At 46.5% G+C, this 72,089-nt stretch overlaps 1 protein-coding gene and 1 long non-coding RNA gene across 22 annotated transcripts; one reads left to right on the top strand and one right to left on the bottom strand.

Annotated features, from left to right (window-relative positions):
- Positions 1–19,183: 19,183 nt before the first annotated feature.
- Positions 19,184–25,958, bottom strand: LOC125538328 (uncharacterized). 21 transcript variants are annotated; one of them, XR_007296299.2, is made up of 10 exons: positions 25,393–25,937; positions 24,723–24,872; positions 23,934–24,045; positions 23,067–23,344; positions 22,881–22,988; positions 22,649–22,757; positions 22,060–22,239; positions 20,691–20,826; positions 20,005–20,606; positions 19,184–19,924 (listed from the first exon to the last, which is right to left on the bottom strand). It is a non-coding gene; the product is annotated as an uncharacterized LOC125538328 (long non-coding RNA). The 21 variants fall into 21 exon arrangements; XR_015616815.1 differs by lacking the exons at positions 22,881–22,988; positions 23,934–24,045 and adding an exon at positions 23,535–23,632 and having other exon boundaries at positions 23,224–23,344; positions 24,723–24,821; positions 25,393–25,958; XR_015616817.1 differs by lacking the exons at positions 22,881–22,988; positions 23,934–24,045 and adding an exon at positions 23,574–23,632 and having other exon boundaries at positions 23,224–23,344; positions 24,723–24,821; positions 25,393–25,957.
- Positions 25,959–29,854: 3,896 nt separating this feature from the next.
- Positions 29,855–31,572, top strand: LOC147985676 (uncharacterized). Its single transcript, XM_087544191.1, has one exon. It carries the CDS (start codon positions 30,092–30,094, stop codon positions 31,481–31,483), a length of 1,392 nt encoding a protein of 463 aa, XP_087400317.1. The 5' UTR covers positions 29,855–30,091; the 3' UTR covers positions 31,484–31,572.
- The last annotated feature ends 40,517 nt before the right edge of the window (positions 31,573–72,089 follow it).

Genomic DNA, 72,089 nt, shown 5'->3' with positions numbered 1-72,089 from the left:
ATCTTGTAATGGACAAAAACTCTTCAGTTGATCACTTTTTCATCCGAGGTCATCTTGATGTCGAAATCGGCCCCGCAAATCTGCAAACAATGTTAAAATTTCAGTTTTCAGGGCGCACCGCGTGCAAACTTTCGGTTTAGCCTGGAACCTCCCCGGAAGTTTTGCCCCGAACTTCCGGGGCAAACTTATGCAGCACACTGTTTTGGCTCTAACTTTTGCATACGAACTCTGATTTAGACGTTTTTTATATCGAAATCGATCGTCTCGACGAGACAAAGACAATCCGTGTAGAAACTTTTCACATAGGACGTTGTCTTGAAGGCCTAATTGGCCGAACAATACTCTGAACACAAAATCATAAAAAATTTGAGCATAGTTTCGGCCCTTGAGATGAGGTAGGATGGCGATAACCCAAACTTCAAAGATGTTCATATCGACAATATGAAACTTTTTCATGTAGATCACTTCTCTATTTGAGGCCATCTTAATCAAGTTCTTAACCGCGCCAAAATCTGGTGTCAACAAGTTGATACATATATGTGGATATATTCAAATAGTATGAGATGCCCATTATGAGACACAGGAGGAAGAAAATAGGATACAAGAGCAATGGGCATGGGAACATGATGGAAGGTTAAAGCCCACGTTCCCTATCTAACACTTGAGGAGGCTTTGATTTTATTTTTTATGCCTTCCATGCCTATAGTTCTTTGATGCTCATTCCTCTTCCTCTTGGATCGCACAACATAAAAAGATTCATAGTATAACATGATTTGATCAAGTTCATACACCTTGCATAGCAGGAGGGTTAATTTCCGTGTTTTTGGCATGCTTTAATCCATCGGCAAGATAAGATGCCTGATTGTTAACTACTTTATACTTTATCATTTAGTATCATGATTTATGTTCCAGATTTTGCTAGCAGAACCAAACACATGTTTGGCCCTAGATGATTCTAAGATGATTGCATATCATCCCAAGACAATTAACTATATATATCAAGTATGCATCTATATCTGGAAACAAAGTCCATGTAGTCATAGAAACATATACTAGTGCATTTTCGAATTTAGCAAGATGATACACACAACTTCAAAACATACAATGGAAAAAAAATTCTCCACTAGTTCCATTCGGTTGAACTCAATTTGAACATGAATAGAATCAATGACACACCCTACTGACCATTGACGCTAAGATTAGGAGCAGAAGTCAGAGTGAGAAAGATGGTAATTAGCGAACATAACATGTAACATTGTATGCATTGAAGATCAATTTTAGCATCGGTTAGCATCCACCCTGTAAAATGATCCGAATCAGATAAACTATTCTTATAGAGTTCACACATGGGCATCACAAACTAATAGATAAATAACACTTACTAGCAAGAAACAACATGGAATGGTTTATCTACAGCTTCACAAACTCTAAATTCCAACGGAATTTTTACACTTGATCATAAAACAGTGTTGGTTTTTTAAATACTGTTTAGACGTGCGTCTTATTTCCCCCACTCTCAAACTTTAGTGGGTGATCTGATCCGTGGGATGGTAGCCAAGTCACAAGCTTGTAACCGTGAAGTACTGTACGTATGGAAGAAGTACCAAACTCTACTAGATGCTTCAGCATGTTGCCTGACTGGCCCATGTTGAATTGATATGTATAGCGAGTTCATACGAGTATGTGACTAGTATTCTTCCACCAAGGGATTGTGACTGATGATTCCTAATTTCCTCTATTTTTCTGTCCATGTATTTGTGTACAACCTACACAATTTGGATGCTAAATTACTTACAATATAGCAAGCATGTATTAATTTTCCTCTAGAAAATGAAATGCACACCCATTCAAGTTTTGTTGTTACGAAATCAGTTTAATCATGGACTAATCACATTATCATATTTTCTAGTGTAGCTAATATATATCGTCCATGTGTAGCAATTGTATTTGGAATATTCTTTTCCATTCTTTTGTATTTTTCCTTAGTTTAATTTATCCAAGTTCTTATTAGTTTTGGCTTTAGCTCATAACTTCTACTTGCCACCTAATTTTTTTGCTTCATATTATTCTTATTTTTATATCATAACATTTAGTGCTATACAAATGCACAATTTGATAGTGATATGATATACCATCCTTCATATGTTGGTAAGCAGAAGATCTCTGTGCATGTGCTATAAATTAATAGTACATAGCAATAAGACAAAGCCAGTTATTGTGTGGCCCCATTGTCATTGATTGTGGAATGGTTCTCTATGCACCAGGGTCTTCATTGCTTGCTCTCCCTAATGTTCTCTATAGAGTGGCCTACAATCTATATATATAGCGCAAAGCTGAATTACATTGTCCAACAATTCAAGCTTGGTGTTTACTTATTTTTAATTTTGTAAGCACTAAGAGTAAGCCGTGAAGAGGAAGAAAGAGAGACATTAAGAGCGCTAGGAATGGGAACATGGAGAAAAGCCAAACTTATCTGTTTTCACCCGTGTTGGAGGTGCAAATATTATGTTTGGTATTTTTCTGATGCCTCCCATTCCTATGGTTCTTGAGCACTCCTTCCTCTTCATTTTGGCATGCAAAATATCTTAGCAGAGAATTATGGATATATGTGCATAGACTTTAGATAATTTGAGATATAGAAGGCAAGTTGGGAAGAGGAAAAATAGAGGGCCTTAGAGTAGTGGGAATGGGAACATGGAGGAAAGCCTAACTTGCTCGGTTTTCACCTCTAGTGTTGGAGGTGAGAATTCAGTTTGGTGTTTCCCGATGCCTCCCATTCCTATTATTCTAAAGCACTCCTTCCTCTTCCTTTGTTGGCTTGCTTGGTTGCTTTAGTTTAGAAACCAAATACATGTGTGTGCATATTCAACCTAAGATCAGAAAAATGAGCTAGGAAGAGGAAGAAAGAGAGGGCCTAAGAGAAATGGGAATGAGAACATTGAGGAAAGCCTAACTTATTGGTCCTTCACCTCTTGTGTTGAGGTGGAAATCTAGTTTGGTATTTCCTGATGCCTCTCATCCCTATTGTTCTTAAGCACTCCTTTCTCTTCCTTTTTTGCTTGCTAAACAATGTAGTAGAAAAACTAAACATATACATGGATAAATTCATATGATATGAGATGCCCATTGTAAGATAGGCAGAGGAAGGGGAGATGAGCTAAGAGTAGTGCGCATGCGCACATAATGGAAGGCTAAACCATCGCTCCTTGTCTAACACTGGATGAGGCTTTGGTTTGAGTTTTCCTGATGTCTCCATGCCTATTGTTCTTTGGTGCTCCTTCCTCTTACTTTTGAATCACACAACATAAAAATATTTCATAATTAACATGATTTGGATGAAGTTCATACACCCTACATAACTGGAGGGTTATTTTCTATGTTTTTGGCATGCCTTAGTTGGAGAGAATAATGTTTGCCTTGATAACATCAGTTACAGAGTACAGGATTTATACATCAGAGAGGCGCAGTCATGCCCTACAAAATAGGCACACAGGCCCTGGCGTGATGCGATCCACAATTACAGGAGTGTACAACAATAATCCCGTTACAGCCTATACAAATATCTAACACCCCCCCTCAGCCGGAACTCCGTGTGCTAGGACGTTGAGGCTGCTCCTGAAGTCATGGAAGACTGGCGACGGCAGGCCTTTGGTGAAGAGATCGGCAAACTGAGAGGAAGAAGGGACATGCAGGACCCGGGCTTCGCCAAGTGCCACGCGATCACGGACTAAGTGCAGGTCGATCTCAACATGTTTAGTGCGTTGATGCTGAACGGGATTGCACGCAAGATAAGAGGCACTAATGTTATCACAATAGACTATTGTGGCACACCGAGGAGGATGCTTGAGCTCATAGAGGAGGTGACGGAGCCAACATGCCTTGGCAACACAATTAGCCACGCCATGGTACTCAGCTTCGGCGCTTGAGCGAGAAATGGTAGGATGTCGCTTGGAGGACCATGAAACAAGGTTGGACCCAAGAAACACGCAGAACCCCGAGGTCGAGCGACGCGTGTCCGGGCACCCTGCCCAATCGGCGTCGGTGTAAGAGACAAGGTCATGAGAATAGGATTTGTAGAACTGAAGGCCATAGTGCGAGGTGCCTTGCAAGTAGCGCAGAATCCTCTTGATGAGTTGCATGTGGGTGTCCCGAGGCTCATGCATGAACAAACACACTTGTTGGACAACATAAGCGATGTCCGGACGGGTGAGTGTGAGATATTGAAGCGCGCCGGCGAGACTACAATAGTGGGTAGGGTTGGAAAGAACAGCGCCGGCGGTAGAAGATACTTTGGAGCTAGTATCTATAGGGGTGGACACCGGTTTGCAATTTAACATCTTGGCTCGCTCTAAAATCTCCAAGGTATATTGTTGTTGGCAAAGAAAGAGACCCGAGGAGTTGGGGGTCACATTGATCGCAAGAAAATGATGTAGGGCACCCAAGTCGGTCATAGAGAATTCGGACTTGAGGGACCGAATGATGAGCTCTAAGGCGGTGGTGGAGTTGGCAGTGAGAATAATGTCGTCGACATAAACCAACAAATAAGCAATGGTGGAACCACGGTGTAGAATGAAGAGAGATGTGTCACTCTTGGAAGCTCGAAAGCCAAGAGAGAGCAAATATGATTGAAAGCGGAGAAACCAAGTACGGGGTGCTTGTTTGAGACCATAGAGAGACTTACGAAGAAGACAAACATGGTCCGGAAAGGAAGGATCGACAAAGCCCGCCGGTTGAGAGCAATACACCGTTTCATTGAGATCACCGTGCAATAAGGCATTCTTGACATCAAGTTGATGGATAGGCCAAGCTTGAGAGGTTGCAATACTGAGGACAACACGAATGGTTGCTGGTTTGACCACCGGACTGAAAGTTTCATCATAGTCCACACCCTCGCTTTGAGTGAAGCCACGCACCACCCAACGTGCTTTGTAGCGTGCCAAAGAGCCGCCCGTGTTGAACTTGTGGCAAAAACTCCATTTCCCCATGACCACATTGACACCTGCAGGCTTAGGCACCAAAGACCAAGTAGAGTTGTTCATTAAAGCGTTAAATTCATCTAACATAGCTTGTTGCCAATTGGGATCTTTGAGGGCAGATTTGTAGGTAGGAGGAAGTGGTGAGATAGCATGGGAGGTGGAGTCGACAAGGAACAAGCGCTTGGGCATGCAAAAACCGGACTTAGCGCGGGTGGCCATTGTATGATTATTTTTGGTAGGTGCAACGGGAATGGCACGAGGGGGAAGGCGTGGTAGCGGTGTAGTTGGTGGTGCGGAAGACGAGTAGGAGCTGGTGGGGCACACTGGTGAATGGGGCGAGCCAACAGGCGCGAAAGGCGAGGAGGATTCGAGGGAAGGTTCGGCGCTGCAGGATGGTGCGGAATCTGAGGAAGATTGCGGCAGGAGGGGACCGGGCGAAGTGCGCGGGCCAGGGGAGGGGGTGGCAGCGGTTGAGTGGGTGGTTGGGGAACGCGTGGAGGCCGCGGACGGGGTAGGCGAGTCGCGACGCGGCGAGTGGGGCGGGGAGGTAGGATCCGAGGGGATCGGGTGGGGCCCGGGCGTGTCGGGTGGAGGTGGGTAGGTTGCGGGATCTGAGATGACAGGGCGGGCAGGTGAGATCTGCTGGCTGGGATTTTCTGTGGACGTGGGGTTTTGTGACATGCATGTGGAGGACGGGGTATAAGGAAATACCGTTTCGTCAAAAATGACGTGCCTGGAAACGATCACACGGCGAGAGGTGAGATCATAACAACGATATCCCTTGTGTTCCAGGGGGTAGCCCAAGAAAATACAGCGAGCCGAGCGTGGCGATAATTTGTGATCGTTGGTGGCATATAGGTTAGGGAAACACAAACACCCAAAGACACGTAGATGATCATATGAGGGATGGGTGCCGTGGAGAAGAAAATATGGTGTGGAATTGTTGATGGCGCGGGAGGGCCTTCTGTTGAGAAGGTAGGTGGCGGTGTGGAAGGCTTCGACCCAGAATGGGGGTGTGAGATGGGCTTGGAAGAGAAGGGAGCGCACAATGTCATTGGTAGTGCGAATGAGACGTTCGGCTTTTCCATTTTGAGGCGATGTGTGAGGGCAGGAGAAGCGATAGGCAATGCCGTTGGAGGAGAATAAGGAGCGGAGAGAAGAGTTGATGAATTCGCCGCCGTTGTCACACTGCATGCTCTTGATCACCACGCCGAATTGGGTATGAACAAATGTAGAGAAACGTTGTAAGATGGTGGATGTGTCGGATTTATTGCGTAATGGAAAAGACCACGTGTAGTGAGTGTAATCATCAAGAATAACCAAGTAGTATTGAAAACCAGAAAAGCTTACAACAGGCGAGGTCCACAAGTCGCAATGAATTAAATCAAAGGGAGCGTAAGATTTATTAAGGGAAGAAGGGAAGGGAAGCCGGGGCCGCTGACCCATCTGACAGGCAGTACATGGAGCGTGTGGCGGCTTATTACAAGGGCTAAGAAAATCTTTAGCTAGGGAAGAAAAAGAGTGCGCGCCGGGGTGGCCAAGCCGACGATGCCAGATGTCCGACATGGAGGTGGTGGTGGTGAACGCAGCGGGCCACGGCGAGTTGTTGCCGAAGAGTGGGTAGAGGCCATCAAAGCTAGTGGAGATCAGGAGCACCTTCCGCGTTCGTAGGTCCTTCACAAGGAAACCAAATGGGTAAAATTCAATAGAGCAGAAATTATCGCGAGTGAATTGCCTAACGGAGATAAGATTTGGAACGATGGAGGGGGAAACAAGCACATTATGCAATTTAAAGGGAGAGGGGGGAGGGTAGTAGAACCAGAAGCAGTAATGGGAAGGGACCGTCCATTGCCAACAAGTACAGAAGATGGGGTAGAATGCTTTAAAGAAGAACTGGACGAGGTCAAGATACCTTGGTTGCCGGTGATGTGGGAGGAGGCGCCACTATCGAGGAACCAGTCGTTGGAGGGGGCGGCGTCGTGGTGACCGCCGTGGCTGTAGGCGGCGTTCAGCATGGCGAAGTGGTCCCATGAGGGCGGCGGAGGAGGATAGTACATCGCCGGCGGGTAGTGGGGCGCAGGAGTCGGTGGAGCCGAGTGCTGGACGGGGTAGGCCTGTGCATGGGAGTCCGAGCGCGGACGCCCGAGCGTGGACCGAGAACGCCCGCCGCGTTGGGAGGCACCCAGCCAGAGCGAGGAGCGGGAAGGGCCATCCCATAGGGCGCGAAGTAGCCGGTGAAGGGCGCCATGGGAGGACCCGCGGACTGGCCGCGCCCGCTGTAGTCGCCACGACCGCGGCCGCCGCGGCCACGACCACGCCCACGGCCGCGGTCACCACCTTCACCCGAGCGGTCGCCGCGGCCACGGGCAGGGGGGTGCGGCGACGGGCCCGTGGTGCGCTCATGGCCACGGTGACCGGAGCGGTCCCCGCAAGAACCACCGGTGCCCGAGCTGCTGCCAGTAGAAGAGCCCCCGTTCTGGAGGGCGAACACCAAGGCGCTTTCCTCAGCGGAGCGTTGCGCCATGGACTCCTCGGCCAGGGTGACGCGGGAGAGCACGACGTCGAATGGCAGCCCCTGATCACCGAGGACCACACGGATGGTGTCGAGGCGTTTGTCAAGACCGCGGAGGAATTGGGTTGTGAGATCAACCTCGGTGACGGTGTGCTCGATGTCGGCGAGACCATCGGTCAGGTGTTTCACGCGGCGGGCGTACTCCTGGTGTGACGCCCCAAGACCGGAGCTTCAGATGTCTTCCAGGGTTTCCGAGATTTCGTTGTGTGGTTTGTTTCGTCTGTTGCATTCATCTTTGCATCATGTGCATTGCATCATGTCATCATGCCATCATGTCATTCCTTTTCTTAACTCAACTAAATAAACCGTATGGATCTTCGATCCATTTAAACCGAGGGAATTCACACGGTGACTTCTCTTTATAACATACCCTCCCAATATTAGGGAGCTATATTAAATATTCCTTTATTTTGGAATTCACCTCAACACACTTGCAAAATAATTCCCCATGCCTTTGTCCCATGCATCATCTCCTTCTCCTTCCCTCCACTTCCTTCTTTTGGCAAGTGTCACGTTTCCTTCTCTTTTAATGTTCATCTTTGCCTCAATATTCTAACACCATGCACCTAGCCTCTCTGTCAAATTTCATCTCTTGAAATTGTTTTGGTTAGGGTTTAAAATGGTTCAAGTTTGAATTTAATTCAAACTTGAATTATTTTTACTTCCTTTAAAATCTCCATGTCGGCGAGACCATCGGTCAGGTGTTTCATGCGGCGGGCGTACTCCTGGACAGAGAGATCGCCCCGCTTAAGGTTGCAATATTGCCTGTTGAGGATCATGAACCGGGTGGCGCGGTTCGAGAGGAAGTAGTCATGGATCTTCTTCCAAAGGGCGAACGTGGTGGTGGCGCCGACGACATGGTCCACCATGGCATCAGAGAGAGTGGCGTAGATCCAAAGGGCAACATGGGCATCAAGTTCAAGATAGGCGGCATCGGCATTGGGTGGCGGGGGATGTTCGATGAGGTAAGAGACGCCGTAGCGAACGAGGACCATGATGAAGAACGACTTCCATTTGTGATAGTTGTGGTCAGCTGGGTTGAGAAGGAACTTGATGTGGTTGGTGATGTGGTCCCGGTAGATGGGGAGGAGAGACGCCGGAGAGGATGCCGGAGGAGGGGGCGCCGGAGCACTGGAGGAGAAGAGCGGGGCGAAGCGCGATCCAGAAGATGCGGAGGTGCCGGAGGAGTGCGTACCGAAGACGAAGGAGGGGGAGGAGGCCGCCGAAGTGGCGGAGGTGGTGTCAGCGGCGCTGGTGTCGGCGGAGGTGTGCGGCGCGGCCATGGAGATGTCCTGATGTCTGATACCAAGTTGGAAAGAATAATGTTTGCCTTGATAACATCAGTTACAGAGTACAAGATTTATACATCAGCGAGGCGTAGTCACGCCCTACAAAATAGACACGCAGGCCCTGGCGTGATGCAATCCACAATTACAGAAGTGTACAACAATAATCCCATTACAGCCTATACAAATATCTAACAACCTTAAATTCGTAGTAAGATAAGAGGACGACTTGCTAGCTAGTTTTTACTTATAATCTATTATTATAATTTATGTTTGAGATTCTACCAGCTGAACCAAAAACATGTTGCTCTGGATTATTCTGCAGATGATGTATATCATGCCAAGACAATTTTTATATCTGAAATATACATCTATATCTAGAAAAAAAATCATGTAGTCATAGAAACACACACTAGCACATTTTTAATTTAGCAAGATGAGACACACAATTTTAACACAAACAATGGTACATGAATTATATCAATGACGCACCACTAATGACCACTGAAGCTAAGAATAGGTACAAAAATAAGAGTGAGAGGGCCTTAGAGTAGTGGAAATGGAGGGAAAACATGGAGGGAATCCCAACTTCTCGGTTTTTACCTCTAGAGTTGGAGGCGAGAATTCATTTTTGTGTTTCCTGATGTCTCTCATTCCTATTACTCTTAAGCACAAATTCTTTTTCCTTTTCTCTTGCTTTGTATCTTTAGCGTAGAAACCAAATACTATATATGTACACATACTCGAAGTGAGATTAGAGAAGTGAGCAAGGAAGAGAGAGAGAAAGAGAGGCCCTAAGGGTATCTCCAACGGTAACCCGCAAAAAACTTTCCGCATCTATCTGCGGACAGGGGGACTAGTTCTCAGACATAGATGTAGGAGGCATCTATCCAACAGTAGCCGCATACGTCCGACCAATAATTCGAACCAACCGGGTGAAATTTGATCAAACCGGACGGTTTTCATTCGGTTTGAATATAATTTACATAAAAAGGTTGATATTTCGACCGTTTAACTAAAAATTAGAAAAAACTTAAACCCTATATCGGATGACCACCTCGTACGCGTGGCCACCCTGCCCTGTGGCACCGCCGTCTCTGTCGGTGCCGTCGACGATGGCGGTACGACGCCGGAGGGCTGCGGGAGCCTTGTCAAGCGGCTGACTGCCGCTCGCGGAGTGCCTGCCCGCCACTCCGCCTCCTGATGCGTCGTGCGGATTGCCGCCGCGGCCACTACCGACGTGGCCTTCAAAGCCCCGACGGTGGCCTTGCCGCGACCGGCATTGGCGGAGCAGTGCTAAGCGACCACTCCTTGCCGATCTTGGCGAGCTCGCCGTCAAGGCGGCAGCGACGCCTGACGGCCGTCTCCATGGTGGATACGGAGCGATCAAGCACCCACGCGGCGGTGAGGTCTGGGTCGTTGCGGACCCAGTCTGGTGCCACATCGCTCTTGCGAACGTGGAGCGGCGACTGGCATTGCGTCGATCGTACTGCTCGTGCTGCTGAGTCGTGCGCTTCGCCTCAGAGACGACGGACCTAGAGCCTGAGGGACCGCTAAGGTAGTGGAGCTGGCGTCTCCGTGCCTTCTTGATCGCGGGCGGCGGCTCCTCCTTGACGGCAAGACGGAGAGAACGGCACATCGATGCGGTCGTAGCAGCTGCGCGGCGGGGACGCAGGCTCGTCCTTGACGCGGCGTTCGATCTGGATGACGCGGTTCTGCCGGGGCGTGGCCGGCTCCTCCTTCACCGACAGGAGCATGGATGCTTGCTCGGTCTTGACATGGTGGCGCGACGGGGAGGCCGACTCCTCCTTCACGCGAGCCGGGATGGTGGCGACGACCCCATGTCACGGAGCGGCCGCTTCGTCATTAACCCGACCTGATAGATGAAATCTTCATCCGTTAGAGCGGCCTCCTTGAGGAGTTGGGGCGGTGCCTGTTCCTCCTCGTCACCGGAGGAGATGGCGATCTCCTCCTTGGTGGAGGAGCCGACCGCCATGGACGCTGACGGGCCCGGAGAGCGTCTGTGGCGGCACCAAGAACCCCAGGTGGAGGAGCTTTCTCCTACTCCGCTGGCCGGCACGGAGCACCACGACTTCGGCATTGCCGCAGCTTGGGTCGAAAAGGGGGAGGGAGGGGCTTGGGGCACAGAGACGGGGGAGGGGAGGGGGCCGGTGCTCGAGGGGGGAGGTGGTGCATCTCTGTGCAACTTCGGCGCACAAGTTAAATAGCCACGACAAGGACCAGGCGAAGGACCGGTCAGTAGCTTCAATGCGGCGCGGCGGCTGGAGTTGGTTCCTCGGGAAGCTGCGTCCGCATTAAAGCGGCGGCCGCCAAGAGATCGTGTCAGTCAGTGCCGCCCTCCCTCCCTCCGGTCATACCACGACATCAATGCTGGACTCCGCGTGCTCTGGGCCGGCATGAATGCGGCGCGGTAAGCGGCGCGTGCATCGGAAGGAAAGCATGGGAGGGGCGGGTGACGGGTTTTTGGTTGGCCAGGGTAGTCAGAAGCGGGCTTGGGATCGGTCCGGACTCCCGTAAACCTCCCCCTGTTTGTCTCTGGTTTGCGGAGAAATTGCGTCTGAACCGCTCCGCGGACCGATACAAGTCGGCATTGGATAACTTCCGCGGTACGGGAATGGCCTGCTACTCTGCCTTCATATCCGCATTGCCAGCGTCCCCCCACATCCTCCTCCTCCTCAACCTCCTCCTCGTCCTCCACCTGCTCCAACTCCTCCTCCGGATCCACTGCATCGGAGGTAGCCCCACGGCGATCCGGACTTCGCGTCTTGCCCGAATCTTCTCAAGGAGCTCAAGCTGGCGGTCTGGCGTCAGAAATGGCTCGCTCCTCACCGGGCGGCGTGGGGGCATAGCTACTAGGCGGACGGGTGGAGTGAAAAATGACGGCGGCAGCAGACATGCGGAGGAAAATGTGGATGGTAGGATTTCGGTGCCGCCGGTCGACTTAAATAGCCGGGCTAGGCACTACACGACCTGCCGGAGCGGTGCCACGCGGCGCCACCGGTTCGACAGAGGAGACGAGCTTCGGACCACCGGGTTTCCAGACGTTTTCGTGGCGGACCCCTTCGTCAGTCCGACGTGACGGGCATGCCCGGGCACTCCATATTCACCCCATATTTAAACTGGATATGAGGAGTGCCGGTCAGCCCGGACGTTTGAGGTCTGTTTAAGATATTCGTCTGAGTCGAGAAAACGTGACCGGACGGGATGGCCGAGCGTTTGAAGCTGGTTTGGAATGCCTGGCTGTAGATGCTTTAAGCTCGGTAGAGGTGGCCTAACATTTTGAGTGGAAGGAAACTGCTTCCGTGGAACGCCTCTAATATTTGTTTCTGCGCTAGTGTTTATACCACACATGCTCATATGTATATATCTACAAAATATATGTTAATATTCGTGTATTGATGCACATAATAGCAAGAAAATAATTTTCTGTATGATATTAAGGGGTTTAGGCAAATTATTTTCTTCATGAAACTATTAGATTTATAACATTGTGATATAATCCTTCCACTTTGTAAATATCTTGAGACACAGGAAGCCAACTAGAAGGTATTTACCTGGTCAATTTCGTTCCATAGACTATGGACGACTGTGCTTGCCGTACCAGGACTATGCACGACGCCCTTACGGATCGCACCTGGATTCGGGATACCACCGGCGTCCTCTCCGTGCATGTGTTGTCGCAGTTCCCTGTCCTCTTGGACTCCCTACGCTACAGCACGACGTCCCGGACCGTTTCATCTGGAAGTGGACTGACTCTGCCGCCTACTCCGCGCGCTCCACCTACCATCTCTTCTTCGCTCAATTGGAATGCTGGCGTACCTGGGCCCCGACGAAGTGCAAGATGCACGTATGGTTAGCCATGCAGCGGCGCATCTAGACCGCCGATCGGGTGTTGTGCCATGGCATGGAATCCCACGTGGCTTGTCCACTTTGTGATCAGGAAAATGAGACCGCAGATCATATCGCCGTTCAATCTTCAATGCACCCCGGTCGACAAAATCTGGTCCAGGGCTGTATATGCCAAGGACCCTATTCACATCCTTAACATCAAGCTAAAAAGAATTAAAACTCACTTCAAAGGATGGGGGTCTAACAAGTTTGGTAATGATAAGAGAAGAAAAGAAGATTTAAGGCTGGAGTTATCCTTATTAGAAGAGTTGGAGAAGGATGGCCCCTTGACTCCTGAAATGTATAGTAGAAAAATAGATATTAAATTTGAGCTCCATGAACTCCTTGTGAATGAGGAGATCTTTTGGTTACAACAATCACAGGGCGCTGACTGCTCAAAGGTGATCTTAATACTGATTATTTCCACAAGATTGCAAATGGGCGTTAAAGAAAAAAAATACTATGCATACGCTTAAATGTGGGGAGGTGGAGATTGAAGGCCCTGAGAACCTTATTTCTCATGCTACTGAATATTATAAAACTCTGGCCCTGCTCCAGGTAACCAATTCCATATGAATCCTGATATATGGAATTGTGATGAAAAACTCAATGATGAAGATAATGATGATCTAACTAGAGAATTCTCTAAGGACGAAGTGAAAGGCACTCTTTTTGCAATGGAGACCAATAGGGCTCCTGGGCCAGACAATATACCTGCAGAGTTTTACCAACACTGTTGGGGCATTATCAAAAAATGATATCATGCAACTGTTTGTGCGCACGCGGGGGCGCTTGATGTTCAACGCCTCAGCTATTGGATTATAACCCCGTTACCCAAAGTATCAGGGAATATTCAGCAATTTCTCCCAATATGTCTCCTTAGATGCCCATATAAGCTCATCACAATGGTTTTGGACTGTAGAGTAGAGAAATATGCTGATAAACTCATCAACCCTACTCAAAATGCCTTTGTCAAAAGCAGAAATGTTCTGGATGGTATTATGTCACTTCATGAACTTCTCAGCTATATCCATGTTAAGAAACACGTGGGTGTTGTACTTAAGCTCGACTTCGAGAAAACATATGATAAGGTCAATTGGGAGTTCTTGTTGGAGTGTCATAGACTTCGAGGATTTAATAACACTTGGTGTGATTGTATTAGGCAAATCTTATACAATGGCACGGTGAGCATCAAGCTTAATAACTCTATTGGGCCTTATTTCCAAAGTGCTAAATGGGTTCGCCAAGGAAGCCCCCTCTCGCCCTTTCTCTTTAACCTTGCAACTGATTGCCTAACTAAAATGATAAAAATGCCCAACAAAATGACCTCATTGTTGGCTTAGCTTTTGATCTTATTCCTAAAGATGTGGCAGTCTTGTAGTATGCAGATAACACCATAGTATGTCTTGAACATGACTTAGACAGAGCTGTCAACCACAAGTTGTTGTTATACTTGTTTGAGATGATGTCTGGATTAAAGGTGATTTTCAAAAAAGTGAGATTCTTACCATTGGGGTGATGAAGAGATTGTTAAAGAGTATGCTAAACTCTTTAATTATGAAATAGGTTACTATCAAATACCTTAGGATGCCAGTGATTTTTACCTTCCTTAAAAATTCTGTTTGGGAGTTTCTCGTGGGGAAATATCTCAAACATTTTGATGCTTGGGTGGGCAATGTAGCCTCTATGGGGGCAGACACACTCTTCTGAATTCTGTGCGTTCCCAATTATTCTCATATCATATGTCGATGTGTCTTATGAGCAAGACCTTTATGAAAAGGTTGGATAAACATAGGAGAAAGTTCTTTTCACCAGGTTGTAGATACTACCTTGTTAAATGGAATAGGATCTATAGATCGAAAGAAAAAAGAGGCTTTGGTGCAAAGGACCTTAGAAAACAGAATATCGGCCTCATGATGAAATGGTGGTGGAAATTTGAAACACAAAGGGGATTTGGCAAGATATACTCAAAGCAGGATATCTTTCTAATAAGTCTGTGGCTAAGAGCATCTCCAGCCGCGCCCCCAGGAAGGCCTTCCCAGGCGATTTTTTCGCGCCAGTGCTGAAAAAACGGTTCAGTCGCGCCTCCAGGAGCCCGATTTTCGCGCCGGTGCTGAAAAAACGGTTCAGTCGCGCCCCCAGGAGCCTGATTTTCGCCGGCCTGGGACGAAATCAGCGCCGGCGGACCCAGACCGAACCCGACGCGCTGGGGGGCGCCCGGGGGCGCCGGGGCGAGTGGTTTTGGCACGAAAAGCCGCGGGCCAGCCGCGTCAGCGACACCGCACCCCGTCTTCCCCCAACGCCTCGGTTCCCGCGGGAAATCAATGGCAAGACTGCCGCCGCCGGTCAGCCCTGCCATTGATTCCTCACGGGCGGCGCGTCACGGGACGGCGCGCCGACGCCTCCCCTCCCTCGCACGCGTCCACACGGGCGCGGCGCGGCTATATAAGCCGGTGGCCTCGCTCGCCTGTGGCCACACCAGCCCAGCCCTCGCCGCCGAGCTATACCTCTCCCGAGCGTCGCCGCCGAGCTATACCTCTCCCGAGCGCCGCCGCCGAGCCTTCCCCTCTCCCGAGCGCCGCCGCCCAGCCCCTCCCCTCTTCCTCCCCTCCCCGATGGCCGAGCGTTTCCCCGGAGACGAGGCGGCGGCCAAAGGCTTCAGCCGCCGCACACTCCGCGAACAGGAGTCCTGGCTCCTATTCCAGGCGAACATCCCGGGGCCGCCGGACATGCGCGCCAGGCCGACGGGCTGGAGGCTCAGCAAAGGGGAGTGCCCATTCCCCCGTTGCCCGACGCCATGGCCAAACCCACCTACTTCGCCGAGGAGGTCGACGTCGTGCGCGCCTCCCTCACCGCCGCCCAACTCTCCTCCCCCAGTACGCCGCCGACAACCATGTGGCTTGGGCGGCGTACTTCGAGCGCCGTCAGCAACAGCGGATGGCGTCCACCAACGGCGCGGCGGTGGTCAGCGGCCTGAAGAACAGCGAGGGGCGCCACCTGTGGTGGGGCGTCCCCGGCCGCACACTCGAGGGTGTGCGGACGCACCTCGAGGGCGGCAACGACCCGCCGTTGGCGTATCCCCCGGCGAGGGCGGCCGCCCAGGCGCACCACCGACGCGACGGGCCATGGGTGCCAAGGAGGTTCGGCTCCTCCTCTTCTTCCTCCTCGCGCTCTTCCTCGCACTCCTCCGGCACTCCGGCGCTGCTCGGCGTCAAGGCCGAGCCCGCGGCGGAGTCGCCGCTCGGCCGGCGCACTCGCAGCGCCGGCATCGTCATCAACGAGGGCGGTTGGCGGCCTCCTCGTCGGCTCCTCCTCCGCGCTTCGTCAAGCCAAAGACGGAGCCGGGGCTCGCGCCGGTGAAGGCAGAGCCGGGGCTTGCCGCCGTGAAGACGGAGCACGGCGAGGTCCAGCGCGACGACGACACGACCCTTGAATGGGCACGCCAGGACTCCCTCAAGATGGCGATGGAGCGCCAGTGCGCCGCCCTGCAGCGCTTCGCGGAGCGCCGCCGGGGCCGCGACAAAGGAGGAGTCGTCGTCATCGATGACAGTGACGACGCGCCGCCACCGCCACTAGTCCGCCATGGCGACGCCGGGTCCGGCGGGGGCGCCCGCGTCAAGGAGGAGAAGGCCGACGACGAGGATGGCGGTGACGACGGCGACTACTCGGTGTTCAGCCAATTTCTTTTAGATTAGTTTATTATATATTTGCTATGTAATGAAAATCAGCGAACTTTGTCCAAATATATGCCCAAGTTGGCCGAAATTTGTCGTGTTTAGCCGAACTTCGCCAAACTGTGCCGAAATTTGCTATACTTTTTTTTATTTTTTAAACACGCCTGAGGGCGGCCCTGGGGCCAGCGGCTGGGGACCAACTCACCCCAGGCCCATTTTTTGCACCGGCTCACCCCCAGACGGCGATTTTAGGCGCCCCCTGGGGGGGCCAACGGCTGGAGATGCTCTAATGTGACCCCTAAATTTTCTGGTTCCCCTCGTTGGAAAGCTCTCTTGAAGGTCAAAGAGTTGTATATGGTTGGTGGGAAAATAAAACTTGAGTCTGGCAATATGACTAGAGTTTGGAAAGATCATGTTAAAGGGTTGATCCCATTTAACATACAATTCCCTCAATTATTTGAATCTACACGGATCAAGACTGCACTGTTGATAGGTTTGGTGCAGTTGAGGTATCCTCCTTTTTATACGTCGCATATGTCGAATGCTTACTATGCAATAGCGTGAGATTTGTGACCATATCTCCGAGATATGACTCAAGACTGAAAATAATGTGGTTTTGGGGGGTTTAAGCAAGAGTTCCAATTTCTCGATTAAATCTATGTACAAGTGGCTGGAAAGGCCTCTTAGTGGTTGTAACTTTAAGTGGACCTCGGAAGCCAAAATCCCTCTCAAAATCCAAATCTTTATGTGGCAGTTCGCCCAAGATGCCGTTCTCACTAGACAAGTGATGAAAGGAAGAAATGGCATGGTAATCATGGTTGCTCCTTTTGTAATGAAACTAGCGGTTGTGGCGCCACCGGGAGAGGAAGCTGGGCGGTGCTAGGAGGACCCTTTAGTGTATACACTATGTAATGTTATTGCATCATATTCTAAGTAACATGGTCAGTTAAGTGCAAAGTGTGATGAATAAGTGGAACAAAAGGAAACTAGTACATTGGTGTATGCCAAAAACTAAGTAATATAACATAAACACATTTAGTTGTCTATGTCTATTGCATAAAATGCACATGCACAGAGGACTGGACAGTAGCCCAGTGGGAAGGCCGTTGAGGGCGAATTTTCGTGATCTCACCCTGGTAAGCTTCTTCTATAAAAATACATCTTGGGTGCTAGTGCCCATGGATCTCATTTTGAAAAGAATTAGAGAATGAACATATGCATTTGGCACATGGGAATAAAATGAAATAAAAGACAAAGCACTATAGTGTCCTGAGTTGGAAGTCTCTGAGCACTAAAATGATTTGCAATCATCTGTACGAAGTAGTAACTGAATAAACACAAGAAATTAAAGTAAACGAGCTGTAAAATGTAAGTAATGAGCATTGGATGTAAAGGTAAGGCAGAGTTAGTGACGGTTGGGTGCACTTGAAGTCAGTGGCGGAGACAAGGGGGGGGCGAGCAGGGCCTGGCCCCCCCTAATGATCGAGCGATGCTGTCTAATTAGCAATACGAAAGCATGTAATCCCACGTATATCTATACTTGGCCCCCTATCTCAGCCTTAAGTTTAGAAAAGGGAATAAGGCCCATGTGAAGCCTACTAGCAGTCAGGTTGGGCTATTGGCTCAAGTCTCCTCCTGGGCGTTGCGTTCTCCTGTGATTAGTACGCAGAAAATTATCCGCAGCCGTTCCGTGCCCTAGGCCACCCGGCCGCTTCTGCTCTCCCAGCCTGCTGCTGCTCTCGATCCTATTCTTACGGCGATGGCGCGACGCAACCTTCTTCAGTTGCCAAATCTTCCGGATCCAACCAACGGGAACTAGCCAAGGACACATGGTTTAACACATCACTACATCACACCATCTAGTAATCTCAATTCCTGTCTTGTATCATTGTTCAAATTATACATTAGCTTTTTGTTGTTTACTTGTTTCGGTTGTGTGATTTGTGATGGTACGATCCTATCTTGTATTATCCTTGAAATAATGGTGATCATGATGCGAATTATCTTATATGAGTTCCTATTTGTGATGCAAATTTTTCCTATGTCGAACAGCTAATTGGGAGACTGCAATTCGACAGATACGAAGATAAAAGCGCCACAAAATGCCTCTATGATTAATTATTTTTAAGCCGGATTCTTCAAGTTCTCAACCTACTGAATTGTTAATGATGCTGATGCGCAAGTTACAAATCCCAGTCGAATTGACACTCATAATAAGAATATGCCGGACATGATAAAAGTTGTAGAATAAGAAAACAACATAACCCCAAGTTATCTGCAAGACCTGATAAACATTGTCAAATTGGAGCTACCACCGGACAAGCAAGATGAAGCTCCAATTTCTATATACACCTGAGGGACCATATCAGCGACAAAGTGCCCCTAAACACTCTAACTATTTATTTATCAGTTAAGCGCCGCCATATGGGAGACGAGTTACTTCGATATTGAATGATCTTACATGTTGAAAAAGAGTTAGCAGGTAATTTCTCTTGCAGTGAAATTATTAAACTTTTTCATCTTATTTGACAATTGTAGAGGCGAATTTAAACTCATACAATCGTATGCATGTTTTTTAGTGTGCAACACATCAATATATAGTATGATTATAGTTATTTACTTTTGCTTCAGAAAAAAATGAACTTGACTTGCCCCCCCCCCCCCCCCCCCCCCCCCCCTATACCAAAATCCTGGCTCCGCCCCTGCTTGAAGTAAAATCGGCAAGGCACAATAAGAAAATGAGCAAATGTGTCATACAGTTTCAGATAAGAGATAGCCAACTAAACAGGAAGAAACTCAGAAAGATGGCTACATCCAGCATCAACAGTTGTTGCAGACCAAGAAGATCCAAGGAACCTTTTCATAATGCTCCATGTAATCAAGCTTGGAGTGAGCTGATGAAAGAACAAACAAACTAACCCCTTTACCGAGGAGGGATGACCCGATGTGTCTATTTAAGAACAAAGTTCAGAGAAACAGTTCATTTGGAATGGGCACAATCAGTACTTCAACTTTGATAGTGCCACCACATTATATATACACGTGCCAGAAGGAACCAGCAAAGGCGTCAGTCGCGCTGTCCATCCCTTCTCTACATATGGAGTGACTGATGGCCTACGTGTTAGCTGGCCTCTCTCGAAGATCTTGTAAAGCTTGTCTACAGAAGCAATCTCCATAGGTTCAAACACAGCTCACTATCAGGATGTGTTGATGACGCATCATCTATTACAAAAAAGGGTATCTCACACAGTTCTAGTGGTCGCACTTGAAGTCATGCCATTTTTTTCCTACTCACTGTCAAAAGAAAGTTGGATTGCCTACTCGGTACAATGTCGCATGTATGTGGCTTGGTGATTGTTGGGCAAATTACTTTGGTTTGTATTACCTCCATCCCAAATTACTTGTCTTAGATTTGTCTAGATACCTCCCAATCACGCTGAGAGGACTTAACTCATGCAACAGCAGCATACTTTATATCATCATTTCTCAAGTCTTCTCGTTGTCTTCCTAAAATAAGAAAATTGAATCGAATGTTACAACGTGATCATTTGTTTATAAGAGAAGCGTTGCCATAATTTAGTACAAACCTTAAGCTTTCCTCGATGAGCTTGTAGATGCCTCAGCCTCCTGCTGTGGCGCGTAGCGCGTTCCGGTTCCGGGCTAGGACATGCTCCTCCTGTACTGAATTCACTGGAGTTTCAGTTGACTGGTCTTCAAAGTCTTCATCATACTCCTTATCAAGTATGTCTTCGTAAGCGTTCACCTCAACCCGGTAGCGCAGGATCCCTCCTATCCCACCATAGCCCGTACAGAACTGAGATCCTGTGTGTTGTTTGTGATAAGCTCCAGCGTGCAACCAAACTGCCGATAATCGGCAAACCACTCCAACAGCAAGGTCACCTCAACCACCTCCAGGTCTGCAGATGTTGCCTTATCCTTGAAGTTGCCCTGATCTGCCTCCTGTGCCGTGTTGAAGTGTTGTACCACAGTTTCTCCTGTGACAGAATTCCTTGTTTCTTCATACTTTTATTCATCTCATGGATTCTCGTTAATCTCAAAATCATCTTGTTATGATTGTCTGGTACTGATTTTTTGAAGAATGGAATCACATGGCTTATATAGACCACTCCTTCCCTGCCAGCCCTCTGGGATTTTCAACAAATACCTTGTAGGCGTACATAATCAAAATCTGCACAAGCAAAGACAATAAGTTCTGGGAGCAGGGCACTGGAAAGAGGGGAAAATCAAGAAGTTGTGAGGTTAATCTCCTTACTTGTAAATGATGTAGCCCTCATGTATGAGGAAATGTCGCATGGACGGGAACAAGACGTGCTGGATGATGGTCCACTTGCGTTGAGCCCATGCCGCCTCTGGTTGTGCAAGCAGCTCTTGATCGATGTCGTCTTCATCTGTAACGGAATGTATGTTTAGCCCCAACAACAATTAACTCTGAATGAACATGTAGCTGTAGCATCATATATAATGGATATATCATGATCAAATTTAAAACACCATATGTAATGAACGGGACAGAATAATAAAAGGAAACCTACATCATTTCCTAGAGTTAACATGAACTCTGGAAGGCGATCCATATCAGGGTGTACTGATCAAGCACAACAGGTAATACACAGTATCTTAGTGTTTACACGCAAACAAGCACTATCTTCATTAACAGAGCGATACTACAAGAATCAAACAATCGAGCCGTAACCCAAGAATCAAGAAACAGAAAAAATATGCAGGTGGACAAATAAAAAACTTACCATGGTCTTGTATCAGTCATGTGTGTGTGGAAAATGATTTAAAAAAAGTAAAGGTATCACTAAGACTACAATATGTACCACTAATCAGAAATATACGATGTGACATGTTGAGCACTATTACTCAATCAAGCAATTAGACATGACCGCTAAATCAAAATAATCAAAAGGTAATTACCGTCCTCTTGTATCAGTCACCATATATATGAACGTACTCTTGTAATTACCAAAATGGTTGCCCATAGGTCGACTAAACGTGGGATCAAATGGTTCGTCCAGATCCATCATATCATGACTGTCAGGTATAGAATTTTGATGGATTCTGGCGCGGAAAATCATACAGCTTGGTTACATTTTGTAAAGAGAATTCCATGGGTGTTGAGCCACAATAACATTTCATTTCATATATACAAAATAATGTAGTAAGCCTCACAAAGTAAAATATCATGAAAGCTAGTGATAAAGGAGTTGATATTTAAGGCCACTTTTAACTTGTGAGAGATATCAGGTTGAGAACTTCACACCAATGTTAAGCTAGGGAACCAATAGTAGTGACTTAGTGAGTTCATGCTGTCTCAATACCCAAATATTTAATTAAAAAAATGGAACAACTCTACCAGGGTGCATTGAAAATAATCATATACTTTTGATCTTAAAAATAACCGTATGCTATCAACCATAATACCTGAAACTGCGAAAATAAAATTTGTCTATTACAGAAGACATAGTGCAAATGTATCAAACATATCAGTCCAAATTGTAAGCATCAACAAATTCACTTTTTCGCTGCTCCCCATAGGCTATACGATCTGAATACTGACGAAGTTACATATACAGTAAGAAACGCAGAAACAGGAAAGCTATTTGCAATCTCGATACCTCTCGCCTGATGTCGTCGCCAATGCCTCTGTCATCCCCAGGACGCTCCTTAGGCGTTCTGCTTGCTTCAAGCTCTCAAAACAACACGCACCTCACACCACACAGAGGAAACACGAAATGAAGCGGTCATAAATCAAATGACGACTCCCCTTTCCTCTTCCAATTTCTTGAGTTTCTCACCTGATAAACAACGACGAGATATATGTGGTGAAATAACAGTCAAACAACTAAATGATATCCCAATGTAAATAGCTCAACTCTTAGCAGAAAGTAAGCAGGCAACAAAACAAACTGTATGACCCAAGGCAGCTATGATGTTAAATAAACCTATCTGATTATTCTAGTTGTTATGATGATAAAAAATCACATTTAATTGATTCTATTTGCTGGGACAATAGATGATCCTATTTGATCCCTTGATTATGTACTTGCACATTTCTCTGTAATTTCCTTGCTATCTGCACGCCATCATCCTAGTTGATTAAATACACATTCCTCTGCATCGATTTTAACTAAGAACAAGGAATCCAGCAAGCAACAGCAGGCCAAAACAAGGGAGACAATCAGGTAGAATTGCAAAGTAATGAACCTTGAGGCATCCAGGCCCCCCTGACAGAATCACGACGCTTCTTGCTACCGAAGGCGGTATTGATCCCGATCACCACAAAAAGCCTTTTTCCTTTCCTGCCTTACGCCATCTGCACTCTCAAGCAGAACAATTTCTTGAGATCTGATAGTCTGACGTATTTTCATAACGCAGTGAGCGGTAGTAATGAAAATAAGATGCAAATTCAGTAGGATATTCATGACAGAGGACCTACATGTAAGAGAATACAATAAATAAGATGCCTAAATGGTAGCAATTTTTATTTCGTTGATTTTCTCATATTTATGCTTCTATTCCCAACTTTCAGACCTGCCATGGAAGACTGACAGCAACACCAGCATGTGTTAGTACAGAGAATAGCATAGATGCCAGAAAATTACGTGTGGTTATTGTCAACAACCTTCCTGTTAAGAAGTACATCAACACATTTCCAATAGATTGCATGCCATACCTCCTCCTTTGTTCTACGGAGAAGCGGGAAATCAAATTACAATATCTAAACAGACAAATGCATGAAAGGTAAGACAAGTTTACAAGAAACAAATGGCACTGCATGCCTTGATAGTCAAGGTACAGTTACAGAATAAAGGACTGCACAACCAACAGTCAAGCAAACTTGGGCTACCCAGGAAGTAAGGCTTGGCCGGATCCCCAATGTTCATGGTGACATAATAATGCCTGCAGAAACAACACAGAAATTTGTGAACAAGCAAATCCTGAAAGAACCGTGAAAAAACAGAGGATGCAAACTGAAAAATAGTTCAGTTGATCCCTGTTAACTCACACAACACACCATGTAATAGTAAAATTAAAGGATGACAAATGTGAATTTCCGATGCATGTACAAGCTAATCGTATGTACGACAACCTTGATTGATAAACAAAGCCATCTGCTGTCTTGTCTTACCCATGACCTTTCTTGTCGTATTTCTGAAACTTATGGTTTTTATTTGTAGGGAAACCTTTCTGCCAAGTTATACATGACTATCAAAGATCAGTGAACTGAATTCAAAATTTACAATTTGTAGAGAACAAAAAATGATAGGAATAACACAAGACACAAAATGATACTACAAACAGGGGATACGCAAATGTCAATCATCTGAACATAAGCTCTAAGTAAATAAAGGAACATTAATTCCTGTTTTGCCACCAGCTCCTTAGACCAATACTCAGTTTTATGTGAGTACAATTTTTTAACACGTGAGGATCCTTTCACCAAAATGTTGACTACATAAATAAAATCAAACAAGAGCAGTGAGTTTACCATGATGGCATCAGTAGTGCACACTCGATGTTCTCGTTTTGTTTAAATTTTGAGTGTTGGCGAACTGGAGTTGAGCATGCTTGGATGTTGCTGAACTTTCATCAAACACCTTCTAGGTATAAACAAAAAAGAATTTGCACAAATAAATAGAGGAGCTGAAGAGAGAAGGTAGGAGGCAAGGGGGAGGGAGATTAGACTGTACGACGGGCAGGGGCATAGCCAAGTGCGGCACCTCAATTATAAACATCTAATCAAGGTAGTATGGTACTACTAAACCATCTGTACTACAGAGCGCTTATCATCATACATTCCATCTGGTTAACTTCCTCATACTCGAGATATAGAAAATGCTTTAACATCATCAGAGTGTCTCCATTTAACTTTTTTTAGGACAATGTGTATCGGTGCAGACCCAGTTCACAAAATCAGAATACAAAATTTATCATAACAACAAAAGCAAATACACAAGTATCAGTTCTCCAAAAAATGGTGGCATCGAAGATCCAAACGCAAGTGAGTAGCAACTATTAGCAAAAGCAGCAACAATTTTATATCTGTTTTCATAATTAATCTTCAATGGGAAGCAATACAATAGGATATCATGCAGTGCAGCAACCATGTACATAGTTGTTCTTATAAGTGAATTAACACATCAGAAAACCCTTCAAACAAGAGATTAATTTTAAGGCAGATATCCAATGAAATCATCAATGTATGACCCTCCAGTTCATGAGTGTTTTTCCTGATTGAATATTGAATGGAACACCAATGAGAAAGCAGAGCTATTACCTGTACTTATGTCCCAAAAGTTGTGATCTAGTAATGGAATTATCTTCCAATAACTCCAGTGCACACTCCAAATAACCAAATTCTTCCTCCACTGTGCAACTATCCATGAACAAACACACTTCTTAATGATGAGCAACCCTACTCATGGTCCTACAAATCAAAATGAAATATCGACTTAAGAAGGGGAAAAGTACGCCAATAACTTTCAGATATAGGCATAGGCATAGCTGGACCAACCAAGATGCAAGATTTACTTATATATAAATCCAATTATAAAATCAAAATGTTTCTCGGCAATCTTTCCAGGAGCAAGGTTGCCAGCTGAGTTCATTTCAGCAAGAAAAATTAGCCCTCTTCCTTTTGGTAAACCATTCAATACCATAACACATAAGTACTAACACTATTTTGATACATGAAAGAATTTCAATCCAATAAATTAAACTAATCTCCATCAGTGCTAACTGATGCCAATAAATTAATAATCACTATTTTCTACTTCCAGAAACCCCCAAACATGGAACACGAGCATCAAATTCGCACCCAGATTACCCAAAAAGAATTGGCCACCCTAATTAACCTAATACACCAAATCAATCAGGTTTACTCCCAAGAATCAGGGCAAAAATGGAGGTAAGGATGAACAAGGAGATGTGTGGCAGGAGGCACATACATGGTGGAGAGACAGTGGATGAAGATGCGGACGCTCTCGGCGAAGACAGCCATGGCGTCCTTGTCCACACCGCCACCCCTCTTTGACGGTGTCGGCTACGGCGACCCGGGTAGGGACCATGTGTTCCTGTTGCTCGGGGCCGGGGACCACGCTGGCGTGGGCAACGGGTGCGCGCGCTCGCGTTGGAGATCGCCCTAGCCCACCTGGTGCGGTGCAGCTCGCCTGGCCTGCCGTCGTGCGGTGCGGCTGCGACCCGGGGCGGTTGGAGAGGCGGAGCAGTAGCAGAGGAGATGAGAGGGAGGCGGACACCGCTGAAGAAGCTCGCCTCCGCGCCCGCACGCCTCGGATCCGGTGAGGGGGAGGGAAGGAGGTCGCTGATGAGGAGAAGGTAATGGGGGAGAGAAGGGGGTGGGGTGGCAACCATGGAGGAGGTCGCCGGTGGTGGTGGTGGCGGCGGCAGACGAGTGAGGGAGAGGGATGTGCGGATGGGGAATGAGGGCAGGGCAAGCGAACACATTTTCTTTCTTTCTTCTAAACAATGGAAACGACGGGCCAATCCTTTGTACCCACATGGATGCAGCGACGAAGCGCCCCTTCTGCACACGTTAATGTTTTCCGATTGAGACTGCCACCCACCTATTTTTTACTTGTATAGTGGACCGAGTGGTTTGGAGATCTGCTGTGGTGGTGCTAGGGACTGACTATGCCCCAATAACTACTAGAAATACAATGTATGGTGTCATAAGTTTCTTCCTAATGGGGCAAAGTTTCATATGGTTGGTCTTGCTGCTCTGACTTGGGCCATTTGGCTAGCTCACAACAGGGCTACATTTGAAAAGAAAATGATCAAATCTTCTTTTGAGATTGTGTTCTCTGTATGCTTTTTTCTCCTGTACTTGGCAGGTCTTCAACTGAAGGGGGATGCGAAGAAGCTACGATCCGGCGCTGAGATGATCAGGTTGGGCACCATGAATTTGATGAGGCTTTGTGAAGCTTCCAGGCTGCCGATCGAGGGATTAGACGGCCCATCCTTCTGTTGATGCGTTGATCAAAAGGAGAGTGAAAAGTTTGGGATTCAAATATGCTGCTGATTTGTCAAGCACTAGGTCTTTTGCTATTGTTTATCGTATTTGGTCTCCTGTACTTGATGGTCTCTTTCTGTCCCCACTTTGCTGGGAATGTTGCATCGACCCTTGGGCTTGTAATAGGGCTTGCTATTTTGGTGCTGCCAGGTTTTTGCCCCATAGCATTCGTTTCAATGGCGAGCAATGTGGTGGGTTTCCTGGTAGTGTGTTGGACTCGCTACCTCTCTTTCCACTCCTCCTAGATGTTTCCTGAAAAGATGTATTTATGTTCTATGTAATAGAAAGGTGGTCATCCTAGTTCAAAAAAAATATCACCGTTCAATTCGTCTTTGCCCGTGAGGTATGGCACTCCACTCTCTCCCGAGGCGGCCTTGCCAATTTCACCCTGAGCCCGGATTCCACCCTTGTTTATTGGTGGTCGCGCCTCGCACGCTTGTGCCACCGCGGACACAGAAAGGCTTTGACTCTATCGTGCTACTCACCGTGTGGTTGTTGTGGAAGGAGAGAAACACCCGCGTCTTCGAGCGCTCTGTCGTAGTCGGTCGGACCCCTGTCGACAAGCCACCACTGTGGCAGAGCTGTGGATGTTCTCTGAGGCATCAGAGTTGACTCATATCTTGCGATAGTTAGAGCATCTACAACCGGGCACCCCAAACCCGCCTCAAACGCGAACATCCCGGTCAGTGGCTGGTGAAAAAACCCGACCAAGACGGGCGCCTCAAACAGGTCTCAAATGGCCGGACTGACCAGCACCCCTTATATCCAGCTCAAATATGGGGCAGATATGGGGACGCCTGGGCGCGTCCACCACATCGAGCAGACGGCCGAGTCCCACACGGAATCGCCCGAAAAAACAACAGTTCAACGGGCGTCTCCTCCGGTGGGGTGTAAATGATGCGTGGCGCCGCTCCGGATCGCCGACGTCCCCAGCCCTATCCACATCCTCTTCCTCCCTCTCCTAGCCGCTAGCCCGAGCACATTTCTTTCCGTCTCCACCTCCCTCTTCCTTCGCCGCCTGATATGGCCCTACAGAAGAAGACCACCTACGATAGGCTAACTCTGGAGTGCCACTTCCAGATCGAGGAGGAGATCCGGGCAAGGCGTGCCGCCCGGATCGCTGCCGGCCTCCGAACTCGCCGGAGCCGGAGAAGAAGGGGCAGTAGCAGTCGGAACCCATGGAGGGGCGGATCTGGAGGAGTTGGACGCCATGGAGCCGGAGGAGCCGACGCCGTTTGCGGGCTTCACCATGGAGGAGGCCATGGCGGAGTTCGTCGTCGCCCAATCGGTGGAGCAGACAACCATCTTGGAGTCCATCTAGGATGAGGCGTATGTGGAGTCCAACCGACACTTCCTCCAACAAGAATAGGCGGAGACCGACACATTCTTCAACAAGGTGGAAGCAGAGATGGAGGAGGCCTAGGCGGAGGCAGAGGAGGAGCCGGAGTTGCGTCTGCGCCCCATGTACCTGGAGTCTGGAACAAAGATAGTGGACATCTCTGACCACAACGAGTAGCGTTACCGAGGATTAGTTGATCTATGTACTACGTAGGTGTTTTCTTTGCATGGTTTGCCCGGGCTGACCGGCACCCCTCATATCCAGCCCAAATTTAGGACATATATGAGGCGCCTGGGCGCACCGCCACGTCAGTCCCAACCCACCCTAGCCCACCCGATCCCACATATATCCTCCCCTTTCGCTCGCCGGATTAAACCCTAGCCACTTCACTCCACTCCCCTTCACTTCCCTTCACTTCCCTCCGCCACCCAAACTCCCATCTGGCGATGTTCGGCCTTCTTCGACATGGTGAGCAGCGGATGGCAACGCCTACAGCTGCACCGTCGACCGGAAGGGGAAAGGGCCAGCTAGGAAGTGGTGAAGATCCGCCTTCTACCTTTAATTTCAAGTTTTTAGATGTAGTTTAAACTTGCCCGTTCTATTATGTGCATTATGTGAACATTGACGATCTTTTGAAGATCCTATTGTGATCTTTTGGTGAACGTATTGTGCATTTGTATGTCCGCTCATGATCTATGTTGTTTTTATCGACGTTGCATGGTTGAGTATGGATATAGGAAATCGGAGGAGTGACCGGTTAGTGTCCGCAGACGTGACCGCAGGCGTTTGAGAGGCCAAATTAGCATCTAGAGCCGGACATGGCTAATCCAGCCCCTCAAACGCCCGCGGACGCACTCTACAACATCTAGAGCTGGACATGGCTAATCCGGCCCCACAAACGCTCGCGGACGCGCCCGAGCGCGTCCGCGGGCACTGACCGGGCACCCCTCATATTTGTCACTCTGCATCTGCGTATCTCATATCCGGCGCCTTATATCTATACTATAGATGCAAACGTTGATCTACCCTTACGTGATCAAACGACGGACAACAAAAATCGGCTGCAAAGGAACACAAGATCGACTGCAAATGGACATTAACATACTTCACCACATCCAAAAGGAACACAAGATCGGCTCCGTCCCGCAGCGGTGGCGCACGGACTGCTCCACCGCGCCCTTCTCCCGTGCACGCTGCCTATCACGGCGCGCGCCTCCGACTCCGGAGTGCGCATGCGGGCCGGTGGCGCGGGCACAAGCACCCAGCGTTGGCCACGTGGAGGAGCGGGCGGCGGGGAAGGAGACAACGTGGGGCCGGTGAAAATTGTGCCGTCCTTGCGTCGCTGCGTGCGGGCCGGGAGGGTCCAGTTTTGGCGTCCGCGCTGCACCGGCGTGGGAGCTGCGGCGACGCTCCAGATCTGGAGTTGCCACCGGTCTCCACCTTAGACCGCTCCAGCGTAATTCGAAGGGCCATCTCCTCCTCGTAGTCGAGCTCCGAGCCGGAGTCTGCGGGAGCTGCTCATCGTGATGGATGGGATCGCAACCGGAGAGGGAGAGGAGTGGATATAGCGAGAGAGGGGAGAGAGTGAGCTAGGGTTTGAGCTCGTAGCCCGGGTTGGGGGTTTTTGTGGGGTCGGTGGTGGGTCGGGCCTATCAGGCGGACGCGCCCGGACGTGCCTGAGGCGTTCCATATTTGCCCTATATTTGGACTGAATATGAAGGGTGCCGATCAGTTCAAGCGTTTCTCCACAGTTTGAGAGGTCCGATTGGGTCGATTTTTTTCTCGGTCAGTGACCGGCGCGGTGTTTGAGACGTGTATGAAAGGTCCGGCGGTTGCTGTTTGTTTTTGTCCGGGCGCTGTCCTGTCTTGTACGTCGTCCATGCGAGCCCGGGCATGATGATCTCTCATAGTATATCGACACGCAAGCCTTTTGCGGGTTCGCAAAAAGAACTGAAAGAAATTCATAGACTGTTCAGAGTAAGACTTGGTAGTACCACATATATGTGCTCAGTGCTGACACGTAGATGAAGGACTCGAGTGTCACGTTCTCTTCTCCCAACCACGTCGCTCTCAGTGCTGACACGTAGATGAAGGACTCGTAGACTTGTCAGACGCTCTTCACCGTTTCCTTGAGGACTGTACGGGATTTCTTCCCCTCGGCACAGCTTCAGATTTCTTCACCGTTCCAGTCGACTTGCGAGCTTAAAATTTCCCCTTTTAGCTAGCAGGGCGGAGGAATCTGACATATATATCGGCGATCGATCGATCGAACGTCCTAATGGCGGAGATCGTAGCTTCCGCGGTCGTCAGCGAGACGCTGAGCAGGGTCTCCTCCTTCCTCATCGACAAGTACCGCGACCGGAGATCAACCGAGAGAGACGACGACACGGAGAGGCTGGAGATGGCGCACATCAGGATGGAGGCCGCGCTGGAGGCGTCCGGCAAGTGGCCACCGGCCACGGACGTCCCGCTCCTACGCTGGCGGAACAAGCTGAAGCGCGCCGCCGACGAGTGCGACGCCGTCCTCCGCCGATGCAAGCGCGGCACCGTTGAAGACCAAGGGACAAGGCAGTGCCCCTCCTTCCCAGCACGGATCGCTCACGCCACGAGATCCTTCTTCTCCTCGACCTCGTCCTCCCCCTCTGGCCACAACGACGGCGAGCCGTCGATTGACTGCTCGGAAGCCGTCGTCCGGAGGTACGAGAGGTTCGCGGACGGCGCCAGCGAGTTCCTGAGGTTCTTGGAGCACGGCAGCGTGCGCCGCCAGATGTTGATCCTCGATCCCCTCGCGGGGCACCTCCTCGCGGGCAGAGCTTTCCAGTACGAGGTCTCTCAGGGAAGCCGGCGCTACTACTTAGCGGGGCGGCCGATGAGTTCTCTAGAGCGAGGATTAGAGGGCGGGGTGCTGCTCCGGTGCCGTGACCACGAGGCGCCGGAGCACAACTTCGTGCTCGGAATTCTGATGCGCCTCACGGAAAGCACGGACGTGGCCGCGGTCGTGGCCGAGTGCTTGGGGTCGCGGTTGCTCGCCCCTCACCTGAAGCCCGTCGCCGATGCCGCCACGCAAGAGCTCGACCGGGTGCACACCCGGGGCATGTATTGCTACCCGTTTCTTGCTTCTACTGATCCGGTGTATTGGAACATTCACTTGTCAGAGACTCGACGGGCTCGCCCAGAGCCACTGTGCTGCAAAGGAGGACACGACCACAAAAACTCCATGACGAGATTGCCAGGCGCATTTCCAGAGCCGGTGATCAAATTGTTCGTGCAGCGCCATGTCTCGGCAAGGGAGAGGAGGCAGAGCAGGAGGAGGAAGAAGGAGAAGATATCTCTGTCGGCTGTTGTTGGTAATGGCCTGCAGCTTACAACCGTCTTCGCGCCACACGCGTCCACGGAGGAGCTGCCTTCCGGAGTCGAGAGCATCGCGGTCGAGGTGGTCGACGGGAGCCGGGATGAGCAGGTCTTGCATGAAAACGTTGGGTTGCATCAGCTGGAAGAGTTGCTGCTGCCGGGCGCGACTAGGCGTCTCTGCCACGGGGCTGCAGCCGCACAATTATCGCAGCCGGCGCGTGAGGTGTTCTGGAGGTCTGGACATGGCGTGGCCTACCTTTGCGTCGAGAAGTCCGGCACCGACATGGCGATGTGCAGGCAAACCCAGTGGCAGTTTTGAAGATGGCTTTCTTGAACAACAGCATTAAGACTTGATATTGTACTCCTTTGCATTCACCGAATGTTGTGGAAAATAGCTTGAACAACCGCCATTCAGTTTATTGGAATGGTATAAGAGCATCTTCAGCCGTTCGGTCCCCCAGGGCGCCTAAAAGAAGCAGTCTGGGGGCGAACTGGCGCTAGATTGGCCCTTGGGGCGACCTAGCTCGCCGTCACGCCCCCAAGCGTCGGCCTCAGGACGCGGCAATTTCGAATTTGGTCGTTCCCGCTCAAAAGACGTCACAAGTCCGGTGATCACAGGACAAAGTTCGGTGACCAGATAAATAGTCCGACATATAAAAAAAGATCGTCACAAGTCTGGACGCGTGCGCAACGCATCACTCGGCGGGGGCGGCCTCCAGCGTCGTCATAGTCGGCGTGCGGGGCTAGGCGGTGTCGGAGCTGCTTCTGTGCTGGGCGGCGTCGGCGCGGCTTCGGTACCGCTGGGCGTCGTGGAGGCATCAACACTCGGGCTTGGCGGCGGCGGCATGGGCGCGGGAGTTGGCAGCGCCGTCGTCGTCAGCTGGTTCAGAATGAGGCCGCGCTCCGCCATGTACCACGCCTTGAGCTGCTGCGATGATGTCGTCCATGTCGGTGTCGGTCTCGTTGGTGTCGTCGGAGGTGCGACGTGGAAGCTTGTGAGAAGCGCAGGGCGCCACGACAGAGAGGGGGCGTCGGGGAGGACGTGTAAGCCGGCGGCGAGTAGTTGTACGGAGGGTACTGCACGCCGGCGAAAGCGGGCGAGGGCGTGCGCTAGGCCGGGTGTCCATGAGGAAGGTGACGTTGGGGGTGAACCCACCGTGCGCGTCCCCGTCGGAGTAGCTCGGCGACGGCATGCATCCCCATGGTTGCGGCGACGACGAGAAGCCGACCGGAGTGCCGACGCTTTGCCGGCTCCAGGGCGCGTACTGGGCGTGGCCGCCGGGTGGATTCATCATCCCCACGCGAGCCGCCTCGGCCTCGGCTTGATCCGCCGCGGCTGTAGCCGCACGCGCCGCGTTGTCCCGAGCCTTCTTGGCGATGGCCCTGTTTCGCCGGTCGGCGGTGACAGCCTCCCGGCGCTGAACTTTCACCCTAAGTCGGCGTTTGGCATGTCCAGTGGCTTGGACGGCGGCGCCCTCGGCTTCCTCTGCTTTGGTTGGGCAACGGTTGCGGTCGCAGTTGTCGTGGCACGGGGGATCACGTTCTTCTTCGGCGGCATGGCGGCCGGCTGGGAGGCGAGCGGGAGGGAAGTTGGCGGGAGGAATGGAGAGAATGAGAGGGAAGTGGCAGGGAGGGGGGGAGGGGGGGGAACGGAAAGAAACGACGGAAAGAGGCTCAACTCGCCGACAGAGCGGCCCCGCGCCTCTTTTCGCTTGTACCGGCGCCCTCAGACGCTTCCAGCGTGCCGGGTTCGGCTCAGGTCTGCCAACGCCAGTTTTAGCCTAAATCGATAAAAAACGAATCACTCGAAATGCGACTGGGTTGATTTTTTAACATTGGTGCGGTAAAAACGCCTAAAAATAGCCTGTTAGGGGCGCGGCGGAAGATGCTTTAAGCCGGCGTGATCTTATGTTGGTCTGGAGGACCAGAGCCGAAGCCAGAGTCAAGTTTTGCTATGGTTACTCTTCTAAGACCGTATGTGGACTGCCGACCGTCTGGCTGCTGCACCCTCTGTGATCACGAGATGGAGACGGCGGCGTACCTAATCTTGGGCTGCTCGTTCTCATAGGTTATCTGGGTTGCCCTGGACTCTTCGCAGCCAAGGGATTCTGTGCTGGTCACTGGGCCTCGCTTGGTTGGTGGAACAAAACAGCCAAGCAAATGAAGAACCCTGCGAGAAGAAACATGATCTCCATCACAGTGTATGTCGCCTGGAACATCTGGAAAGAGAGGAATAGGAGGATTTTTTTTAGGATTCGCACCTTGGCATTGACGAGGTGGCCACCCTTGTTCGTGCTGATATCCAGTTTCTTGGATTGACTTTCCGCGAGTAGTCCGTGTTTTTTAGGCTTTTTTTCCTTCTACTTTTCTCTCTTGCTTAGTTGTTATTCTCTCCCTGACGATTTTGTCATGTACAGTTATTCCTCCTTTCTACTCCTATATTGAAAAGGCAGAAACTCCTGCCATTGCCCGTCAAAACCAAAAAATGTTGTAGAAGCATAGGGCAGTGAAGTAATTAACAACATCGTCGTACTTTGAAGTAACATGGCGATATGGAGACGACTGTGTAGAGAGATAAGTTGATGGTTGGAATCCTAAGTTTACTTTTTTAAAAAAAGTTTACCCTCGACCTCTGCATTACATATGCATACAAACATTTTATTAAGCGTAGTACCAGGTCCCGAACCAAGTCTCGTACAATCCTCGAACAAAAGCTTAACAAAAAAAGTTACCACAACCGGCGTAAATAGGATAAAATGACTATATACCTATTCTATTGTTGGACCTCATTCAAACCGGCTGTTAGTATTATGTGCGACCGTCTTCCAGGGGTTGCACCCAATATCCATAAGCTTCATGTGGTCCACATGGCCGAGTAACGACCGCGTACAGATCCAAGCAGATAATCTGCAAAAAAGTTATGACTGTTTGTCTGTTAAAGGTGACATCATTTCAACAATTTCGTATGGTCCAAAGTAATGCACACACTCCTCGAATATGTGCCGCCTCTATCCCATTTTACCATGTCCCAAATAAATTGGATAAAGTGATAGGAGGAGAAACATTAAAAATTGCATGGATGGTGTGCCATAATAACTTAGCTAGTGGGCATTGAAGAAAAAGATGTTGTATTGATTCGTCCTGGTCACAAAAACAACACTGTTTAGTACCCTCCCAACTACGCTTGCCAAGTTATCCTTCGTCAAAATTACTCCCTTGCATACAAATCACATAAGGACCTTAATCTTTAACAACAGCTTGACTTTCTAAATATGAAGTGATCTCGGGATAGGCCCGGTGTTTATCAAGTCTGTGTACATGGACTTAACCGAGAAGACACCTGACATGGACAATCTCCAATGCATCAGAGAGGTCAATCTCCATCAACCTACGCACAAGAGGCAACCACCTACCACATCTCCCCCCAACACTCGCCTGAACTGAATATTAAGATGAACAGACCCCAGTTCTGTACTAACGAAGGCATCCTTTTGTTGTACAATTTTATATAGAAAGGGATACTGTAAGGCTAGGGGTGCGTCTCCCAACCAAGTGTCTTCCCAAAATCTAGTACTATTTCCGTTCCCAACTATGAATTTACTTCTATTAAAGGAGGTTGCCTTTGTCCTCATTAGCCCCTTCCAAAACGGAGAATCATTCGGCTGTACCGTGGCTTGTGCCAGGGTTTTGGAGTGTAGGTATTTGTTATGTAACAATTTTATCCACAGTCCATCCGTCTGTACCGACAATCGATAGAGCCACTTGTGCTGATCGGGCGACACAATGTGCGGCAGCAAAGGATCTCCCTCCTACAGGTGCCCCACTGAGGGAGTCCTGGACTAAGGGGTCCTCGGGCGTCCGGCCTGTTAGCCATGGGCCGGACTGATGGGCCGTGAAGATACGAAGACCGAAGACTGCACCCGTGTCCGGGTGGGACTCTCCTTTGCGTGGAAGGCAAGCTTGGCATTCGGATATGTAGATTTCTTTCTTTGTAACCGACCTTGTGGAACCCTAGATCCTCCCGGTGCTTATATAAACCGGAGGACTTAGTCCGGAAGGGACATATATTCATTACCATAGCCATACCAGCTGGACCTCTAGGGCTTAGCCATTACGATCTCGAGGTAGATCAACTCTTATAATACTCATATTCATCTATATCAATCAAGCAGGACGTGGGGTATTACCTCCATAGAGAGGGCCCGAACCTGGGTAAACATCGTGTCCCGTGTCTCCTGTTACCATCGACCTTAGACGTACAGTTCGGGACCTCCTACCCGAGATCCACCGTTTTGACACCGACATTGGTGCTTTCTGTGAGAGTTCCACTGTGCCGTCGATGAAAGGTCCGATGGCCCCTTCAATCGTCGATAGTGACGCTGTCCAAGGAGAAACCTTCCTTCCCGGACAGATCTTCGTGTTCGGCAGCTTCGCAATGCGGGCCAACTCGTTTGGCCACCTGGAGCAGATCGATAGCTAAGCCCCTGGCCATCAGGTCAGATTTGGGAGTTTGAACTACGTTGCGGACATCCGTGGAGATTTGATCTTCGCCGGATTCGAGACCGCGGCGACCGCTCCCGGTCACCTTGATGAACATGACCTAAATATTTCGTCAGACCGCATCCAGGAGATAGCTCCTGCGACCACTCCGGCCTTAAATCCAGAGCACACTGCGGCATCCAAGGGTTGGAGGTTCAACCCCACCACGGAGGCCACAGATTCTCCGGCATTGGAGCCGCACATGGACTTAATCTCATGCAATACTCGTGTCACCGGAACTCCGGACTCTTCTTTGGGTATAAGTTCCAAACCATGTGAGTCCGCGGATACCGAACTTGATCGCTTATCGATCTTTGAGTTCAGTGCCGCAGACATCTTCCAGCACTCGCCCTTGGCGGGGGACTCACAGCCGAACTATGTACGGTTCGAACTAGAGGCTGATGATGGGGAATTTTGCTTCCCACTCGCCACCCACTTCATCGCCACTATCGAGGATTTAACCGACATGCTTGACTATGGCTCCGAAGACATCGCCAGTACGGACGACGATGCCGACAAGGAGCAAGGCCTAAACCCACCATTCATTGGACGACGGTCGACCACTTCTTTCTGCGACGTATACATGGTGGACACGCCTGAAAAAACTAACAACGATGACAAAGAGGATCCAGTTGAGGATAAACCTCCTGAGAGACAGCCTAAGCGCCAGCTTCCTCGACGCCGCTCTAAGTCACGTCGTTCCAAAGACTGCAGTACGGGCACCGGAAAAATAATACTCCGGACGATGCCGAAAATAGTGAAGACCCCGTCAAGATAACCTCCGAACAGGGGGAACGGGAAAATGGGAAAGTTAGCCCTGATGAACAGGCCATACACAGAGACTCGGAGGACAGTAATTATCTTCCGCCCTCCGAGGAAGAGGAGAGCCTCGGCAACGAGGATTTCATCGTGCCCGAGGAACCTCTCGAGCAGGAGCACTTCAAACGCCGGCTAATAGCCACTGCAAGGAGTCTGAAAAAGAAGCAGCTGCAGCTTCAAGCGGACCAAGATCTGCTCAATGATAGATGGACCGAAGTCCTGGCCGCCGAATAATACGGCCTTAGTGGCCCAGCCAAAAGCTACCTGAAGCGTAGATTGCTACCTCAGTTGGATGACGAGGTGCTGGAGCCCATACCATCATCGCACAATGCGGCACGTCAACCACAACTTGGTCCAGATAAAGCGGCAACTCAAGCCGAACACCAGACCGCCCCACCTCACCGTAAAGGAAAGAATAAAACAGCTCGGGGGTGTACATACGACCTCCGATGGGACTTGTATAGTAGAGCAGGACACGCAAGATCGATCTACGGATCGTGAGGGCGTGCCTCGACACGCGATGACGGCTACCTATTCGAACGTGACAAACCAAGCCACGCCCGGGCCAAAAACCACAAATGGACTCCATCAGAGGTGCGTCGTAGTGTGGCCCAACATAGAGGTGCCGCACACCCTCTTTGCTTCAAAGACGAAGTAATGGAGCATGAATTCCCAGACGGGTTCAAACCCATGAATATCGAATCATACGACGGAACAACGGATCCCGCGGTATGGATCGAGGACTTCGTCCTCCATATCCACATGGCCCACGGAGATGACCTTCATGCCATCAAATACCTACCACTAAAACTCAAAGGACCTGCTCGGTACTGGTTAAACAGTCTACCGGAAAATTTTATTGGCAGCTGGGAAGATTTGGAAGATGTCTTTCGCGACAACTTCCAAGGAACATATGTCCGGCCACCGGACGCCGATGACTTAAGTCACATTGTCCAACAGCTCGGAGAGTCAGCCAGGAAGCTCTGGACTAGGTTTTTAGTTAAAAAGAACCAAATTGTCGACTGTCCGGACGCGGAAGCCCTTACGGCCTTCAAACACAGCGTCCGAGATGAATGGATTGCACGCCACCTCGGTCAAGAAGGACCTAAATCCATGACAGCCCTTACCGCTCTAATGACTCGCTTTTGCGCGGGATAAGACAGCTGGCTCGCTCGTAGAAGCAACAGCGCCAGCGACTCGGGCACTTCCGAAATCCGAGACGGCAATGGCAAGCCACGACGAAGCAAACACAACAGTCACAATGATAATGAAAGATCACGCGACACAGCGGTCAACGCCGGATTCAACAATCCCAAACCCGGTCAACGGAAAAAGCCATTCAAGGCGAACCGAGACGGACCATCCAACCTAGACAGGATATTGGACCGACCCTGCCAGATTCACAAACACCCCGATAAACCAGCTAATCATACCAACAGAAGTTGTTGGGTCTTCATGCAGGCCGGCAAACTCAACGCCGAACACAAGGGGAGGAGGCCGCCAGGCGATAGGGATGACGGAGAGGTTCACCAACCAAATACTTGGGGTCAGAAGCAATTCCCCCCCGAGGATCGACCAATCCTGGAGCAGAAATAGCAGTTCGGCTTCCGCCGCCCACCTCATATACCTGTAAAATTTGTACCGCGTATACATCACTATGCACTTAAGATACTATGGGCATTGGCGGAAGCACAATACTGACAAGCCTGCAAGCATTCCCATAACATTTTTTATCTACTTTACTTTTTTCTTTCTTTATTATCTCTTAAAAATAGGTGACGCAAAGGACAAACATCTAAACTGACTCCATCGGAGTTCGGATCCGTACACTCACCTAAGGGGCTACTTTCGTCAAGGATTCCCCTCGCTGAGGACAGGCGGCCCAAACGTGCGACAGGAGGTCCAAAATAAACTTTTTGTAGACCGCACTCTTTATTTCGAGCCTGTGATATGCCCTTTTCCTCCGCCTTCGACCCCGGGCATGTCAAATAGCCGGGGTTGAGGTCTTTTTATACATAAAGTAATCATTGGCATACCGCTCAGGTCCCAGTAAACATTATCCGAAATAATCTTTTGTGTCTTTTCGCAAATGAATATGGATCCTATGGTTGTTTCATAGATATACCTCGGCATAACCTGCCAAGGGCTCGGTATGGGAACAAATGAGTTGCCAACAAAGTCCGAATAGCTTTACAGCGTACTTTGGCGTCGCGAGTCTGCCTTATATGCATCAGCTCCGAATCATGTCTTGGGTCAATGGTTGGGTTGCCCGGCTCCTGTGCTTGCTACCTTACATTCCGCTCTATCGGCAAGGGTAGTAAAGGGAGAACTACTGCGATTGTGCTTCCGGTTCATCTAGTCAAGCGCCTCAGTAGAGAAAGCTGAAAACCGACTGTCATGATGCTACGAGAGCTGGCCAACCACTCGATGACTTATTGGAATCTGTCGTGATTCCCTCCGTATCACACGAAGGACCCTTTTTAGGTCATATATGTAACGCACCATATTGGAATAAGCCGTACGCATACCAGGGGCTATATCGTAGCCCCCCTATAAAACTCCTATGGCTAAGTGAAAGTGTTAACGCCCTATAGTCCGATTGCCTGGTTCGCCGCATTATCACCTCCTTCATGGACTAAGACGTTGGGTCAAGAGTGATCAAATGCTTTTGCGAACACCCCCGTACTTCCTACGAGGGGGCTGAAACCGACGACTGGAAAACTTTCAAATTATATTAAAACAGCCGCACAAGAGGAACACAAGCTTTCGAGCAAAATATAAAATAGATTAACTATAAAATTGTCTTCTACAATTCTCATACACCTCACTCGAACATTATATATTTTGAGCATTGACCCTCTATCAAGCGGGCAACCTCTAGGACGTCTTCAAAATAATGCTCCGGTTCGTAACGGTCCTTGCCCTTGGGTGGACTCTTCGCTGCAACAGCGATGGCCTTCATCTTCCCCCAGAATGTCTTGACTCGGGCAAAGGCCATTCGTGCACCCTCAATGCACACCAACCGCTTCACAACGTTGATACGTGGCACCACATCAACAAGCCGCTGCACTAAGCCGAAGTAGCTATTCGGAACAAGCTCAGTTGGCCACAACCGGATTATGACGTTCTTCATGGCAGCGCCGGATATCCTATGAAGATCGGCCCATTGGGACATCTGTTCATTCAGCAACAGAGGGTGCTTCGACGCGCCAAATTGTGACCAGAAAAGCTTCTCCGTTGCATACCCCTCTCGCGCCTGGTAAAACTGCGCCGCATCGGAAGAACTCTTCGGCAAGTCTAAAAACTTGTCCAAAGAACTCCACACTTGGTTAAGCTGAGCATAGTTCGGATCGCCGAACTTAGTCTGTAGCAAAAAGGGCTTACCAGCCGCAATCTTCTCAGCTTGCCGGATCTCCTCACGGGCTGCTCTGGATTCAGACCGCACTTCTCTCGCCTCTCGTAAAGCCTTGTCAAGTTCAGCCGTTTTGGCTTCATTCTCCTTCTCAAGAAGTTCATAGCGGCTAGCAGCATTTTTTAGTTCGAGCACCATCGTGGATATCTTCTCCCCGTCTTGGCGCCGAGCAGCTTGTTCAGCTTTTAACTCAGTCGATGCCTTTTCGGCAGCCGCATTACTAAACCGGGCCTTCTCCTTGGCCCGGGCTAGCTCCGCCCAAAGAATTTCAACGGCGGCAGCACCATCTACAGTCATGCATATTCCAGTATACAACTTTCAGCATCATGCTTATATCACAAAAATGTATGTGAAAGGGACTGCCCCGAATACATACCTTGCGACTCGTCAAGACGCATATTGATTAACGCAATTTCATCCCCGGCCACATCAAGCTTCCGCTGCAGCTCGGAAATATCCATAGTCTGGGAAGTAGCCATGGGGGAAGCAGCCTGTGTTCAAGTTAATCAGATTAGTCCTTGAATATTTCTTCTTGATCCTCCGTTTGCCTCCCATGGGAAGCCAACCCGAGTCTCAGGGGTACTACCTATACACAGGTGCATCTTTGCAAATAAAATTGAAAACATTACATCACAAACCTCGAAGCCTCTTAGCAGGCTCATCAAGGCTTCATTCAATCCGCTCTTTGCGGACAGAATCTTCTCAACCATCGTACCCATGAAGGTATGTTGTTCCCCTGAGACAGATGCTTTTCACATCATATCCCTCAATATATCCAGCGCCGCCGGGTCTCCGGAAGCCGCTGCAGGAGCACGACCATCCTTTGAGGGAACCCGTTCACCCGTCTCTAGAATCATCGTTGGCTGAAAACCGGACAGTCCGGGGCCTTCATTATCGGCCCCCGAATCCCGAACGATCAGAGGTCCACCTTCGGGTTCTGCCTCTTTCATCCCCTGCACAGCTGGTTGATCAAGAAAAACCCTTCGATATGATGCTTCGTAGTCATCCGCCTTATTGGGCGAGGAGGTCGGGGGAGGCGTCTCGCTTTCCATCATCTCTGGGAGGAGATCTCTCGAAGAAGAGGATTGCCTAGAAAAACTCTGTGCCGAAATGTAAAAATACACAGGCACGTTATGTATCTCTTCGGTAACAGGAAAGGAGCGGGACGCTATCAAAGCACCCCGGATTCACTTACGGTTTGGTTGAGGGCTTGTCCTCATGACAGAGCTGTTCAATGGCGTCGCCTTCCAAACCCGAGCCGCTCGACGGTGGTATCTTGCCCCTCTTAGGAGACCGCCCCTCCCAACCTTTGGAGGCGGCCCTTTTCCTCCTGAATGGAGAAGGGATACTGGCTTCTCTTTCGCCTTTGTCTGCAGGCGAGGGAATGTCGATTTCTCCGGACTCATTATCTAACTTACCTCTAGAACAAAGGTCATCCTGGTCTTGTCACTCTGCACCTTGCCCTCCCCCGCCGGCGCCTGGTACGGTGCTGGTGCCAGCATCCTTGTTAACACGGCGTCTGCTGAGTCTTCGGGAAGAGGGGCCGGACACCTAATCCATTCTGCTTTCTTTATCTAGCCCTGGAAAAGGATGGTTTGCTCAGTGTCTTACCATTGGATATCTGATTATGAGGTGTTCAGCGGACGAGTACTTACCGAGGTGTTCGGATGGTTACAGTCTAGGCCGGTATCTTCGGTGGTGTCCGGCCATTGTTTTCGTCTCCCGGAGAATAGTTTCCACATTCCTTCGTGCGTAGTGCCGAAGAAGTGCTGAAGAGTCCACGACCCTTCTGGGTTAAACTCCCACAGGCGGAGAGGCCGTCGCTGGTACGGCTGGGTCCGGCGGACTAGCATTACCTGAATAACGTTGACAATATTGATATCCTTCTCAATGAGGCTTCAGATGCGACTTTGCAGAGTCTGCACCTCGTCAACGGATCCCCAGTCCAACCCATTATTAATCCATGACGCAAGCTGAATTGGGGGGCTGGATCGAAACGCAGGCGCAACCGCCCACATGGAACTACGGGGCTCGGTGATATAGAACCACTCCTGCTGCTATAAGCCAGAAGATTCCTTGAAAGATCATGTTAGCCAGATAGCGCTGGTAAACTTGCTCACTGAGGCACCACTACACTCCACCTGCTCCTCCTCTATCATTTGCGATTTCACATTGAAGGTCTTGAGCCACAAGCTAAAGTGTGGAGGAGTTCGGAGGAAGGCTTCACACGTGACGATAAACACCGAGATGAGAAGGACGGTGTTCGGGGCGAGATCGTGAAAATCTAACCTATAATAGAACATGAGCCCCTGGACGAAGGGATTAAGGGCGAACCCCAATCCTCGGAGGAAGTGGGAAACAAACACGACCCTCTCGTCGGATTTGGGGGTAGGGATAACCTGCCAGTCCGCGGGAAGCCGGTGGAGGATTTCTGCGGTCAGGTATCTGGCCGCCTGAAGCTTTGCGACATCCTCCTCCATGATAGAAGAAGCCACCCACCGGCCTTGAAGGCTGGATCCAGACATGACTTAGGCTTACGGAGGGTGAGACCTGGGTGTTGGAACTCGAGGCAGTAAGAGTCGAGGAAGAAGCAAGCGTGGGGAGGAAAGGCGGGTGTGTGCTCCTTTATAAAGGCCGAGAATATCGAACGCCTCCTCCCGGGCCTTAAACTTTGCCTATTCCCAAGAAGTTGTACCCTAAGGATGGTTGGGTTACCCACATCTGTGTCGATAAAATAAAGTCACCAGTGGATTGGATTCATAAATTATTATGCCCTCTGAGGAAGTATGTGCTGCTCGCCGAACTCAATTGTCCAAAGACCATTGTGGAGTATCCGGAAAGAAGGGAACCCGCCTTGCAATGCCGAAGACAAATCTGCATGTCGGACTCCTCGTCATTGAAGCCAGGTTCAGGGGCTACTGAGGGAGTCCTGGACTAAGGGGTCCTCGGGCGTCCGGCCTGTTAGCCATGGGCCAGACTGATGGGCCGTAAGATACGAAGACCGAAGACTACACCCGTGTCCGGATGGGACTCTCCTTGGCGTGGAAGGCAAGCTTGACGACCGAATATGTAGATTCCTTTCTTTGTAACCGACCTTGTGTAACCCTAGATCCTCCCGGTGCTTATATAAACTGAAGGACTTAGTCCGGAAGGGACAGATATTCATTACCATAGCCATACCAGCTAGACCTCTAGGGCTTAGCCATTACGATCTCAAGGTAGATCAACTCTTGTAATACTCGTATTCATCAATATCAATCAAGCAGGACGTAGGGTATTACCTCCATAGAGAGGGCCCGAACCTGGGTAAACATCCTGTCCCCTGTCTCCTATTACCATCGACCTTAGACGCACAGTTCGGGACCCCCTACCCAAGATCCGCCGGTTTTGACACCGACACCCACCTCCCCCACCTCTTGTCCTTCGGTGTTTCCCCCTGTTCGGCTGGTTCTTCCTTCCCGCTCGGACGACCACTTGATTCATGTGCTTTCGGATGTGGGAATCACAGTTGACTCTGGTTTCGGATCACCCTCTGCAATTCTCGCTCTTATTCGGGCTAACAAAGTCGCCCAGGCTGCCATTTCTAAAGCCAAAGAGGTGGTTGTTTCTTGCGGTAACGCTCCGGTTGTGGCCGAAGGGACCGCGAGAGATGCTGGTAGGGGCCAGGATCTCCCGAACCCTGTCAAACGGGGCACTGCTAAGTGTGCCAAATCCTACGTTGCCCCGTGCAGGTCGAGTCCTCACATTTAAAAAGCTATCTGCTGGATGAGGGCCTTATTCTGGAACATTAGGGGCTTCGGCGCTAGGGGGCGCAGGGACCAGCTGAGAAATGTGGTTAGAGGTGGCAGCATTGACATGTAGGGTTAGTTGAAACATTTAAAGGATTTTTATCTCCTAACGAGCTCTCCGCTGTTGCGGGTGTCGATAGGTTTGATTGAAACTTCTTACCCTCCTCTGGTCACTCTGGCAGGATCCTTATTGGAACTAAGTGTGACATCTTTGACTTTGTGGCCTTGGGCCACGTTGTTTTTTGGCAAGTACTGTAGTGTTTCATCGTCAACTGAATGTTCTTTCGGATCACTCCCTTTCTTCGTTGTTCCTCGATGATATCATGAATAAAATTGAATCGTGTACCATTCCCATCCTGGCGGGTGGTGACTTTAACTTACTTCGAATTCCGATGGAGAAAACAACAAAAATTTCTCGTGGCCCCTTGCTGATGCTTTCAATGGTTTCATCCGCGACTATGCTCTTCGCGAAATCCATAGCGTGGGAGCTCGCTTTACCTGGACGAATCATCAGTCTTATCCGATCAGTTCGGTTCTTGACCGTGTCTTTGTGTGCTCTAGCTAGGATGCTCTATTTCCTCGTGCATTGCTGAAAGCTAAATCCATTGTTGGATCTGATCACGCACCCCTTATCCTTGATGTTGGGCTTGAATCTCAGATCGTTCCCTCTCGCTTCTAGTTTGACGCTTCTTGGTTACTGATCGGTGGCTTCTGTGACCCGATCTCTTCTAAGCTCACCTCTTTTCTCTCTGCCGGTAGACGCTATTTTGGGAAAATGGATGATTGGCACCACTGCTCGTATTCTCTTTGTAAATTTCTTTGTGGTTGGGCCCGCAACCGGGCGACAGACGCACACAGGGAAAAGACGCATCTAATCGGGCAGATCAATTCTCTTGACCCCTCGGCCGATGGGCCTGGGCTCTCTGATCATGAGTGGCAGATGCGATATTCCCTCGAAGAGGCCTTGATGCAGTTTCATCGCCAGGCTGAGATTTACTGGCACCAAAGGGGCACTATTAATTGGAAGTTGAAAGACGGCTCTCCCACGGCTTATTTCTTCGCCATTGCTAACGGTAGACGCAAACACTGCTAGATCGACAGCCTGCGGATCAACAATGTTAGAGTCTCGGATCAGAACCTTATCATTTCCCATGTGGTGAATTTTTTCTCCTCTCTCATTTTGGCCAAACTCGAGTCAGGCTTCGCGATCGCCCCTTCCTTCTGGGGTGCTCATGAGAAGATTACTAGTGAGGAGAACGAAGCCTTGCTCACCTCCCTCTTCGACGAAGAGATTTTTGAGATCATTCTCTCGGCCAACTCTAACTCGACTTCGGGCCCTGATGGCTTCTCCATTCCTTTCTTTCGGAAGTTCTGGCCCTAATTGTGTAACCTTGTCTGCGCTATTATTCAAGTCTTCTATTTGGGGATAATTGATATCTGTTGGTTGAACTACGCTGTCATCACCCTCATTCCTAAAGTTAAGGGTGCGGATATCATCTCTCAATTTAGACCTATCGCTCTCATCAATAACTTTGCAAAATTCCTTGCCAAAGGTTTCGCCACACGCCTTTCCCCTGTCTCTCATCGGGTACTTAGTCCTCTCCAATCAACTTCTGTCAAAGTGAGATTCATTCTTGATGGTATCCCGTGTCTTCACGAAAGAGTTCATGATATTCGGGTGCGAGGCACCAAGGCGGTGATCCTTAAGCTCGACTTTGAGAAGGCCTACGACTCAGTCAGTTGGAAGTTTCTGCATGAGCTCTTGGTGGCAAAGGGTTTTGATGGGGCATACGTGCATAGGAGTATGTAGTTGGTGACGGGTGGTCACACTGCAGTCTCGGTTAGTGGTAGGGTCAGCATTTTTTTCACCAACGGCTGAGGCCTGAGACAAGAGGACCCAGGTTCCCCTCTTCTGTTTATTTTTGTCGTTGATGCTTTATCCTGCATCCTGTCGACGGCGGCTACGGCCAGATACATTTCCCCGGTTAGCTCTCATCTCGCTCCTGATGGAATCACTCATCTTCAATATGCAGACGACACGATTATCATGGTCGAACTTCATGATGAATGTCTTGCCCACCTTAGGTTTCTATTGTTGTGCTTTGAAGCCTTGTCGGGGCTTAAGATCAACTTTGCAAAGAGCAAAGTGATTGTCACAGGGGTGTCGGAGACCGAGGCCCTGCGGGTCACTCAACTTCTTAATTGTTCTTTGAGCTCCTTTCCCTTCAAATATCTTGGCCTCCCTATTTCTCTTGAGAAGCTTCTTGCTAGAGACTTTGCTCCTGTGGTAACGAAAGTGGGCAATCGAGTTATGCCTTGGAGGGGCAGATATAATACCCAAGCTGGCAAGGTTTCCCTTCACTGGTACAACGACGTGCTATACAAACAATTTTTAACCCCTTTCTGCGATGGCGTTTGGAACCGCCGCCAAGTGAGTGTGGGCAATAGGGGGGTCCTTCCCACACGACCCAGAAACTGTCGAGGATAGGCCCTCCTGGCTCACAGGCTGGTGCAAAATGAGCTCGTGTGTGATCTAGCAGGGCATTGAAACCCAATTGTTTCTGTCCGTATGTACATCCCACACGGTGAAGCCCAGAAAATCATTTCCGTTCGTATGTATATCACACACGGTTCTTTGTGTGGAAACATTTGTGCAAGGTGGCCTAACACAAATAGTTCTCTGTCGGAAGCCGTGTGTGATTGTTAGTTAATCGAACACGCCTACTTTCTAGAAACCGTGTGGGTTGCTTGAGTTCATCGCCCATGGTGCTGTCTGAGTAACCGTCTGCAATGGAAACCCCAATAAGCAGGGTAATTAGCCTATTATTGATAATCCATGTACTAATCAAATTGATATTTCTTATAAAACACACCAAATATTTCATATCCGTATAATAGCAACCAGGATTTCATAATCGAATTACATCAGATAGCTTTGGCACTCAGTTATGCCATCACACAACAGCACCAAGTTTCACATGCAACATCAAAAACCTTTGGAAAGTAGCATCATACACGGTAAATAGACATATGAATCTCATCTGGGAAACTGCAGAAGCGGAAGGCAAATATTGAGCCTTTAGTGATGTTGAATGTCCTTGCAACTTTAGGCCAGTGGCTATGGATAATTGCGCGCCCAACCTTCGTCCTCTTCAGCAAGACTTCAATATTGTACCATGGGTGTTGAATGAATACCTTCCTCGCCTCTTGATCATGCATTTGGTTTTAGAGGTAATCATCGGTGAACTGCTTTGAAAAGTACTAAAGACAAAGATATGCATAAATCGCTGTTATAAATATTGAAATGGCGCAAGGGGTAAAAACAAGGTAAAAGAGTTAGTATCATCCTATAGTTGACTAATGTTTTCTTCATTGTGCAAACAAAGATCTTGCTGTTATTCGTCGCAAGTTTCTTCATCCTAATAATCTTTCTGAGTTTCTTGACTTGACTGACATTCATGGACATCTCATTTCCCCATATGCAAAATGGGTCTAACAGTGGGTCTAAGCCTCTGACAGCAGGACCTACATGCATGTGCAAGACCAAATTCTAAGAAACCTAAATATTAGAATGACTCCTGCAACTGCACAATAATGTGCTATTAGCCAAAGGACCATGCTTGAACAAACCTCGATGGTAAACCGCAGTGTCTCCCATTGTTTCCCCGCAACACACATAAGGAAGATCTTGATCAGGTTAACTGAGAGTTGCCATACTATTAGTAGAATATGTATTGAGTACAGCCAAATTCGATTTATTTCACATGCATAACAATACAAAATTGTACCCACAGCAAATGAAAATCAAATTGCAGAACTGAACCAAATAGTTAAATGGACAGTAGACCAAATGAACCAAAATAGTTAACTGAGCACGACATTGTAGAATAGAAACATGTACTAGAAGATAAGGCAGTTAACAAAACAAAGACTGCTTGAGAACAGTACTACGAAATGTAGCAATTGTTGGACCAAAGTGTTAACTGAACATTACATTTCATAGGACCAAACTGTTAACTGAACATCAGATTGCATATTAACATTGCAGAGGACAAGTCACTAGAAGGCACTGGCAGTGGCCTCGAGAAAACAGCACAAACTATATTTTAAAGTAGACAACCGCGTGGCGGTGTCGATGGTGGCCTCGAAGATGAGGTGCTCCTCCAAGATCTGGCGGTCGACACGCATGGCAGCCATAGCGACCTCGTGTGCACGTGCGACCGCATGCTACTAAGTTCCACATTATGCTGCGTGCAAAATGGCTATGGGCGGTGCTTAATTGGAGGAGGGGGTAGTGATTTCGGCGGAAGGTGTAGCGCCATCGGTCGGGGCATGTGGGACAGGAAAGGAGGAGGATGGTGTGGGTGGGGTGTGGATTACCTGACCATATCGACGAGGCCGCACAGCAAGAAGAAGGGTCGGCGGCGAGGAGGCCGCGCAGCAAGAAGAAGGGTCACCGGCAAGGAGGCGGTGCTGCAAGAAGAAGGGTCGCCAGCGAGGAGGCGGTGCTGCAAGAAGAAGGCTAGCCGGCCAGGAGGCTGCGCTGCAAAAAGAAGGGTCGCCGACGAGGAGGCTGAGCTGCCAGTAAGTAGCAGTGAAGGTTTGAACTTGGAAAGCAAGGAGGAACAATGGAAATGTGGATTTTGGTGGGAGGGAGGGGGCGGGGAGATAGATATTTCCGTGGTGGCAAATAATTTTCGCCCGGTGCCGCGAGAAACTGGCACGCAACTGTGGTTTAAGCGGGGGCGGTGGGCTGTAGATGACGAAGCTTCCTGCGTGAGCCAGACAAGATGGTGCGCCAAGATATTTTATATTGCATCCCACATGATTCTTTATAGTAAACTGTTTGTGGTATACTGATTTTTCATTAAGTTTTGAAAGACAAAATGGTGTTACGGAGGGAAAGGATGGTGTTTGAATTCTAGAACATTTACGTACAATGAACATGCAACTAGTACATGGGTGTCGTGTTTAAATTTGGAAGTATTCCGGGTTCGTTTGGAATTTTAATGCATTAATTGAGTTTCTTGGCATTTAATGTGCATAATTCAAATTTGAACTACAAGCACATGCTCCAGTGCACCAAAGTTTGTTGAAAAATCACATGTGTGTCTTTGGATGAATTCATAGGTCTCATGCAAGAAATGGGAATGAAATTCAAACATCTGGGCGTCGTGGCTCGGCCGGAAAGATTGAGAAACTTGATTTTTAATTCCTGTAAATCCAAAACAGGGCTGAAAATCATGAAACTTGGCATGGTGTCATGACAGGACACCAACATGTTGCTGTAAATTTTTGGGCCGAATTGGGACAAGCTTTGGTACAAGCTTCTTGCAAACCAGAGCTTCCATCAAGAAGGCTTGTGGTTCCGAGAAAGAACGTGTCACCTCCGTGTGCGAAACGACATACGTACACTGCCTTCTCCTGCCTTAATTTTTTTACACAAGTAGATTAGACCAAATAGAAGTATAGTGCTAAAATTTGGAATTATTCCGGGTTCGTTTGGCCTTTTTCTACATTAATTGAGTTTCTGGGCATTTAATGTGCCTAATTCAAATTTGAACTACAAGCACATGCTCCAGTGCACCAAAGTTGGTTGAAAAATCACATGTGTGTCCTTGGGTGAATTTATAGGTCCCATGCAAGAAATGAGAATGAAATTCAAACATCTGGGCGTCGTGGCTCGGCCGAAAATATTGAGAAACTTAGTTTTTAAATTCCTGTAAATTCAAAACACGCCTAAAAATCATGAAACTTGGCATGGTGTCATGACATGGTACCAACATGTTGCGGTAAATTTATTGGCTGAATTGGGACATGCTTTTGTGCAAACTTCTTACAAACCAGAGCTTCCCTCAAGAAGGCTCGTGGTTCCGAGAGGGAACTGTCACCTCCGTGTGCGAAACGACATACGAACACTGCCTTCTCCTGCCTTATTTTTTTACACGGGCATATTAGACCAAATAGAAGTATCATGCTAAATTTTGGAATTATTTCGGATTCGTTTGGCCTTTTTTATACATTAATTGAATTTCTAGGCATTTAATGTGCATAATTCAAATTTGAACTACAAGTACATGCTCCAGTGCACCAAAGCTGGTTGAAAAAACACATGTGTGTCCTTGGGTGAATTTCTAGGTCCCATGCAAGAATGAGAATGAAATTCAAACATCTGGGCGTCGTGGCTGGAAAAGATTGAGAAACTTGGTTTCTCAATTCTTGTAAATCCAAAATACGCCTGAAAATCATGAAACTTGGTATGGTGTCATGACATCACACCAACATGCTGTGGTAATTTTTTGGCCAAATTGGGACAACCTTTGGTGTAAGCTTCATGCAAACCGGAGCTTCCCTCAAGAAGGCCCGTGGTTCCGAAAGGGAACGTGTCACCTCCATGTGCGAAACGACATACGTACACTGCCTTCTCCCGCCTTAATTTTTTTCCACAGGCATATTAGACCAAATAGAAGTATCATGCTAAGTTTTGGAATTATTCTGGGTTCGTTTGGCCTTTTTTATACATTAATTGAATTTCTGGGCATTTAATGTGCATAATTCAAATTTGAACTACAAGCACATGGTTCAATGCACCAAAGTTGGTTGAAAAATTACTTGTGTGTCCTTGGGTCAATTTCTAGGTCCCATGAAAGAAATGGGAATGAAATTCAAACATCTGGGTGTTGTGGCTCGGCTGGAAAGATTGAGAAACTTAGTGTTTTTAGTTTATGTAAATCCAAAACACGCGTGAAAATCATGAAACTTGGCATGGTGTCATGACATGGCACCAACATGCTGCGGTAATTTTTTTAGCCGAATTGGGACAAACTTTGGTATAAGCTTCTTGCAAACAAGAGCTTCCCTCAAGAAGGCTTGTGGTTCCGAGAGGAAACGTGTCACCTCCGTGTGCGAAACGACATACGTACACTGCCTTCTCCCGCCTTAATTTTTTACACAGACAGATTAGATCAAATAGAAGTATCGTGCTAAATTTTGGAATTATTCCGGGTCCGTTTGGCCCTTTTTATACATTATTGAGTTTCTGGGCATTTAATGTGCCTAATTCAAATTTGAACTACAAGCACATGCTCCAGTGCACCAAAGTTGGTTGAAAAATCACATGTGTGTCCTTGGGTTAATTTATAGGTCCCATGCAAGAAATGGGAATGAAATTCAAACATCTGGGCGTCGTGGCTCGGCCGGAAATATTGAGAAATTTAGTTTTTCTAATTCCTGCAAATCCAAAAGACGCCTGAAAATCATGAAACTTGGCATGGTGTCATGACATGGCACCAACATGTTGCGGTAATTTTTTTGGCCGAATTGGGACAAGCTTTAGTGCAAGCTTTTTGCAAACCGGAGCTTCCCTCAAGAAGGCTCGTGGTTCCGAGAGGGAACGTGTCACCTCCGTGTGCGAAACGACATACGTACACTGCCTTCTCTCGCCTTAATTTTTTTACATAGGCAGATTAGACCAAATAAAAGTATCGTGCTAAATATTGGAATTATTCCGGTTTAGTTTGGCATTTTTATACATTAATTGAATTTCTGGTCATTTAGTATGCATAATTCAAATTTGAACTACAAGCACATGCTTTAGTGCACCAAAGTTGGTTGAAAAATCACATGTGTGTCCTTGGGTGAATTTCTAGGTCCCATGCAAGAAATGAAATTGAAATTCAAACATCTAGGTGTCGTGGCTCGGCCGGAAGGGTTAAGAAACTTTTTTTATGTAAATCCGAAATACGCGTGAAAATCATGAAACTTGGCATGGTGTTATGACATGGCACCAACATGTTGTGATGATTTTTTTGGCCGAATTGGGACAAGTCTTGGTGTAAGCTTCTTGCAAACCAGAGCTTCCCTCAAGAAGGCTCGTGGTTCCGAGAGAGAACGTGTCACCTCCGTGTGCGAAACGAAATACGTACATTGCCTTCTTCTGTCTTAATTTTTTTACGCAGATAGATTAGACCAAATAGAAATATCGTGCTAAATTTTGGAATTATTCCGGATTCGTTTGGCCTTTTTTATACATTAATTGAATTTCTAGGCATTTTATGTGCATAATTCAAATTTGAACTACAAGCACATTGTCTAGTGCACCGAAGTTGGTTCAAAAATCACATGTGTCTCCTTGGGTGAATTTCTAGGTCCCATGCAAGAAATGGGAATGAAATTCATACACCTGGGCGTCGTGGCTTGCCCGAAAAGCTTGAGAAACTTGGTTTTTTAATTCATGTAAATCCAAAACACATCTGAAAATCATGGAACTTGGCATGTTGTCATGACATGGCCCCAACATGCTGCGGTAATTTTTTTGGCCGAATTGGGACAAGCTTTGGTTTAAGCTACTTGCAAACCGGAGCTTCTCTCAAGAAGGCTCGCGGTTCCAAGAGGGAACATGTCACCTCCGTTTGTGAAATGACATACATACACTGCCTTCTCCCGCATTAATTTGTTTACACAGGCAGATTAGACCAAATAGAAGTATCGTGCTAAATTTTGGAATTATTCCAGGTTCGTTTGGCCTTTTTTATACATTAATTGAATTTCTGGGCATTTAATGTGCATAATTTAAATTTGAACTACAAGCACATGCTCTAGTGCACCAAAGTTGGTTGAAAAATCACATGTGTGTCCTTGGGTGAATTTCTAGGTCCCATGCAAGAAGTGGGAATGAAATTCAAACATTTGGATTTTTGAATTCCTGTAAATCCAAAACACGTCTGAAAATCATGAAACTTCATGGTGTCATGACATGGCACCAACATGCTGTGGTAATTTTTCTGTCCGATTTGCGAAGGCGCACACATTAACAATCAACAAAGTCATTTTGGAACAAGTGTTGGCACGTTACAAATTGGAAACATAAGTATTGTTGAAACCGTGGGCGTTCTACTTACCAATTACGTGCCGCCATGCGTCCCCTTTTTTTATTGGCTAGGAGGTGTCGTATGGGTAGCTATTTGAGTACGGGAGGCATGCGATCAGACCCCCGCGCGTGCTCATCGGGAGGAGAGCCCTTTGACGTCTACCCACCGCATACCTCCCTCCCAACGTCTCCATTAATGGCGCCCAAGCTCCTGTTCTACGGCATGGCTATATGTCTCACTGGATTGAGATTTAAGAGAGAAAAATGAAAATCTAAAAAGGAAGTTTTGCACGGATCTTGATGTAAGATCCGACAGACCTATATAACATCGACCGCGACTTATAGCAAGCATGATGAATATAAGGACGATGACAGTGGATAATAATTGTCTTACATATTTAGGAACATAATTAAAAAAGCCACATGGGGCAACGCCCCAAATACACAAGGGCAAAAAAGAAGGAAGACAACGATCTGGCTCGTTGATCTCTACATTCTTGATGCGTTCTGTAGGCTGCGGAAACTAGTCTCCGCGGCGAGCGGCGATGAGCTATTTCTTGTTCTCAAGATGCTCCTTGAGATCATCCACGAATTCCTCCACTAGCCTTCTGCGCTCGATGAACAACATGACATTCTCGTCCATAAGTTTCTTGACGATGACGCCAGTCCTCTTCAACAAGGCAGTGGTCTCCTACTGCTACTCCGCACTTCCGACGATCTTCACCCTCAGCAGGTCGCGCTCGGCCAGGAGCTTCGCATTGCTCTCATTTAGTTGCCGGATGACGCCGGTAGCCTATTCAAAAGAGGCTTTCATGTCGTCCTGCAACCTCGCCCAGCCAAAGATCCGATCCATCTGGCTATGGATGATCGCATGCATGCGCCTGTAAGAGTCCTTGCCTTCCCGCGAGACATTTTCCCAGTCCGCCACAGCGCGGGAGGACATCTGTCCTGCATTCGCGGCGCGGCGGGACATCTCTTCTGCTTCTGCGGCGTGGCCGGACCAGTCTGCTGCATCGACGGTGCGGCAGGACCTCCGTGCTGCTTCGGCGGTGCGGCGGGATCTCTGTGCTGCTACGGCCATGCGGCGGGACATGCCGGCTGCTTTCGCGGCGAGGCAGGACATCTCTTGTGCTTCCGCTTCCATGCTCGCATCTCCCTGGTGGCAATCTCTCGACCCAAAACTCACGCTGGCGATGGAAGACGCAAGGGAATGATGATGAATGACTTGTTTGTTTTTGTGGATGAGGAGTTGAGGAGGAATGTGCAGTCATCTTGGAGTAGTAGTATTTATAAACGAGTACAAATACGCTCCTAAGTGTGAAACCCTTTAGGTTTTGATCGGTGTGAACAGGTTTGCAATTAAATATAACGTGGCAGTAATTTGGAATGTGACGGGACGCAGGCTCAAAATTTATTGAAGGTTATAAGTGCGGCACTATTCCTGGAAGGCGTAACGTGGGCATGCCTTCTCGGCCATGTACGTGGCGTTTGCACCATAATAGGAAATGTCAACACACGTCTTGTTTCAACAATCGTGCACGCTCGTTATTACCATCGCGCACACTTCTTTTAATTAGAATGTGTGTGCCCATCTAGCGCACACACGTTGATCTATCTAACTATTTCTGTTTGCTGTGGCTAATCGCAAACAGTTCATCTGTGTGAAGTGTATGCCATCAATTGCAGACACTTTGATCTGGCTGACCCATTTCTGTTTTGTTGCCTAATTGCAAACAGTTAATCCGTCTGAAGTATATGCCCTCAATCGCACACACCTTTATCTAGCTGCCCGTTTCTATTGTTCCTCCTCATCACAAATAGTTCATCCGAGTGAACCGTATGCTGTATAACGCATATGCCTTCATCTGGCTGTCCGTTTTTTTGTTCCGCCTCATCACAAATAGTTCATTGAACTGGACCATATGCCCTGCATCACACACGCAATTGAAATTAGAACCGTGTTTGATGCATCCGGCATCGCAAACGTTTTGCACCTTTTTTGACAGTTCTGTTGCACACAGTTTCGTCGAAGGGTCTCTGATCGTAGTGTCGCGTTAGCAGCAACCTGCAGTAGTGCTTATTAATGGTTGCCTCTTGTCCCTCCCCCATGTACTTAATGGGCTTTTACCTTCTCTCGGGGTGGTACACATGTGGGGTTTGATAAGCACAGGGGTGTGTTCTATTGGAATGCGGCAGATAACAAACGCAAATATAGGTTGGTTAAATGCAAGCAGATTTGTAGACCCAAGAACCTTGGAGGGCTGGGCATTATTGATACCGTGATTATGAACAAGTGCCTTATCATTAAATGGTGGTGGAAGATCATGGCTATCTCGGAGAACCCGCTCTGGCTCAATATCCTCAAAGCCAAATACTACCCTAACTCTAGCCCCATGGTTGCTTCCTCATCGGGCGGATCTCAATTTTGGAAAGACCTTGTCAAAGTCCGCCCGGTGTTTAAATCTCTTGTTAAATTTGTGGTCCATAACGGTAAGTCCACTCACTTTTGGCTTGACTGGTGGTGCGGTGCCTCTCCCCTAGAGGTTTCCTTTCCGATTCTTTTTTCTTACTGTCTGGATCCGAAGATCTCCATCTCTGAGCTCTCCGGTAATAACTAGGACCTGACCCTCTGCCATTCTCTATCTCCTGAAGAGTTGGATGATTGGCAGCGGCTTGTTGCTTGCATTCATGTGCTCTCGGAGGGGGAGGACTCGGTGGTTTGGCCCCACTCTGCCTCCGGGTGCTTCTCTTTTAAGTCTTTATATGCTAAACTTATTTCTGGCACCCCTACCACTAAGTTTAAGCTGATTTGACGGGCCCGTATTCCTCCTAAGGTCAAGATCTTTTTGTGGCAAGCGTACAGAGACGGTTGACTGCGGCTTATCAAATTCGTAAATGTAATGGACCTGGGTCCGATAGGTGTGCACTGTGTGGTGAGTTGGAGGGCATGAATCACATCTCTTCAATTGTGTTTTGGCAAAGCTCGTCTGGTGCTGTATCAGGTCCTGGCTCCACATGCCTTGAAGCCCATCCTCCTTCTCGGATCTCAGGAACCTTGCATCTGGTCGGGTTGGGGCCTCTAAACGTTTGTTCTGGGTGGGATTTGCGGCAATTTGCTGGGCATTGTGGAATACTAGGAACAAGTTCACTATCGAGCATATTTTTCCTGCTAAACCTATTGATTGCTTATTGAAATCTTGCCTACTCCTGCAGTAGTGGAGATTATTAACTAAGGAGGCCGACCGCGATGCTTTTGACTTGATGACTTCCAAGATTCCAGCTACGACTACCTCCCTTTCACAACATCAGATAGGCAGCTAGAGGAACTTGGTGGTCCCTTTTGTCGTGCTATGTCTTAGTCTCTCGGCTTGTGTGCCGTCTGTTGGCCTAGGCGCCGTGTACTTCCTGTATTTCAGAACCCTTTATGTTGTCGCTACTCTTTTATCATGTTGTCTGTCCTGTGGTGAACCTTGCCTGGTGGATTTATTTATAAAGTCGGGTTGATGCCTTTTCTCTAAAAATAAAGCCACTTGCTAAGGATACACTCCTTCTCTTCAAGATTTTCAATTCCTAAGCCACCTTGGTCCTTCGGTCTACAGATGATAATCCATTTAGCCAATCTGTATTTCATTTCATTCTCATCAATTTACCAAAAAAATCGAGATCGATAAAAATCTGATCTTTTGTGTACCCTCACAGGTTTCTCGAAGAAGGATAGGAGGAGCATTGGCATACACGTCAACATTGAATTTGTAAGAATTAACCGGCCCCGTAAGACATAAGCTTGCCCTTCCAGCAACTTAATTTCTTTTCAAATTGATCCTAAATACATTTCCATTCTTTGTTGGTTAATCTATGATGATGAATTGATATTTCCATATATCTAAAAGGCAACAATCCCATCTCACATCTAAACAATTACCTATAAGTTTACTGTTCTTCCTTGTAGTGTCCAAAGCAGAACAACTCACTTTTATTAAAATTAATCTTCAGACCGGATAATTGTTTGAAAAGACATAAAACTAGTTTCATGTTTCTCGCCTTTTCCAAATCATGTTCCAAAGAAATGATAGTGTCATCCGCATATTCTAGTATGGACACCCACCATCCTTTAGATGCGAGATTAGACCACCTATCTGGTCATCCTCTTTAGCTCTACCAATTAGAACAGCCAGCATATCCATGACTACATTAAACATGATACAAGACATCAGATCCCCATGTCTCAAACCTTTTTGCGTCTGAGAATAATGGCCTTTGTCGTTATTAACCTTGATCCCTACGCTACCTTCCTAAGTTTACTCATATTTTTCTCATAGCTTAATTTTTCGACGTAGCGTGTGTGTGGGCTTGGACCTGAGTGTTTCAATGTTTGGGAGTGGGTTTAGCCCTTATTGTTTCAGTTTTCACCTAGTTTCTCATAATTAACTAGGTAATGATCTTCTTAATCGGTGAAATGGGCAAAGCTTTTGCCTCATGTTTAAATATAATAATTTTCTCATAGCTTGATTTTTTTCATGTTCATATTCTTTTTTACTCAAATAAAAATAATATATTTTCCTATTGTATGAGTGCATAGATTCCCGGGTATATATAAGATCTCCATGCACATGCTTTACATGTATAGTACATGACAATGGGCCCAATTATCATTGACTATAGTGAGATCTCATCGACCATGACCACGAGGAGGGCATCCATGAAGGTTCTTCCAAGGTAAAACAGCACATCTGTGACATCAGAGAGCGCACCATGGGTTTGTGCTCTTCCAACTGGAAGGATCCCATCCATGAAATGTGAGGCATCATTCTATCAGCAAATCTTACTTTTTCTAGCTTGCCAACCCGTACCCTTTGTTGTAGTAGCATTTGTCATGCGGTGCTTTAACTGTGTCATGTTTAATTATTTCAGTTATGCAAAAATTTATTATTCAATAGGGCTATGTGATGTTTAAGTATGAATTGTACACTTCAGTTTCACGAATGGCTATATTTGGTTGTTTATAGTGAGTAGATGCCTTGTTTATCTATATTTGGTTGTTAGGTTGGTTGGAGTGAGCATTTTTTAGTTATCGAACATATCCATTGTTTACATGTATTTGGTTCTTACTTTGGTTGCAGTGAGCATTTCTCTAGTTATTAAGCAGATGCCTTGTTTATCTGTATTTGGTTGTTAGGTTGCTTTTTTTAGCATTTGTCCAGTTATCAAGTAGATGCCTTTTTTATCTGTATTTGGTTGTTACTTTACTTTTTTTAGCATTTGTCCAGTTATCAAGCAGATGCCTTGTTTATCTTTATCTGCTTGTTAGGTTGGTTGCAGTGAGCATTTGTCCAGTTTTCAAGCATATGCCCTGTTTATCTATATTTTCTTGTTAGGTTGGTTGTAGTGAGACTCTGTCCAGTTTTCAATGGCTATATTTGGTTGTTATACTGGTCTTTTATGCCTTGTTCATTTCAGTCATTCGCAATGTGTTGTTCATTATGTGCAAGTCGGAACTGTGCCGCTCGACTACATCAATACCAGTTTGAACGGCTATATTTGGTTCCAAATATTCTTGATGTAGTTAACACATGCCCTTTATTTCAGTTTTACACATTTATCCAGCGTGATGTTTAAGCATTACCTACGTTCTATTCATTTTCAACAATACCAGTTTGAATTGCAATATTTGATGGCTGTTAAGCCTGCTGTCGGTAACATTGCCTTCCATTTTATATCTGCTTTAACAGCATGCTGAAACCAACACATTCAAGCTATCATTTGGAGATGATGTTGTTTACCTTTGCTATATTTGTTTGATGTTATGGTTGCCGTACTTATCATGCCTTTCCACTAATGCAGGACAACAACGGGAGTGGCCACCATTTTTCGTCGAGGTTAGCTTCATCCCTCGGCTTGTACTCCCCCCGTCATTCCACAATGTAGTGCATATAGATCCAGGCTTGGACACTTGTTAGCTTCTAATATTGACTTATTGCTTGTAGGTACATATGCCCTTGGCAAGGATCCACGCATCGACCCTTTTTGCGTATGGGGCAATGAGATATTCCTGAACAAGCATCAAGTGAGGAAACTGATAAGGATTATTAGCAAAAAGATACGAATGGTGGCAAGCAAATTATTTGTTTATGCTCTATCCAACACAACAGTGAGCTGTAGGATGGTAACTAAAAATTCTGCAACCTTCTCTTTTTACTGCCCATAATGAGTTGTTAGACAACAATGTCTGAATCTTTTTAGTTCCCAGTGGTTCCCGAGGCAGTTCACTCAAGATTACCTCGCAAAGTACATGATTGGTGGACACACAATGAAGGTTAAAGTATTTCATCCAAACTACAATGAGCATCGAGAAGTCGTAATGAAGACAGTGAAGGATGGACGGGCAGCCATCACAAGGGGTTGGCCTAGAGTCGTGCGTGCATTACGCATGGAGGAGGGCACAATATGGGCATTCCGCTTCACCTTCTCCAGAAACCAGAATGCGTTTCGCCTCTCTCTTTACAGTCTTTAGTAAAACTGTGGTTCATCATTCTTTACTTGGTGCTTCTGTAGTTCTTCAGTATATGTACCTGTGCATCGAATGATGCATTCGTGGTTGAACCTATATTTGTAATAAACATGGTTGGATATGAAACAAGTGATTTCCTACTTTCAGATTCAAAACATGTGATTTTTAAATTAGGGATTACACTGCACACGGTTTGCGAAAGCGAAACGTCTGCGATAGACGTGGAGATCAGAAACATTTCTAGCATCCACTACGTGTGCGATCAATCTCCACTACACACACGACATCCTCTTGAAAACGGTTTGCGTTAGGCCACCTTGCGCAAACGTTTACGACATAAAAACTGTGTGTGATGGACAACCTTTGCCACACAGTTTCTTGTACGAATCGTGTGTGATGCATTCAGTAATGCAAACGATAAAAATTGTTAATATCATGTGCAATGGCAACGCTATTACTAACGATTTAACAGGAAATATTGTGTGTGATGTACCTGTGAACGGAAACATTTTCCTTGGAGCAACTGTGTGAGATGTACATACGAACTGAAACGTTTAGCGGGGACTGACTGTGTGGGATGTACTTGCGACCGGAAACAATTTCGTCTGTATAATTGTATTTTTTTAGCTCTACTGTACGTATTTCCGTATTTGAGCGCTCGCTGGTCGCACACGAACTCATTTTGCCGAGCGTCTATGCCAAGAGGCCATATCCCCGACGGTTTCTAGGTCATGTGGGAAGGACCCCCCCTATCTCCATCACTCACTAGGCGATGGTTCCAAATGCCACCGCGAAAAGGGGTTTTAAACCGTTTGTATAGCCCCGACACGTACTAGTGAACGCAGCAGTGGAGGCAGCATGGCAGGACAAGGCATCTGCACTGAGAGCCTCCGTGAGCTACCACGCCAACTACTATCCAGGCTACTGATCGATTACCAAGTTAGGCCAAAAGCCTAAGCTTGGGGGAGTACGTGTTTCTCACCGACATTACATTCATGTCCACTTGTTCATCTTATCATTGTATCATCCATGCTTACATTTATTTTTCTTGCTTTCTTCTTGTGTGTTTGAAAAACCTTAGAAAAACCAAAAAAATTAGTTGTAGCTAATTTACTTTCTATGCATGCTTAGTAGTAATATTAAAAAGAAAACCCAAAATATTTCCTTGTTCTTCTTTTGCTTGTTGGGAGCTTTCCCGTGTAAATAGTTTTCCTCGTTTTTACTTTTCCCTTTTATTTGCTTGTTCAAGAAAACCAAAAAATCCAAAAATATTTCAATGTGTTTCTCTGAATTTCCTTTCCTTTTATTCGAGTTGTACCAAGGAGAAGACCATGATGAAATGTTGAGTGGCTCTCATATGAATAATTTTTGAAATAATAAAGAGCCCATTTTACCTTGTCTTCTCCTGTTGAATAAAATGTTTTGCAGATTCCAGCTTAGTCCATGGCACTCTTGCACTATTATTATTTTCACATCGTTCGGTCGTGCAAGTGAAAGGCAATAATGATGATATTCAATGAACTGGTCGTGGCAGAGAGAAACTGGTATGAACTCAACTTGTTCTGTCTATGTAAATATGTTTAACCTAGTATCCATGATTCAGCCCATTATGATTAAACATGTTTGCAATGACAATTAGAGATTATAGTTTCTCATGCCGTGCATAACTAGCTGGGTGTGGATAATGATTTATCTTGGATATCAACATTGTGTTAAAATGATTGTGATGTAGTATGATGATATGGTATCCTCCTCGGAATGTTTGAGTGGCTTGACTTGGCACATGTTCATGCATGTAGTTGAATCAAAACCAACATAGCCTCTATGATATTTATGTTCATGGTGTTCATATCCTACTCATGCTAGTGTCCAATGTTACTTATGCATAATGCATGATCATGATCAGTGTTGCTCTCTAGCTGGCCGCTTCTCAATCTAATTGCTAGTCTTCGCCTGTACTAAGTGGGAATTCTGCTTCTACATCAAATACCCTGAACCCAAAGTTATTCCAGATGAGTCCACCATACCTACCTATATGCGGTATTACCCTGCCGTCCTAAGTAAATTTGCGTGTGCCACCTCTAAAAACTTCTAAAAAATATAAGTTTTGTGTGCCTGGATCGTTCATGGAACGACATGCGGTAGTCAGTATCTTCCATGCTAAGCGGGCTATTCTCAGGTCAAGTGTTTATTCACTCGCCATCTGATATGTCTCCAACGTATCTATAACTTTTGATTGTTCCATGCTGTTATATTATCAATCTTGGATGTTTTATAATCATTATGTATCATTTTTTGGTACTAACCTATTGACATAGTGCCAAGTGCCAGCTGCTAATTTTTTCCATGTTTTTTACATCGCAAAAATCAATATCAAACGGAGTCCAAATGCCACGAAACTGTACGGAGAATTTTTATGGGCCAAAAGGAACACAACGGGCCCTGGCTGCGCCTGGGGGGTGCCCCGATGGAGGCACAACCCACCAGGGCGCGCCAGGAGGCCCAGGCGCGCCCTGGTGGGTTGTGCCCACCTCGGGTGCCCCCCGGACCGCCTCTTTTCTCTATAAATACCCCAATATTCAAGAAACCCTAGGGGAGTCGACGAAATATTCATCCAACCGCCGCAGAGTCCAGAACCACCAGATCCAATCTAGACACCATCTCGGATGGGGTTCACCACCTCCATTGGTGCCTCTATGATGATGCCTTTGTAGTTCTTTGTAGACCTTCGGGTCCGTAATTAGTAGCTAGATGGCTTGCTCTCTCTCTCTCTCTCTTGATTCTCAATAAAATGGTTTCTTGGAGATTCATATGATGTAACTCTTTTTGCGGTGTGTTTGTTGGGATCGATGAACTTTGAGTTTATGATCAGATCTATCTTTTTATATCCATGAAAGTATTTGAGTTTCTTTGATCTCTTTTATGCATGATCTCTTATATCCTCGTATTTCTTCTCTGACATTTGGGTTTTGTTTGGCCAACTTGATCTATTTATCTTGCAATGGGAAGAGGTGCTTTGTAGTGGGTTCGATCTTACGGTGCTTGATCCCACTGACGGAAAGGGAACCGACATGTATGTATCATTGCTACTAAGGATAAAACAATGGGGTCTATCTCTACATAGATAGATCTTGTCTCCATCATGTCATCGTTCTTATTGCATTACTCTGTTTCTCCATGAACTTAATACACTAGATGCATGCTGGATAGCGGTCGATGTGTGGAGTAATAGTAGTAGATGCAGGCAGGAGTCGGTCTACTAATCTTGGACATGATGCCTATATAATGATCATTGCCTGGATATCGACATGAGTATTTGAATTTCTATCAATTGCCCAACAGTAATTTGTTCACCCGCCGCTTTGCTATTTTTGCCGAGAGAAGCCACTAGTGAACCTACGCCCCCCGGGTCTCTTTCTCATATTATTTACTTTTATTTGCATTTATTTTCAGATCTATTAATCCAAAAACCCAAAAATACTTTGCTGCGCTTTATTTTATTTGCGATCTATTTATTCAATCTATTACAACCTTTTCCCGTCATGCACCAATTTCTGGCACCGTTACCCAAAAGGGATTGACAACCCCTTTAACACGTGGGGTTGCGAGGATTTGTTATCTGTGTGCAGGGGCTGTTTACGTTGTGTTGCTTGGTTCTCCTACTGGTTCGATAACCTTGGATTCATATCCGAGGGAAATACCTACCGCTGCTGTGTTGCATCATCCCTTCCTCTTTGGGGAAATACCGATGTAGCTTCAAGCGACATCACCATCGCACGAGAAAAGGGCGGTAATAGGGATGCCCGGTCCCAAACTGCAAAAATACAAAAAGAGTTAATCGCTGGAATAATCAAACAAAAACTCCCAATGGTGTCAAAACCTTTACTTTTTATCGCTTGGGAACTTCCACTAGCTTGTTTAGCATGGGAGATAATGATAACTGATGGTCGTGAAGTAAATGAGAAGGGTGCATGTCTCAAAATATCATTTAGCTCTGTTTTAAAAACTTGAGCTCTGGCACTCTGCAAGTCACTGCTTCCCTCTGCGGCGGGACTATCTATTTACTTTTATGTTGTGTCATCACCTTCTAAAACAAGCGCTAGAACTTGAGAGCACAGTTGTCATGACTTATTATTACATACAACCCACCTAGGCGCGCTAGGAGAGGGGCGCGCGCCCTGGCAGTTCTATAAGCCCATAATGCATCATCAAGTTTCTTGGACCAATTCTTCCTAGATCTATTAACAGTCTTTTGCAAAATTAATTTAAGCTCTCTATTGCTAAGTTCTACTTGACCACTAGACTGTGGGTGATAAGGAGATGCAATTCTATGACTAACATCATACTTAGCAAGCATTTTACGAAAGGCACCATGAATAAAGTGTGAACCACCATCAGTCATTAAATATCTAGGGACTCCAAACCTTGGAAAAATAACTTCTTTAAGCATCTTAATAGAGGTGTTATGATCAACACTACTAGTTGGAATAGCCTCTACCCACTTAGTAATGTAATCAACAGCAACTAAAATATGTGTCTACCCATTAGAGGAAGGAAAAGGTCCCATATAATCAAAGCCCCAAACATCAAATGGTTCAATAACAAGTGAATAATTCATAGGCATTTCTTGACGTCTACTAATATTACCAATTCTTTGCCATTCATCACAAGACAAGACAAACTTACGGGCATCCTTGAAGAGAGTAGGCCAATAAAAACTGGATTGCAATACCTTGTGTGCAGTTATATCTCCAGCATGGTGCCCTCCATAGGCTTTGGAGTGACACTTGCGTAGGATCTGTTCCTGTTCATGCTCAGGTACACAACGTCTAATAACACCATCTACTCCTTCTTTATAAAGATGTGGGTCATCCCAAAAGTAATGCCTTAAATCATAGAAGAACTTTTTCTTTTGCTGGTATGTGAAACTAGGTGGTATAAATTTAGCAACAATGTAATTAGCATAATCAGCATACCATGGAGCAGTGCGAGAAGCATTTATGACATTTAATTGTTCATCAGGAAAGCTATCATCAATAGGTAGTGGGTCATCAAGAACATTCTCTAACCTAGACAAGTTGTATGCAACGGGGTTCTCAGCTCCCTTCCTATCAATAATATGCAAATCAAATTCTTGTAGCAAGAGAACCCATCTAATAAGTCTAGGTTTAGCATCTTTATTTTCCATAAGATATTTAATAGCAGCATGATCAGAGTGAATAGTTACTTTAGAATCAACAATATAAGGTCTGAACTTATCACAAGCAAATACAACTGCTAAGAATTCCTTTTTGGTAGTAGCATAATTTCTGTGGGCATTGTTTAGAGTTTTACCAGCATACTGTATAACATTCAATTTCTTATCAACTCTTTGTCCTAGAACAACCCCTACAGCATAATAACTAGCATCACACATAATTTCAAAGGGTAAATTCCAATCAGGTGGCTGAACAATAGGTGCAGAAATCAAAGCTTTCTTAAGTATTTCAAATGCTTCTACACAATCATCATCAAAGATAAAAGGAATATCATTTTGTAATAGGTTAGTCAGAGGCCGAGAAATTTTTGAGAAGTCCTTAATGAACCTCCTATAAAACTGGCATGACCCAGAAAACTTCTTATACCTTTGATGTCCTTGGGACATGACATCTTTTCAATAGCATCAACTTTAGCTTTGTCAACTTCAATACCTCTTTCAGAAATTTTATGACCCAAGACAATACCTTCATTAACCATAAAGTGGCACTTCCCCCAATTTAATACAAGATTAGTTTCTTCACATCTCTGCAAAACTCGATCAAGGTTGCTCAAGCAATCATCAAAATAGGATCCATAAACGGAGAAATCGTCCATGAAAACCTCACAAATCTTTTCACAAAAGTCAGAGAATATAGCCATCATGCATCTTTGAAAGGTAGCAGGTGCATTACATAAACCAAAAGGCATACGTCTATAAGCAAAGGTACCTAAAGGGCAAGTAAAAGTGGTCTTAGCTTGATCATCAGCTGACACTGGTATTTGAGGGAAACCAGAGTAACCATCTAGAAAGCAAAAATGTGTATGTGTGGATAATCTTTCTAGCATTTGATCAATAAAAGGTAAGGGGTAATGATCTTTTTAGTAGCTTTATTTAATTTGCGGAAATCAATTACGATCCTATAACCTGTAATAATTCTTTGTGGGATCAATTAATATTTATCATTAGGAACAAAGGTAATACCTCCCTTCTTAGGGACACAATGGACATGACTTACCCACTAACTATCAGCAACGGGGTAGATTGTACCTGCCTCAAGGAGTTTTAATATTTCCTTTCTTACCACTTCTTTCATCTTAGGATTTAGCCGTCGTTGGTGATCAATAACTGGTTTGGCATCCTTCTCCAAATTTATTTTGTGTTGACATAGAGTGGGACTAATGCCCTTAAGATCATCAAGAGTATATCCAATAGCAGCACGGTGCTTCTTTAGAGTTTTCAATAATTTTTCTTCCTCCTTCTCTAAAAGTTTAGCACTAATAATAACAGGATATATCTTCTTTTCATCAAGGTAAGCATATTTAAGAGTATCAGGTAAAGGTTTAAGATCAAACACGGGATCACCCTTGGGTGGAGGAGGATCCCCTAGGATTTCAACAGGCAAGTTGTGTTTCAGAATAGGTCCTTGTTTAAAGAATACTTCATCTATTTCCCCTCTTTCATTCATGAACATATCATTTTCATGGTCGAGCAAATATTGTTCTAAAGGATCATTAGGAGGCACAACAATAGAAGCAAGACCAATAATTTCATCCTTACTAGGTAATTCCTCATCACGGGGTTGTCTAGGAAATTTAGAGAAGTTAAACTCATGAGACATATCACCCAAACCAATAGTAACAACATCCTTTTCACAGTCTATCCTAGCATTAATAGTATTTAAGAAGGGTCTACCAAATATAATGGGACAAAAGCTATCTTGTAGGGAGCCAAGAACAAGAAAATCAGCAGGATATTTAATCTTCCCACACAATACTTCAACATCTCTAACAATCCCAATCGATGAAATAGTATCTCTATTGGCAAGCTTAATTGTAACATCGATATCTTCTATCTCAGTAGGTGCAATATCATGCATAATTTCTTTGTATAAGGTATGAGGTGTTGCACTAGCACTAGCACCCATATCACATAAGCCATGATAACAATGATCTCCTATTTTAACAGAAATAACAGGCATACCTATAACATGTCTATGTTTATCCTTAGCACCAGGCTTAGCAATTCTAGCAGTTTCTTCATAGAAATAAATAACATGCCCATCAATATTATCGGCCAAGAGATCTTTAACCTGTAGCAACCCGTCCTCAGACGGTCAAGCCTCTATGTATCTGTGCCATCCCTGGATCGGTATGCTGGCACACACAGTACATCAATGTATATATCAAAGTGCAATCACATGTATAAATAATGTAAAACGGATATATACCTCATAAGTCTCAGCGGAAACAAACAATCAGGTGTGGAGTCCCATCAACGCCATCGGTAGGTTGAGTGTAGACCGTAACCCTGTACCGTACTCTTACTCGTCGGAAGGAACATATCTGCAACATGAGACGTTGCAGCCGTGTAGGTCAGTACATTGAATGTACCAGCAAGACCACAATATGAGGAAAGCAGATGATAAAACTATTCTATATGCAATATGGCTTTGTGGCTCTGTGTCTGATGTTTTTGCGTAAAAGCTGGTTTTATTTTCCCTGCAACAAAGGAATATCAGGAGTCTGTACTATGGAGTTTTCTGTCATGACATGGTTCCGCGAACCGATGTCTCATAGCCCAAATCATCATAAGTTGCCCACAATTAAGTTACCAGTCCGGTGTTGAGAGTTCCGAGATAGATCCAAGTCCAGAGGCTCAAATTGTCCGTAACCGGGGACACGGCTAATCGATTAGGTTTAAACCCTCTGCAGAGGTTTGTACACTTTACCCGCAAGATTCGATCCCTCTTTTTACGTTCCCGCACTTCAGGGTGTTTGAGAACAAGACGACCGAAACATGGTCTTCCAAAGAGTTCCCCTGACCACTGTCCGATGCTCATCCAATCCTACCGTAGTTCTACATCTGCTAGCACCGTCCCAGCCAGAGTCACAACTAAGGTCAACCAAGCCAGATCCCATAGTGACTTGCGGTTGCACAGGTAAGCTTCCGGGCATGAAGTATTCTACCATCTCTTTGAGTCTGGGTGAAGCTTTCCGTAAGATGTCATGGCGCTTCTCCATGCATCCCGGATATCCACTGGTTTCTCCAGGGTGCCCGTCAACCGTCCTTCACCCAGTAGTGTGTATTGAATTCTTGTCTCGAGTCTCAAAATCTTGAGGAGTCCTGAAGATGCAGTCCTTGCCGATGCCATCATGAAGTTGTCGCCATTGACGTAGAGTCCTCCTTCTTCACACCACTCTCATGCACTCATACCAAACCCCGTCTACTATAGCATAGCATTAAAACTATATAACGTCCCGGGCTTGATAACAGGGAGATGGGTTCCTACCTCATGCATTCTACTCAACTACAAGAAATCAATATCACTACTGGAGGGATTATTGAAATGGTGCTACTACATGCAAATAAAACATAGGTATGAAAAACATGGTCAAAGTGAACTTGCCTGGTAAGTTGATGAAGAATAATAACACTCTCAGAAACTTGATAAGACTATACGCAACTCTCCGATGAAATCTATAATAATAAACATGGCATTCACATAAGCAATCATTCTACCACTCAAAATAACAATCAAAATAACAAGGAAACTCAATAATAAAACTCAAACAAATTCCAAAGAACCCTCGAATAAAACTACATAGAAAACTACTAGGGAAAGTCTAAGACTTTACTACAAACAACTAATATAGTTTTGCCCTAAGTAAAACTTAATAGCAATTAAAACACTGAAGTAAATTAACGGAAAGGAAATATAGTGTTTATTAAAATAACAGAAGATATTTTTCATAAACTTTTACTAGCAAAAAGAAACACCTAAAAACTATTTTTTTTAACTCTAGTTATGATTAAAACAAAATAAGAAAAAGAAATAAACATTATAATTTTCTGTAAATAAAAGTTCACCCTCTATAACTATAGAAAATAATCAGAAATAAAGTAAAACAGAGGCAGAAACAATATTTAAAGTAATAAAAACAACAGAAAACATCAACAAAATGAAATAAACTAAAGCAGGCTTGTTTTCGTGATAAACTAATTTTATTAAAATCTATAAATGCCCAATTTAATCCTATTGCTAGGCAAGGTCAAAACAAAGTAGTAAAAAAAGAAGCACTAAATTTTTTTAATCCTAGCTCACTTTATAGCAGAAATACTACTCTGACTAAAACTTAAATAACACAATTTTTAAAACAACAAACATGGCCTAAATTATATTATACAGAAACTATAGGAAATTTGCAGACTAGAGCAAAAAGAATCAATCAAAAACTATAAATAACCTAAGAGATATAGAATTTACGAAACTAAAACTTTTCTGTTTTAAAAACAGAAACGAAAATACAGAAAAAAACAAACGGGCGCTAATGGGCCTACGGGGGTGCGATCTGTAGCTACCAAATGCTCGGGCGAAACTTAACAATATGTACGCGTCCGTTTATTTTTCTATAGAATAAAACCGATCCGCTGATTTGATCAGAACCGTACTAAACCGCTACAAGACAAACCGTAACTAAAACCGATGTAATGAAAATAAAACGATCTACTCAACCGATCTAATCTAACACAACGTTTTGATCTAAAGAGAAAAAAACACTAGAGAACAGAGGAGAGGGTTCGTGCTTACAGAGAGGAAATGAGCGAGGCAGAGAAGAAGAGGCCAGTGGGCGGCGGGGCTCTGGTCAGTGGCAGCATCGGCGAGGATGTCCAGGTGATGCGGGGGTTCAGGGGCGTCCGATTTTCTGTGGACGGTGAGGCGAGGGAACGTCGGGGTTGAGCGTAGCGTCGAGGTGAACTTTGTGAATTCCGGCGGCGTTGCGACCTCGAGGTGATGGCTCCGGTGCTTTCTAGACGTCGGAAACATGTCAAAGAGGATCGCAACGACGAGGGATAGTAGTCAATGGAAGGAAAAGTTTCAATGATGGTTACACGCGTCGGAATCGACCGGTGAACCGCGTAAACTCTAGCGAGATCCAAACGACGAGGGCGTGCGATACGGTGAGTTTTGGCGAGGGGTTTCAAGGGGAATTGGAAGAGGAGGGTCGTGACTATTTATAGGACATGAGGCTTGGACGAGGGGTTGACTCGGGATAGGGTTCCCACAAAGATCGGACGCGGAGGCGGCATTGTGTACGTGTAGGTATAGTACTCTGTTTTGTACGTGAGGAAGAGGAAAGGAAGGTGAGGTCCAGCGGTCAGAAGAAAAAAAAACAAGAGGGAGAGAGAGTTACGTGAGGTTTCAGGGAACGACAACGAGGGGAGCGGCCTCCCTGGCGACTGCGGGCTGCTGCGCTGGGCTAGCTGGCGGCTGGGCTGTGGCCTCGCCTGGCCTGCTGGGTGGGCCGGTTGGCCTGCCTGGCGGGCATGATTTTTTTTAAACAGCAACTAAGAAAAATAAATAAACAAAACAAAAACATTTTATATAGGCATACTATATACCAAACTTCTCAGAATAAAATTTCCTAAATCATGAACATATTTTCATGTCGAAAAAATAAGTTTAAAAAAATTCTTTTGCAACCACTCCAAAATGAAGGGGAATTTGAGTTTCAAATAAATTGTCAAATATTGTCTCTGATTTTCTGGAGTGTCATATTACTCCTATCATATTATTATTTTATCAAAGAATTGTTTTTTTCTGACAAGCTTCAAACTAAAAAATTAAATAGGGATTCAAAATGAAAAATAATAATAATTGGGAAAGTCCTTTTATTCCCTCTCATTTGATTTTTTTTAAATTCCACTCAAATCCACATAGTCATTCACACAACAATCAAACAAACAACCATAATTATTTATTTAATATAACATTCCAAAATTTAGAATTTTGGGATGTTACAAACCTACCACACTTAAAATGAATCTCGTCCTCGAGATTCGAAGAGGCTAGCAAGAAAAGGGTTAGGGTTTGGAGGTCTTCCAGCAAATCCATCGACCAGAGAGGTCTGGGGTGCTACCACACTTGAAAGAAATGCTATGGTTCTGACAAAATTCATGTACTCCATCCTTTCGGTTGACGGTGTCGGTCTTCTCATATTTTCCGGAATAACTCTTTCACTGGTGCTCTCCCGGTCAGGGCATGAGCTTTTTCTCAAAATCTTGTGTCCTCTCAATCCCGATGAGGTTCTTCTGAAGAGTGGGTCTTCATATTTGACATGTCCGTCGTCAATTCTAAGAAACTATCGGAATTCTCATGGTGGTCAACCATGTATGGTTTCTCCTGCAGAAAAAATGGCCGGGGTTGAATCTCACCGTATATCCTACGATTGGCAGCGGTTGCCTATAAAGGGTTCCATCATCCTACCATTCTATGGTATTATGGCTTGACGTGTCGACACTCTTCTAAGGTTTTCAAGGCTCTTTGATTTTCCATCTACATATGGTAGTTCATGATAGAAGTCTCCAGTATGGGGGCCAATCCATCTCGTACTTGAACCATTACTACATATGCAGACATCGAATCACGTATTCTAACACTTGGGCATACTCACAAGCATTGCAGAATTTCTCTTGTCGACGAACCAAGTTCGAATAAATCCATTGTTTCTGCAAGCTGAACAAGACATCTAACGTTTCTTCACAACCCTCGGGTTTTCGTATTCTCCTATAAATGTTGGCTGATTAACTCAGAGTTTTCTTCCAAAATATCTTCCTTCAGCAAGAGTGTGCTTGCTTCTTATTAACTCCTGGGCCTGTGGGTTATGGCCCACTTCAACTCTTGTACAATTTTAACTCATCTATTCGAGGATTATCATTCCATATTCCAACATTACATCTCCTTTAAATCCAATATCACTTCTTCCCTCATACCCTTGTGGTGACGATCCTACAAAACTCCAACTTATTTAGTCCAGCTCCCTTCTATGGACCGTCATGAATAACACATTTCTTTCTTCATTGATCCCGTGTCTTTACGGAGTACTACCGCACAAAAAATGCACTAGTTTATCCATAAATCATATTATTTTCATATCAAATCTTTTACTACATCCTTAACCATTTTTCATAAATCCAAATTCCAAAAAGTACTTTATTACAAATGCTGCCACCCACATGGTTTGGTATGGTCAGGTATTACGTCCAACTTTATTAATCTTTTCTCCTTGGGGATTCTTCAGTCCCACTGGAATTGTGCGACATGTGCCTTGAAATCTTCAATCTTTTGTTTCATCATGGTGGCCTTGAGCTTCATCTCCATCATCTCTGCATGCACTTCTCTTAGGTAATCCTGAGTATAACGGAGTCTTGCTTCAAGTATATCTCCGATCTGGCGTATGGCTTCCATGGCTGCTTCACGAACAGCGTCGAAGAAAGTTGCTTGTGGTACACGTGAGATGAAAAAGTACTGCCCCATCGTCTTTGGGCAAACTCCTTTCATACGGTGGAGGTGTACCTCCACATACCAAAGTTCCACTCCCTTTTGCATGAAGGGGTAGCCTTTGTAGACCGCATCTCCTTCAAGGTGAATATGCTTCATCATGTCCTTCAGGATCTTCGGGTAATCATAATCACTTGTCAGGGTCATGATCGTTTCCGGGCCCTTAAGGAAAGACTCATAAAGGGTCGTCATCTGCAGTTGTAAAACAAAAATGATGCTCAGAATAAGGTACATATCTCCTTGGGTACACATTCATATCATCCAAACAAAACTTCAAACTCAATTTCCAACATCCAGTTTATGCATCACAACTCATTTTCTTCCATGTTCACCCAGAATATTAATTTCCAAGATAAAATATAACAACTCCTTAAAGCCTTTCAGCATATGACATATCAACTTTATTGAGTCA

The sequence above is a fragment of the Triticum urartu genome, chromosome 2A (genome assembly GCF_056163025.1).
Source record: "Triticum urartu cultivar PI428250 chromosome 2A, HENAU_Tu73, whole genome shotgun sequence".
Taxonomy (NCBI): Eukaryota; Viridiplantae; Streptophyta; class Magnoliopsida; order Poales; family Poaceae; genus Triticum; species Triticum urartu.
The sequence above is the reverse complement of the archived record's forward strand: the minus strand, read 5'-3'. Positions and strand labels throughout refer to the sequence as shown.

Bases quoted from the DNA above. Each gene is read 5' to 3' on its own strand.
- LOC147985676 (XM_087544191.1), top strand. From the start codon at position 30,092: ATGGCGGAGATCGTAGCTTCCGCGGTCGTCAGCGAGACGCTGAGCAGG.